The sequence below is a fragment of the Bos mutus genome, chromosome 15 (assembly GCF_027580195.1).
Source record: "Bos mutus isolate GX-2022 chromosome 15, NWIPB_WYAK_1.1, whole genome shotgun sequence".
Classification (NCBI taxonomy): domain Eukaryota; kingdom Metazoa; phylum Chordata; class Mammalia; order Artiodactyla; family Bovidae; genus Bos; species Bos mutus.
The window spans coordinates 50,333,480-50,385,814 of record NC_091631.1 but is presented as its reverse complement, the minus strand read 5'-3'; the positions used below and the strand labels follow the sequence as shown (position 1 = coordinate 50,385,814).

The following is a 52,335-nucleotide window of genomic DNA, read 5'->3' as shown; positions in this document are numbered from 1 at the left end:
TTGATGCTTTTGAACTGTGGTGTTGGAGAAGACTCTTGAGAATCCCTTGGACTGCAAGGAGATCAGCCCTGGGATTTCTTTGGAAGGAATGATGCTAAAGCTGAAACTCCAGTGCTTTGGCCACCTCATGTGAAGAGTTGACTCATTGGCAAAGACTCTGATGCTGGGAGGGATTGGGGGCAGGAGGAGAAGGGGACGACAGAGGATGAGATGGCTGGATGGCATCACCAACTCAATGGACATGAGTTTGAGTGAACTCTGGGAGTTGGTGATGGACAGGGAGGCCTGGCGTGCTGCGATTCATGGGGTCACAAAGAGTCGGACACAACTGAGCAACTGAACTGAACTGAACTGATGGCTAGGATATTCTTTTAAAGGTCGCACCCTGCCCCCTTCCCTCCAGTTTCACATGGAAGTTGTTAAGGCCAGTTTGGCCTCCTTCTGCCCTATCCCCAGTCACCTCCCCAGCCATTGTCTTTCCCCACTGCTCAGCCTGAGGAGCCCTCTCTTTGCTGCTGACCAGGGCTCAGGCTCCCTGGCCAATCTCCAGGACAGAGAATTCTACAGCTGTGCAGCCTTGGCCAATGTCCATTTTCTGGGCACTGCACTGATTCATAAGACTCAGTGACTTGTGGCTTTTTCTTCCCCACCCTAGACCCGATAAGGACAAAAAGCATTGTTTCTTTTCTGGCTCAGCCGTCAAGCACAGGGTGACTGCCCCTTTGCACAAGCTGAGCCTCTCTTCCACCCCTGCCTCCACAGCCTCCCCTCGGCATCTAGCCAGAAGCCCTGGAAGATCACAGGGCTGGATCAACCACTTAGGAAAAGAATTTCTCTGCCTGAAGCTGAACAACCGTAACAGCAACAGCTTACATTCCTTTAGTTTCTAGAAGTAGAATTTTAGATTCCAGAGGCTATTGACTCAATTATCGTGCATGTGTTCATCCATCGTTCATCAAACCTCTGTGGACTACAGACTCCACTGCCTGTGTGCCTGGCACTGTGCTAGGTCATAATCTAGCAGGACCCTTGTGCGGATGCCTCTGCTACAAAGAGGAGTAAGGCAAATGCCCCGCCCCACCCCACCTCGCCTAAAAGAAGCAGTTAGAAAAAAAAGTCACTCTCACTTGGCTAAGTGGTCAATGACTTTATTGAACACTACTGTTTTCCTGTATTGATCATATAGCTACCCTCACAATAAAATTTTGAGGTAGGTATTAGATCACTTCACCTGCAATGTGAGAGACACAGAAGACATGGGTTTGATCCCTGGGTCGGGAAGATCCCCTGGAGAAGGACATGGCAACACACTCCAGTATTCTGACCTGAACAGAGGCTAGAATCCCATGGACAGAGGAACGTTGCAGGCCACAGTCGATGGGGTCACAGAGTGCACGATTGAGTGACTATACACATAAGATCACTTGCACAAGGGGAAGAAGACAGAGACTTTCCTAAGGTCACACAGCTACTGAGCCTGTGTTCTTTCTCCTGACCTTGCTGGCAGTACCAGGATAAACACTGCAGGCTCAGTCCACAGAAAAACTCAGGGAAAGCCAACCCCCTGGGGCCCTACCCAGACTTCCCACCTCTCCTCCACTGGCCCCACTCTCATTCCCTCTCCATTCCTTCATTCACTGAGTCAGTCAATCAGACAATTGTTGAGCACCTATTAGGTGCAAAGCTCTTTGGGGCAGTAGGGAAATGGCTCATAAAGACTTAGTCACCAAAAACTCTCATAGCCTAATAGAAGAGTATACATAAATAATTATGATGCCAGGTGAAAAGTAAGAAATGTAGATAAAGTGCTAGATCAAGTTCAAGGAGGAAAAAATTGCTCTGATTTAGGAGAATCTTTGTGGAGAAGGGGCACTGAGATGGGCCTTGAGGATATTCAGTTTTGGGTCCAGCAGAGATACGGGGGAAGGACTGCTGAGATTAAAGGAAACACATTCAATAAAAGGTGGAGGCAGGAAGGGGTGGAGAAAGGAAGGGAAAAAACTATAGGGGTCTGTGTGGTTGGAAGATGATGTGCCTGAAGGGGAATAATAGCAGGCTCGAGTTTTAGAAATAGACGGTGGAAGGACTTCTCCGGTGGTCCACTGGTTAAGAATCTGTGCTTCTAACGCAGAGGGTGTGGATTTGCTCTCCAGTAGGAAACCAGATCCCACATGGCATGTGGCATGCGCCCCACCTGTAGAAAAAAAGAAATAGACGGTGGACATTCTCTAAATATTTACTACCTGAAAAACGGTACATTTGGGCCAGATTACAGAGACCAAAAATGCCAAATGACAGAATCTGGTGCTTGTTTTCTTGCTAACAGGGAGCCATTACGGGATTTTCCCAGCATCCCCCTCTGATGGGTAAGGCCAGGTGTCTGCCCCATCTTGGCCTCTCCCAACCTCCTCCTCAGCAGCTGGAACCACAGTGTCAGCAACCCTGTCCCCCGTTGCTGTGTCATCGTTTACTCTCTTTTAAGTGCCTGGCCTACACCCAGCAGCCCCCACACAAAAGCCCAGAAGGCTTCCTTCCTGGGGCAGCAGGGCCGAGTCATTTGGAAACCTCTCTCTGATGAGCTCCGTGATCAAGGTGCTGATACGGCAGGTGGGTCTGCCTCACCGTGTCCCCAGTCTCGGAGGTGAACGCGGCGGTGAGTTTCGTTGGCCCATCACCTCCGCCTCGGCCCGGTTCACTTTCACTGCCGGAGACGGAGACAGAGAAGGTGTGATGTGGATGCCTTTGACGATGCCCGCTCAGGGTCCTGCTTCTCGTTTCCTGCCTTCGCCTTTCAAGGCTGCTCTGTCCTGCCCGCCCTATGCTGGGCCATCCCAGGCCAGGCCCCTCATCTACCCCCTTACTGACCACAGTTCCTTGCTCTAGCCTCACTGTAGAGGCTCTGAGGACGTGCAGGCGGGGAAAATGAACTTTTTGCCACTTTTCATCTCTAGAACAAGCAGGCTAACTGCTCCCCTGGGGGCCGGTTCATCTCTTGCTCCCTGGAGGGCAGAGCACTGGGTCTGGAGTCAGAAGAACTGACTGGGCTTCCTTTCCTACTGGACAGACTCAAGCAACTCATGAGACTGGCTGAGCCTGGGTTTTCTCAGGACATAAATATACTGTTGACACTATATATAATTAGATAACTAATGAGAACCTACTATATGGCTCAGGGAACTCTACTCAGTGCTCTGTGGTGACCTAAATGCAAAGGAGATCCGAAAAAGAGGGGATATATGTATATGTATAGCTGATTCACTTGGTCTTCCTTCCCTGGTGGCTCAGGGTAAAAGAATGTGCCTGCAATGCAGGAGACACCGGTTCCATCCTTGAGTCAGGAAGATCCCCTGGAGAGGAAAATGGCAACACACACCAGTATTCTTCCCTGGGAAATCCCCATGGATAGAGGAGCCTGGCAGGCTACAGTCCATGGGGATCACAAGAGTGGGACATGACTTAGTAACTAAATCAACCACCACCACCATAGCCGATTCACTTTGCCATACATTAAATACTAAGACAACACTGTAAAGCAACTATACTCCAATAAAAATTAATTTAAAAATAAAAGTAAAATAAATAATTAAAAAGTAATTGAGGAAAAAAAAAAAGAGTTGAAGAACTCCTGGCTGGTTTTCTCCATAAGTTTGAGATGAGGTCCTTCTGAGACAAAGCATGGGAAAGGACTTCATAAATTGTAAATTAATCTGGGAGTATTCTGATTGCCATTATTAGTTGGCGGAGACTGAGTTCACATTATTGTTCTCTTTCCGGGAATCTTGTTCCTTTCCTTCAGAGCACCTACAGACTCTTATAAGACACCATAACTACTGAGCAAATTGTTGGCTTGTTGACTGCCGACCTCCTTTCCAGAGTGTACGTTACGTGTGCAATGGGCAGAAATCATGTTTAGGGTTGTTTCTTTTTATCTTCCCAGTATCGGATGCAGTGCAAGCCTAAAGAATAATGATTTGAGGACTCATTACCCATTCTCCCGAGAGACCTGGGAGGCTGGCCTGTCTTGCTCGCTGCTTCCCTGTGGCATGTAGTAGACGATTAAGTGTTTTTTGGAAGTTGAAACAAACAAACCTCCTTAAATTCCATCTTCGTTGTGAAGTTCTGTTGCTGAAGAAGCTATCACTTTTCCCAGTTTCTCCATCTGTGATCCCAATGCCTAGAAAGGAGGCTCCCTGTGCCCCCTCAGAACCTACCTTCCCGGCCTCTTGTCCTCACACATCTTCCTTGACTCCAGTCCAGACAAGCTGCCCACCATCCTCTCCCCAAGATATGCTTGTGCCTACCTGCAGACCACTGCTGGGGCTCAAGCATTCCCCATTCCCTTCCCTCAAAGTCCTGCCTAAACCTCCTTCCTTTCCAAGCCCCTTTGACAAGTGTGTGTGTGTGTGCGCGCGTGTGCATGTGTGTGTGTGTGCGTGCGTGCGTGTGTGTTTTGGCTGCCCCAGGTCTTAATTGCAGTGCACAAACTCTTAGTTGCAGTATGTGAGATCTAGTTCCCTGACCAGGGATCAAAGCCAGTCCCGTCTGCTTTGGGAGCACAGAGTCTTAGCCACTGGACCACCAAGGAAGTCAGAGTATGTGTGTTTAATAGCAGTTTGTACCTATGCAGGATTTCTATTTGGAAAAAAAGACATTTTACATATATGATATCATTCAAGATAAAAAGTAGCAAGATTGGCAGTGCAGGCACTTTATAAGCCTACAGATTAGGAAGTTAGGCTCAGAGAAATTTTATTTGTAATTTCTATACCCAGGGATTGTACTTAACTTGTGGATCCATTAAAGCAATTTGGTGGAGTAAGTTCCACTGAAGAAAAAAAGGAACAAGGAGAGAGAGACTAACAGACTGAGAGAGAAGCAGAGACAGAGGCAAGAGACCCAGACGGAGGTGGGGAGGAAGAAAGGAAGGGTAGAAAATATGTCACACTAAGATTAAGAATAAGTAAAGAATAAGCAGTATTGGGAAAACGTGTGTGTGTGTGTACACATGCCAACAAGTCTGTGACATAAGACATATTTCATATGATGGGCCACGGGCAAAGTGCCTGGGTTACACAGTGTGCTGAAGGGTTACCCAGAAGGACTTAAGCTTCGCCAGTTCATGTGGGGGCCGAGATGGTCAAGAGAGAGGCCAGAGATGGGAGCCATGACCTAAATTTCAGCAGTGCCAGCCTGGGGCCCAGGGAAGCCAGCGCTCTGGGGGAAGCCATCTGTGGGTTGTGGTTCCTACTGTGCGAGGTGAGCTGTTCTAGAGAAGCCTCAGCCATGGCAGTGTTTGCGTGGAGAGGCTGAGAGCCGTGCTGGGTGGGTCGGGCTGGGTCAGGGCCAGCCATCTCCAGGTGCCAATGCCGTGTAGCCTAGGGCAGCGGTTCTCAAAGTATGGTTCCCAGGCCAGCAACTTCAACATCACCTGGTCACTTGTTAAGAATTCGAATTCCCAGGTCCCATCCCAGACTTCGGGAATCAGAAAACCTGAGGGCGGGCCCAGCCATCTTTTTAACAAGCCTTCCCGGTGACTCTGAGGCAGAATGTTTAAGAACCACTTTCCTAAGGATGCCCTGTTAGGCATTCTGTATTTTATGTGTCTTGGAATATCTAGGCAGGTCTGGTCTAAAAGCAGCCTTGTTGGAAAATAGAAATGCTGGGCCTCCAGTCCAGGCCTTTTGCTACAAAACCTGGCTTTCCTACCACAGTCTACACAGCACATTCCCACGCAGGACGTGTAAAGGAAGACTGGGTGTATACTCCCTACACTGTGTACCTTCCACTCTGCTGGACTTGGCCTGCACTGGGTTCAGATGCAGGCATGTATGTTGCTTTGAAAATGTTCTCAAGTTACACATGCAGATGAGTGTGCAGACTTGGGTGCATGCTGGACAAGGTGCTCCCAGCGCAGAGCCTGACTCCTACCTCCCTCCACCTTCACATCACCCCTCTGGATGGGGCTCAGCTGTGCTCAGCATGCAAGCACCTGGTCCAGGCACCTGACTCCCTCTCTAACCCTGGCCACAGAGCCCGCCCCAGACCGAAGTTTCCCAGACACGCTCAAGGCCCCTATAACCTTGAGGCAACCTTGATGTACCTCCCCAGCACCTGCAGCTCATTTCCTCCCCGCAGGACTCCTACCTGTTACCTAAAGAGAGAGGAGCTATGCGTGGGTGCTGGCTCCAGCGCTGAGAACCTTTACCACCCCGCTTCCTGTGTTGATTTTTATTGTGCTTTTGGGTCACTGGTGACTGAGTGAGCTGTTAACACTCACAACTACTTCCCACTACTACCTGAAGCTCAGTTTCCACATGTGTGATAACGTGATAAAAATACCTAACACATAAAGACTGTTCAGAGGACCATAGGAAATGATGTGTGCAAAGAGCTTAGAAGTTCATGGCATACAATAAGTATCTGATAAACAGCCCGTACATTTAGACAGAATTTTCCCCTCAGATGGCCAGGGAAGTGCCCGTCATTTAACAAAACTGAATCTCTGAGAGAAGGTCGTGTGGTCGGGTGGAGAGACCCCGGGTTTGGTTTCAGACATTACTCTTCCTGTACTCATGAGGGAGGGGCTGAGGCTCTGTCTCCTCATACCTCCCCCACCGAAAACATGACCACGGGCGATGCCAATACCTGCACAGTGAGTTTTGAGGATTAAATAGAGTTAAATGTGAAAGTAAGGATAAACATTATTAAAACTGTGCGACTTTGTAGATTGGTAAATACTGGACCAAAGTTACTGTCCTATCCTAGACAGATACCTAACACTTCCTTGGGCTGATTCGCTAGGTGGGGACCTGTGGAGCTTTGTTCTGAACAGCTGGGGGAGACCCAGAGAAAGAAGAGAACAAGATCTCAGTCCAGGTCAAACAGAGCCAGCATCCCGGGGTAGTGAAAGAACAGGGGAAAACCCCAACCCATTCCTTGCCCCTCAGACACTCTGCTGCACAACTTAACTTTTCTGTGGAATATAGGAAATGAACTCCAAGCAAGTGATGGAGTCTAATATCTGAAATAAAGCGAAGCAATTAATCCATGAACTGTGAAGCAAAAAGCACTGAGAAAAATCCACCTGAGCTGATATTAAGCCACCAGCTTGCCTAAGGCAGACACAAGTCTACTCTTGTCAGAACCATCAGCGGTTGTTTTGTTGAGAAGCCTGGAAAACAACATTGCCTTGGGTAGATTACCCATGGGTAGGGACTGGGATCCCACATGGAAGAAATATAAGCAAGTTGCATGCTGAAATAAAGTCTGGGCTGCCTTATCTGGAATGTCTCCCTCACACACCAGTGGAACTCCAGCCGTCTCCTCTTTAAAATCAAGGGGTCACAGGCTAGGCACTGCCCTCTCTATTCTAGGGGGCTTAGTCTGACTTTATCTGTTTGAAGATCGTCTTTTCTCCTAGAGGCAGTTACTCTCTGAACCTTCTAAGGTAACGTTAGAACTCATAGTCAGCAGGTATTTACTCATTTAGGGCAAACCCAGCTGACTATCAAAGGTCAGTGACTGGGACAAGTAGGCCCTGGGCACCTGCAGTATCTCCCTGCATCTGGAGAGACAGGAAGGGCCATCTGAATGGCCCAAGATGCACGGTAAGTTCAGGGACTGGAGAGGAGTTCAGGAAACAGGCACAGCTTTCTCTTCTCCATAAAACCCAGGTCAGTCACTGAGAAGTTAGATGCGTTGCTGCCCACAGCATCATGGGGCAACCACAGCCATAGCCTGCCACCACATCTGAGGAGTCATCCTGAACCTCTTACCAAACCCCTCTTCTGAGCCTGTCATGCATCAAAGTAAATGGAAAACCGTGGGAAAAATAAGCGAGGAGAAGGCCACGAGAGCAATTCCTACCTTGTCCAGTGTATACTCCAACCTCCTCCATCTTCTTGCTGCTGCCGCCCCCCCCACCACCACCGCAATACCATCATCATCATCACCACCATCATAACCACACCCATTGCATCTTGAATAATTATTTCCACACACTTCTTCATGCGGTCCTCATTATCTCCCCCGCCCCCTACCTTGTACCCTCCCCTCTAGACACATCAGGTCACTCTATCCAACCCTCCAGAGTGTAGCTCATGTCCTTCTTCATCCCTGAAATCTTCCCTGACTTTTGAGAATGGTAGGTCTCTAATGGCATGAAACAGGGTTCTGTTTGTGGCATTGTTTTGTCAATATTTCCCATCAGGACTTGGATAGGCCCAAGGATAACAGGCTTATCTAAGTTAGCATCATGTCAACAAAGGACTGAATCAGGGTTTCAAGTTTCCCTTTATAAGCTGAGATGATGGAGTGTGCGTGTGCTAAGTCGCTTCAGTCATGTCCAACTCTTTGTGACCCTATGGATTGGGGCCCACCAGGCTCCTCATCCATGGGATTCTCCAGGCAATAATGCTGGAGTGGGTTGCCATGCCCTTCTCCAGGGGATCTTCCTGACCGAGGAATCGAAACTGCATCTCCTGCGACTCCTGCTTTGCAGGTGGATTCTTTAGTGCTGAGCCAACAGGGAAGCCCAAGGTGATGGACTAAAACTACTGAAATGAAATTTGTTAGGCATTTTGTCCAGGGGAATGGGAGCCCCCTAGAAGGGCCACTTTAATTGCAGTTATGTAAGTATGGCACAAGGAAACTTATCTTCCTGTATTTTGTCCTAGTGAGATTGTATCAAGACCATTAACCAGAAATCACACAGAGGTCAAAGAACAGATTGATTACGTCATCCTGTATTAAAACACGATCTCTTGAAAGGACCAAGCTTCTCACCCTTGTTGATGTTTGACTAATACTGGGTGACCATCTGATGAGGACGTAGTGACAGGGAACATGAATTTGCTGGGGGTGGGGGAGGGGAGAATGAGAATGGAATGGTTGCACTTCCAAATTCCCTTCCTATTCCTACATGATTCTGTACATGTGTGTGTGTTAGTCTCTCAGTTGTGTCTGACTCTTTGCAACCCTGTGGACTGTAGCCCACCAGTCTCCTGTGACCATGGGATTCTCCAAGCAAGAATACTGGAGTAGGTTGCCAATTTCTTCTGCAGGGGATCTTCCCTGGCCCAGGGATTGAAATGGGTCTCCCACACTGCAGGCAGATTCTTTACCAACTGAGTCACCAGGGAGATTCTGATCAGTTTCCTTAGAGTAGCACAAGCTAAATGGAATATATCAATGGACTGGAGGGACAGAGATATTGGGATGAGGGGCTGGAGGAATGAGAAGTACACAGGGAACACCAGAGCAACCTCCTCCTAATGGTTTCAGGAACGGAAATGCAGAAGAGGAACTCTGGCCCCTTGTCCTGAAATTCTTCCTCTTTCAAAAGCTGTTACTGAAGGCACTGAATGGAGATTGAGGCAAGAAAGATCTCAACATTAAATAGAGAGGCTGAAAACTCCTCAGGTTGTTGAATTCCAAGAAAGATGTATCTGTTGGGGATGGTGTGGGGGAGAGAAAAGGGGAAGGTGAATATGGAAGAAAAAGAGAAGGAGGACACTAGAACAAGTAGAATCCCAGCAAATGGCAATTCGGCTGGAAGGGGAGGATGAGGTGGGGCCAGAAAGAGCACGTCACGTGTAGGTGCCTCTGTGTGTGTTCTCACTGATTCTGTATCATCGTGGACCTTTCCTGGAAGAAAAAGCACAGAGGTGAGCCTTGGAGGAGAAGTTGATCCATGTCTGCAAAGGAGCTTCTTAAAGGTAGGGATCCACAGAACCCTTCAACTGCCCTTCAACTCAGGGTAGAGTTGAAGGAAAGGAAAAGGGTTCTGACAAGCCTGTAAGAGCAGCTGCCTGGTGCCTTAGAGGAAATACTGAATATGGAGTCAGGAAGCCTGGGTTTCAAGTCGTAGCTCTGCCACTGGTTACCTGTAGGTCCTAAGGAAGTCACTCTGCCTCTCTGAGCATCAGGGTCCTCCCGTGTAAAAGTCTACTCTAGCTGGGAAGTCTATGACATTTATCATTTATGTGCCAACCAAGTTCATTTATAGCTGGAACATCATTATTTTTGAGTCAGAAAATGACTCTTCTGTGGCTGTTTTTGTGCTTGGTGATTTGGGTAATTTCATTTTTGTCTGCCAGTAATATTTTAGTGTTGTTCCCTTTGAAAATTTCTAACCTATCTCTTTTGAACTGAGCTGGAAAGAGAAGGGTTTTTGCCCTTGCCTGGACAAAAGGATGCTGGCAAATAGGGTGTCCCAGTCTGCCTTGGACTGAGGGGTTTCCCAGGACCAGGGACTTTCGGTCCCAGGCACGCTGGAGGCTGGGTTGCCATAGTGGTGGGGAAGACTGGGGCTGGGAGGTAGCTTGGAGGAGGGGGCCTGCAAGAGCTCGCCTCCTGTTCCCTTTCTACGTGGAGTTTCCCACGAAGCACCCCCGACCAACCGGTGTGGTGGTTTTCATTACAAGGCGTAACTAACTCCCTGTTGGGAGGCTGGTGGAGATACAGGGATGAGAAGCGAGGGGCAGCCTTCAGACCAGTCATAAGCCCCACCTGAGATAACTATTGCCAGGAAAGAAGCTGAAATGCTTGACTAGCACTGATGCTGTGGGGATTTTCCCTTTTTCTTCAAAAAAACAGAAAAGACCAAGTGGAAAAAAAAAAAAGTGATGAGTTGTGAGACAGGCCTTGGGCCCTACGCAGCCCCAGCAGACAGCGCGCAGTTCATTTGTTTAAATTTGCAGCTGACGGCTGCCACCTCGCTATAGGCACCGAGCGGAGAACCTCTCAAAATCAGACAGTGGCCAGTCGGCTGACATACTGCTACAACCATGAACTACCCCCTCACTCTGGACATGGACCTCATGAACTACAACCTGGAGGACCTGGTGAGTACAGACAGGTTGCCCAGGAATTCGAAATGCCCTGGGCCCGGGGCCCAAGGGAAGACGGGATAGTCCCCTCCCACAGTGGATCGGCAGACTCTAGACAGGTTCCCTGGTTCCTGCCTTTTAAGGTTTGATTTCTCATTCCATGGATGCAGCAGATAAATAGAGCTGATGCCTTACATAGACATCCTTTATTTGGAGGGGACTGGAAGGATGGGTTTAGGTCCTGCATCCTCCCTGGTGTGTTCTGGGACCTAGAACAAGTCACTTTGCCTCTCAACTCTTCAATAGGATCTCCTCTCCTCATCTCTTAGGGCTGAAATAAGGGGTACGTGGGAAAGTACGCTGGAGCCTTTCTTCATGTCCAGGGGCTGGCACTATTAGCCGACCGATCAGTGTGTATTTAGTCAGCTCTTGCTATATGACTGTCATTGCGGCACGACACTCTCTCTTGGGTAGAGAAGTTGAGAGCCTGGTGTTGACCCTGAAATAGCTTATGGGCTAGCCAAGAAGTAAAAATGACTCACTGGAAGCTTGTAGACAAGGATTATGTGCTTAAACCGAGGAGATGGTTGGCAAGGGAGAGGACCCCAGTGGGCTGGGGCAGGTGGTGCTGAGCTAATATCAAGTGCATGGAAGAATCTTGTGTTAATCCTAGAAATGTCTTAGAATATGTTGTGGTCTCCCTTTGAAGACTGGGCTCTCTAGAGACAAGGTATTCTTGGGTGGGCTGAAAAATACAGTCCCCAGCATCACTCTCTGCCGCCCAACCATGCCTGTCCTGTGAAGCAGAGGGGCCCAGTTGCCTTGGTCATCACTGGGTCCCCGAAAGATGTATGTAGGGGACCACTCAACCAGAGACAGGAGGTGCCTGTGTGAGGGCAGTAGAGGATGGTTTGTAAGGATCTTTTGGACACTTCCTTGCGGCCTTTTCTTCCTTTCCCCCATGGCCGAGGACACTTCTAGGGGAAGAATTTCTCACTCAGTCTGGATTGGATCATGAAAGGTCCAAACCCTTTCTCCTCTACCCTCCAGCTCTCCTGGCCCTAAACTCACCCTGAGATGATCCCTGACTCCCTCTCACTCCCCTGACTGGAGTCTATACTGTAACTCCATCAACCGTGTTCCCACACTTGCTTGGAAAGTTCTGCCTCTCACTTGCCTAGACCCCAAGACTTGGAAGTATACGTAGAACATGGGGAGGTGGGGGAAGGGCTAATTACCCAAAGTCTGGCTTCTCGGATCCTAACCCCCAGATAAAAGCAGAGTCAGAACCATCAGTCTGATCAGACCTGCTGCTTAATTTGGGGGACCCGATGCAACCCAAACATGTAGGTCTCCTATTAAGAGACCTGATGCAACCTAAATGTGTAGGGATCCTATTAAGAATTTCAAGACAGTGACAAGAGAGCACCAAGCCAAGCATGGGGCGCTTCTAAGTGCTGGGTGCTGCGTGACTGTCCTGGTAGCACGCCCATAAAGCTGGCCCTGAGTCCAATCAGGCTAAAACCCCACAGCCCTGACAAGGCAACGTGCTCTCGCCCTGGCCCCCAGCTCTGGCCCCTGCCTTCCCTGATTAGGTTACAGGGCATCTTCCTTTGCCTGCAGCTTCAAGCTGACCACGAGCCCTGACCCAGTTGGATATCACAGTAACCAACTCAAGACCTGGCTGGTTCTGGCTTCTGAGAAACCTCAAGAGTTCCCCTAACAGCACGCTTCACTCCACTGCGTGACCTACTAGAGACAGGTGGTGGCAGGGGGCAGGGGGACAGTGGGGCACGTCCCACATACCAAAGAAAACCAACAGGCCGGGGAGAGAAACCGGTGACTCACTTCATGTCATACCTCAATTGGGTGGTCTCAGGCCTGGGAACCCAGTGGGCCTGAACCACCCCATCCCCATCAGAGTCAGGCCAGGAGCCAGGAATCCCAGGACCGCCCAGGCCCTGGACTCGTCTTTAGCCAGCTCCTAGTGCTTCATCCCACCTATGCTCACCTCCTATATATTCACCTCCTATATATTAGGGCTGTTGTCTCCTCAGAAGCACAGACCCTCTCTCCACCCCCACCCCTCACAGCAGGACCTTGAGCAGTTTCGACAGCCTCCCCCACAGCGTCTCCCCGCATAAGAGCCCTGGGACGGCAGGGCGGCAGAAGAGGCTTGCGTGCACATGCTTCTCACCAAGTGTGTGCTGATTCATGCTATTCTGCTGGGGGTCTCAGCTCCCCATCTCTCTCTGGAGTTAGTCTGGCTTCTATTCTGTTTCCTGTTCCCTTCCTTCTCCTTGTCCAAATCAAGTATCAGTTCAGCTTCCCAGAACACTGAATTCTAGACTTCAATGCTGGGTTAAGATTGGTGCGGGGAGAGGGGGCTCTTGGCCATAAACCAAGTGTTGGCCATCCCGTCTTCCCTCCCTCTTCTTGCATCTATTTTAAACATCTATCAACTGTTTTAAATGTCCATTTTCTTGAGATGGATTGCTAATTGCCACGAATGGAGGATCCAAACGGAAGACATCTAGACGGCTAGGTGCCAGAAAGAAGTAGCCAGGTCCCTGGGGTGGGCATGCCAGGGACCCATCCTGCTGGGAAGGCAGATCTAGGCAGACCAGGAAAAACCTCTGTCTACAGGAAGCTGGACCTGAAAGCATGGAGCCTCCTCTAGAACTAGGACCTGAGGCACCTCCAGGGGCCAGTCATAAGCTGCATCTCCAGCCCCACCCAGCACACCAGCCATAGAGTAGGGGGAACCTGGCCCAGCCCCAGGGCCTGGATTCCCCGACCCCTCCCCAGGGATGACCCCCACAAACTATGACTTCAGCGTGATCAGAGCATCACAGGATGCAAAGGCCGTTCACACGCGCTGTCCCATTTCATCAAGGAGGTGTCAAGAAGAGGAACCAAAACCGGCTCAGGCTGTTTCTGGGGTTTACCTTGGGGGAGGGGAGGCTCACCCCCCTCCCAAACCAATCAGAAATTCCCAGAGGAACCCCAGTAGAAGGGGCCCCACCTGGGGGTGATTGGTAGGGTCCGATAAGGGCCAGCCTGGGGAGAGGTCAGTGTGCTAGAAACCTGGACTCGGGCACATAGACCATAGTCTCCATCAGGAATTCTCACCTTCAGTGACGAAGCAGACTGTGGCTGATCCACTCCTCTGGCAGACTGGCTGAAAAAATGGCCCTGAACTCGCGCTGACAATCAGGACATAAGGATGAGTCTTCTTTCAGGAAGGATGGGACAACATGTTTCCAATCAGTACTAACTCGGGATGTGGTATCATATACACCCAAGTGACATGTCCACCTGTCCCTTGCACAGTGTGGCTCTGTCCCCAAAGTGTACATTGATTTGGGGCACCAAGGGGGACCCACTGAAGCCTAGAGACTCAGTGCAGAGGTAGGGGTAGCTTAAAGTCTCCACCCAGAACCACACCCAGAGTAGTGTCTTGTTCCTCATGGCCAAAACCCTTGGGTGGAGATGGAAGAGCAGCCTGGCAGGTCACTCTTGAAGGCTAGGGGTGGGGAAAGGTGGGGAGATGTGACAAATGGCAAGCCAGAGTCTCAGATGGTCTTTAGGGAGTGTGGGCCCTCTAAAGGAAGAGGGGGTACAGACCTCCACCCTTGCCCCTCAGCCCAGCCTCCATCCTCAAGACACCTCTGGCATCCCTCAAGCCACTGAAAGCCAGAATAAGAGACACCCTGGCTGGCCCTGATCACAGCTCCCGACTCTGGATTGGGAATGTCCAGCCAGGGACATAAAAGGAGATGGAGCCTGTGTGTGCTCCCCGCGCCTCTTGCAGTCTGTATGACTCAGGCCCCTGGAGCCCTGGACTTGGGCCTGGACGAGCCAAGCCCTCAGCAGCCCTGCCCCCTTCCTGGGGGCTGAGAAGCAAAGTTAGGCTGAGCCATTCCCTCCCTGCAGGCCAGACAACCTGGAGAAGCAATGGCTCCCAAGCAAATGAAGATAAGGCTGAGAACCAGCTCAGGGCAGGGCATGACAGCCCGAGATGTGGAGCATCTGGGAGCTGTGAGCAAGGCGCATCTGAGAGCAGCGCCCAGCCTCCTTTCCAGGGCAGGAATGCCTTCCACACACTTGGCCTCAAATATTCCTCTTCCTCCCAAGTGCCCCAACTCATTGTTGGAAAGCTAGAACCTGTTAGAAGGCTCTTTCTGCTTTGACTGAAACACCCCTGACCCCAACCTCGGCCCATTCCTCCTGGTCTACCCTCTAGAATCTCACACAATAAGTCCATCCTACCCTCTCACCAAGGGCATTCTTTACAGTCCTTGAAGGACCCAGCTGTCTTTGACTCAAGTCTTCTCTTCCCTGGATGCCAACAGCCAGCGACCTGGAAGCTTCCTACCAGGGCGGGGATTTCCGGACCCCTTAACCAGTGGCCACCCTGGTCTAGCCCAAAGGAACTGGGTTGGTGGCAGCTGCCCACCTACAGGTTTCTGTTCACCTAGATAAGGTAACGGAGCCCTCCTGGCAGCCACGTCACTCTGTTGACTCATCTGAAGCTTGCTGTCAACAAACTCTCGAGTCTTTTTTCTCATAAACAGTTAAGTCGGGTCTTCCCTCATCTGTCCCTGAAGAGTTAAAGTTTGAAACCCCATCTTGGTCTCTACATTTTTCCTGATCAATTCCATCTGGTCAGTTTGGGCCTGTAGTTCTGGGTTGTAGAGAACTCTGCATCATCTGAAAATGTCCCCCAGCTGTGTCACCCAGGACAGGGCTGAGTGAAAACAAGGAAAGGATCCAGGGCAGACCCCTGGGGAGGGTCTGAGACAACCCCCCGCTGCCCACCTGCTGACACAGAGACCCATCAGCAAATGTTTGTGAGCTTCACACAGGCCAGGAAAGGGCAGCAAGGTAGCCTCATTATTTAAAGAAGTCAGATGGGGCCTGGGGGCCTTAATTATCCAGGGAGAGGCCTGGGTCCTACAGGAGATCCAGAAGGAAAGAAAGGGGGAGCAGCGGAGGAAGAGTAACAGTTGCAATCCCAAGCATTTAAAAAATGTTTTGTATTGATTCACTTTTTATTGTGCTGGGTCTTCATTGCTGCATGGGCTTTCTCTAGTTGCAGTAAGTGGGGGCTACTCTATAGTTGAGGTGCAAGGACTTCTCATTGCGGTGGCTTCTCTCATTGCAGAGCGTGGGCTCTAGTGCCCTTGAGCTCCAGTAGTTGCGGCTCGTGGGCTCAGTAGTTGTGGCCCACGGGTTTCCTTGCCCTGCAGCCTGTGGGATCTTCCGGGACCAGAGATTGAACCCATGTCCCCTGCACTAACAGGTGGATGCTTAACCACTGGACCACCAGGCAAGTCTGGAACCCCAAGCACTGCAATCCCATCCTCCCTTCTCCTGGCACCACAGTACCAGGACACAGAATGTTCTAGCCCCCACTCCTGCCCCTCCCCAGTGGTCATAGCAATTTTCTACCTAGATTCCTGGCTCTTTGCTTGGCTTCATCACCGTCACTGTGTTTTCTTGCTTCCTCTGAGGCCTGGTCCCCAGCCTTTGTTGGGCTACTATCCACTGGGTACCTGCTCATGCTACATGCGGTCATGGCCCCACCTGGCTCATGTCTGAGGCTATTCAGGGTACACACTGCTGTCAGAGTGTGTGTGCCTGAGGGCTGTGGGTTCCTGAAACTTGTCATAGCAAAGAATGAGGCCATATCACCCACAATGAACTCCCTCTGGGTGTGAGTCTTGAAGGGCCCTTCTGTCCCCGTTCCCATGATATTCAGGATTCCCGATTTCTGATTTCCCGCTGGGCCAGAGTCAGCCTTGTGCGATTACCTCTCTCCATGATTTGGGGAAGGGTGAGGGTGCCGGATCCCCTGGCTGTGGGAAATGGTTTAACACGTGCCACTCCCGGACCCCAAAAACCTGTCTGTTTGACACCTCCTGCTGAGCGGTATCGCAGCCTCTCAGCACTCCTCAAACCAGCTTCCTCCATCTTCTCTTCTCTGCCTGAGCGTTCTGCTGAACAACCACCTCTCGGCAAGAAGGAAGAGACAGCCCCCCACCCCCCTGACTCCCCTACCCCAATGTGTGCGTGATAAGTCGCTTCAGTCGGACCCTGCATGACCCCATGGGCTGAAGCCCACCAGGCTCCTTTGTCCATGGGAATCTCCAGGCAAGAATACTGGAGTGGGTTGCCATGCCCTCCTCCAGGGGATCAAATCCAGGTCGCTTACATCTCCTGCATTGGCAGGCGGATTCCTTACCACTAGTGCCACCTGGGAAGCACCTCCCCCCAATCCCCCCACCCCAGCCATCCTTCTCTAAACCTGGTTCAGGGGATGGGGGCTCTGGAGTCCAAGGGACACGTCTCTCTGTGTTGACTTTAACCCGTCAACCTAGATGCTTTAGCCAGCAGGTCTTGAGTGGTCCTGGGCCAGGTAGGCTGGCTGCACTGAAGCCCTCCGCTGGGCGGTGGGACTGCCAGGCTCCCACCACGAGGTAGATGGAGTCCAGCCTAGTCCCACTGACTGCCAAACCCTGCACCTCTGCTTCTGTCTCCATTGCTTTGTTCTGCATGAAGACAGCTCATCTCACTGCTTTCTCCTTAACTCCTGCTGAATTTCAGGATAAATCAAAGGGTTGTAGTCAATGACGATGCTGGAAATAGCTCCCAGTATGGATAGAGAACTCGATAGGCTTGAGGCTGTCAAGAACTTTGGAAGGAGGCAAGACCTGAAGAAGGGTAAGGAGGAGTGTCTGAGTCTCTGCTGGGGCACAGAGAGGAACTGCCTTGAAGTCCTGGAATATGAGGGTCTCTGGTCTTCTTTAGAAACTGCTCTCTGAAGCCCATCCAGCATGTGCAGAATACATGGCCTTGTAAGGGGGACACAGAAGGCCTGCCTCCAGGAGTTTGCCCTGTACTGAGGCCATGGACATCCCAGCCTGAGTGATGTAATAAAGGCACTTGTGACAAAAGGAGAGAGAATGGACTGGGATGGCCCAAAAGTTTGTTCAGCTTTTCCCATAAAATAGTACAGAAAAACCTGAACAAACTTTTAAGCCAACCCAATAATTCCAAACAGAAGAGTTAGGAAGGACATAGGAAGGTGGGATTGAGTGGGGCATTGAGAAAAGCATAGGAACAGGTAAGCTTTTGCAAGAAAAGACTCCTCAGCAAAAGGAAGAATTTTAGACACAGGACTATATTGGAGTGATGGGGGCAGGCAGTCAGGAGGACGATGAACCTGGAGAGGAATAAAGCTGTGAAGAGGAAGAGATAAGGTTTGAAAGGTCAGGGAAATATACATTTTGCAGCAATGCAGAGGTCCTGTAGGGGCGTTTGGACCTCACCCCACTTCCCACGTGCCCCTAGCAGTACCCGCCTGCCAATGCAGAAGACACGAGACGCAGTTTTGATCCCTGGGTCGAGAAGATCCCTTGGAGGAGGGCATGGCAATCCACTCCAGTATTCTTGCCTGGAGAATCCCAGGGACAGAGAAGCCTGGCGGGCTACCGTCCAGAGGGTCACAAAGAGTCAGACATGACTAAAGTGACTTGGCACACTGGCACTACGAGCTTATGGCTTTTGAATGAAAGCAAAAGCATATTCTTAAACAAAATCTAGTATGTCAAACGCTACATGAGACAAGGGTGTCCTGGTTTCAAGGAGACTCTCTCCTTGCCCTCCACCCCATCCCTGGTAAAGCCTGCAAAGAAAGTTATGGACTCATCCCCTATGGGATGCCCTCCAATTAGTTCTGAAATTGAGTGATGTAAGGTGAACATCTCTCCCTAAGAGAACATACAGATAAACCTCATCTGGTTTTGAGCGCTGCATTGTAGTCTGCTGTGTGAATGCATGGATGTTGGCGTCTTCCAAACTTCTATTGAGGAACTTGATTCCAAACATGACTTTTTCTTATAATTTGCTTTGCTATTAAATAAGACTAACACATTTTAAATCAACTATTCTCCAATAAATTTTTTAAGTATTAAACTGATAAGATAAGAAAATCACTGCTTAGAGATAACAGGGAACAGTAAAAGATTTTAAGCAGGACACTGATGTAATGAGGTTCGTGGGTTGGAAAATTCATCCTGCCCTCTGTGTAGGAGCTGGACAAGAGTGGAGAAGTTAGTGGGAATGGGACTGTGGGGAGACAGTAGACCTTCACAGCATGAGCGTGAAGAAGGGCTAGAGCTTTGATCCGGGCGAGCCTATGGCTCTGCCACTAAACTTATGTATCCCCCCAACCCCTTCTTCCAGAACCACCTGCCCCAGGAACCAGAAGGAAAGACCCAGGCTGGGGAATAGGCCTTCCCACCATTGAGAGCGAGTGGATGACCCCCAGCGGGGTCCTGGCTAGCAGTGCAGCCACCCCCGCTTGTGGGGGGACCCTCACTCTCCAGGAAGGAGGGCACCCAGAGCCTGGGTGCCGAGTCCCTGCTCCCATCCTCTCTCTCCCAGGGGTTCATCATTTCTAGAAATGTCTTTTTGAGCCCACATAAGTTGGTTATAAGTGGTTTTGAAATGCCGTGGAGGGGGGTCTGGTTAGGGGAGGGGTAGGAAGAACAGAGCTGGGAAGTGAGGAGGAGCAGGTGCAGGGGGACAGCTGTGAGTGAAAGGTATGAAAACAGGCACCCTGCCTTCCTTTGCGGTTTGCTCAGTAAACAACCTGAGTGCTGGCAGGGCGGGGGAGGGGGGGGTGCAGGGAGGGGGGAGGAGTGAGCTTCCGGAAACAGAGTGGGCACACTTCACTTGGAGCCCTCCCCAGTCCCCCACCACCATCACCCCTGCCGCAGGTATTCACCCCCACTCCCCACCACCCCTGTGCCTCCCTTACTTCCTCCTATCACTCTCCTCTGCCTCTGGGCCCTCTGCTTCCGAAGTGGGAAGGGCGCAGAGTAGCAGGCAGGGCAGCCCAGGCATTGCCGTGTATTGGTGGAAGTTACATCAACATGGGTTCAAGCAGACCCGCTCTCTAGCAAGACATCGGTGAAACAGATATTACATACCTGAGCTTGTTGTGCATGTTAAACAAAACAAGGGGCTCCCACAACAATTTCAGTTATAAGGAAGGCACTCAGGAAAAAGGGGACAAAATGAGAGGAAGCCAACAGCCCATATCAGCATTCAGCCCTTCAGCAGGATCCTGGGCTTTAGTAGGGCTTCCCAGGTGGCTCAGTGTAAAGAACCCACCTGCCAATGTAGGAGCCACAGGAGATGCAGGTTCCATCCCTGAGTCAGGAAGATCCCCTGGAGAAGGAAATGGCAACCCACTCCAGCATTCTTGCCTGGGAAATCCCATGGACAGAGGAGCCTGGTGGGCTACAGTCCACAGGGTCACAAAGAGTCGGACACGACTAAGCGATTGAGCACACACGCACGCAGGCTTTAGTGCCCTCTGTCCTGTCCAGAACTGGAACTCCTTATCCCAACCAGATTCATTCCCCAAATGGAAGTCCTGATCCCAGTCCTCCGAGCCTTCAGCCTTCCACACCTGAGGACTCAGAAATGAGAAATGACTTACAGGTGCACAGCCCTCCAGAGTTCATATTCCCACGCCACGTTCCCTCTTTAGTCTTTGTTTTACAGACGAAAATAAAGTTGGAAAAGGCAAAGTGATTTGTTGGAGGAACATGAAGGGAAACTGGGATTTAATCTGTGGGCGGCCTGGAGGCACAGGGACAAGAACAGTTAGCTTGCAGGGTTGGCGGGAGAGGGGAACAGGATAACTCTATCAGGGAGTCAGGATCCCTCTCCGAGAGGAAAGACTGGTTCTCAGTTTCTGCTCTCCTGTCTCCTTGTCCTTGAAGTACAAGGAATTAGGGAGCTACAATGACAGTACGGAGACCCCCATAAAGGAAAACCATCTCTGCCTCACCGTCGAGGGGCCTCTGCTGACCTCCTTCAAGGCCGTGTTCATGCCCGTGGCCTATGGCCTCATCTTCCTCCTCGGTGTGATGGGCAACATTCTGGTCCTGGTGATCCTGGAGCGTCACCGGCAGACGCGCAGCTCCACTGAGACCTTCCTGTTTCACCTGGCGGTGGCAGACCTTCTCCTGGTCTTCATCCTGCCCTTCGCCGTGGCCGAGAGCTCCGTGGGCTGGGTCCTGGGCACCTTCCTCTGCAAAACCGTGATTTCTCTGCACAAGATCAACTTCTACTGCAGCAGCCTGCTCCTGGCCTGCATCGCCGTGGACCGCTACCTGGCCATCGTCCACGCCGTCCATGCCTACCGCCACCGCCGCCTCCTCTCCATCCATATCACCTGTGCGACCATCTGGCTGGCCGGCTTCTTCTTTGCCTTGCCGGAGATCCTCTTCGCCAAGGTCAGTGAACCCCATTACAATGACTCCCTGCCGCACTGCACCTTCTCCCAGGAGAACCAAGCCGAAACCAACGCCTGGTTCACCTCTCGCTTTCTCTACCACATTGGAGGATTCCTGCTGCCGATGCTGGTGATGGCTTGGTGCTACGTTGGGGTGGTGCACAGGCTGTGCCAGGCCCAGCGGCGCCCTCAGCGGCAGAAGGCGGTCAGGGTGGCCATCCTGGTGACAAGCGTCTTCTTTCTCTGCTGGTCACCCTACCAAGTCGTGATCTTCCTGGACACCCTAGCGAGGCTGAAGATGCTGGGCAGCAGCTGTGAGCTGGACGGCTATCTCTCCATGGCCATCACCATGAGCGAGTTTCTGGGCCTGGCCCACTGCTGCCTCAACCCCATGCTCTATACCTTTGCTGGCGTGAAATTCCGCAGTGACCTGTCACGGCTCCTGACCAAGCTGGGCTGCCCGGGCCCTGCCTCCCTTTGCCAGTTCTTCCCCAGCTGGCGCAAGAGCAGCCTCTCAGAGTCAGAGAATGCCACCTCCCTCACCACCTTCTAGGTCCCAGCCCCCTCCCCTTTGTTTCAGCTTTCCTCGGGGCAGGCAGTGACGCTGGCATCGCAGGAGCTGAGATCCTAAGAGCTTGCCTTGGCCAGTATCCTCATACAGGGCAGCTGGCGGAACCAACCCCTCCTTCCAGTACATCCTTGCCGGCTCTTCTCCCAGGCTCACATCTAGGCTGGGGTCCGGGGAGGGGAAAGGATCCCAAAGGCAGAGCCAAGGATACCTGTGCCCTCGGGCTGAGGACCACACTTGCCTTCTCTCATCTAAACCACCCAGAGCTCGAGGAACAACTTTTACCTCTGCCCCTGCCAATAGGGAAAGTCATTCCCCTTCCAGAACATGGTCTGTCATCTTATGGACCACATACCTCCACAACCGCCCGCATCTCCTCCCACCTCACCTGCCAAAAGAAACTAGAAGCTGAGCACCAGGGGTCGGATGGAGGTTAAAGCCAAAGAAAGGTCAGCTGGCAACAGAGCATGTGTGGCCTTGACATGTCTCAGTGACTAACAAGCCCAGACATTCTTTCAGGTCACCAGCCCTGCGGTGTTCTGACCAGGCGGAACGCTCAGGCCGACCCGGTCCATGTGGCTGCCTGGCTCTGCTGAAAATGGCGCTGGGCCAGCCCCACATCACTGGGCCCTGGGAGGTTTACCGACTCAGGGCAGACTCCAGGCACCCTCGGAGACAAGCCAGCGTCCTAGAGAAGATGTGAGGACAGCTGAGAGGAACCCAACCAAGGAAAGGAAAGATTCTTCTTCCCCAACTCCAAGGAGGCACACATCTTCACCAAAGCCAGCTGTCTTCTCTGCCCAGGGCAGAGAGCTCCCAGTATGATCCAGGGCCCTGGTGGGTGTGGGAGCTGATGGGGAAGGAGATGGATACGTTCCCCCCACCCCTCTCCCCACAAACTACACTGCCAGGGAAACCCCTGGAGCTGCAGCAGAGGGGGCACTTAGCCAAGAGTTGGTGGAGCAAGACCTCCTGAGGAGACAGATTTAGAGTCCCTGGGGGTCATCTCATCCAGCCCCCTGCCTGCAGGCCGGGCCATCTTTCTGTGCCTCAGTGAGAGCGGAGGAGCACCCCCTTGGGCTGGGCAGTGTGACAAGCAGGCCTGGGCAAGGAAGTCCTCAGGCTCCAGGAAGCTGAGCCCTGTCCCGAGAGGGTACTACTCATATGGAACCGGAGGAAGCTGCTCCGTGCCAGTCCTGCTCCTGCCCCCTTGCCTGCCACCCTGGCCTCTGGTCTGACCAGAATGGGACATCAGGGACTCCCGCACTTGCCGAGGGCACACGTTGGTTGCTCAGGCCCACTCAAGCCCGTCAGCGGAGGTCCTTAAGAAGCCTCTCTGCAGGGAATATTAGATCTATGACCCAGGGGACTCTTGTCTTCACCATGGAACACTGGAGAACCCTGGGGTCCCCTGTTCCTCCCAGCCTCCAGTAGGAAGCTGGGCAATGGAGGAGCCAGACATCAAAGAAGAAAGCAAGAAACTAGATGTTTAATTTTGTCTTTTTAATAAAAAGGCACCTATAAAACAGGTCAATACAGTACAGGCAGCACAGAGAGCCCCGGAACAAGCCTAAAAATTGTCTCAAAATAAAAACGAAGATGTCTTCACATATTGTATTTATATATTTATATTTATATATATATATTTATATAATGGTACAAAATGGCTGGGGGTGTGGCCACGGATGGAGGGAAGCTGGCCTGTGGAGTTCACCTTGGAAAGCTAGTCTGGTGGCAGAGGTGGGACGAGAGGGGCAGGGGGAGGGCGTCAGGCCCTTTTCAGTTTGACCCGTCTCTCCTCTGGGCAGGAAACACTTAAGAGTCAGCTTGGGGAGTCTTGGGTCAGGGGTGGGAGGCTCAAGGGCACGGGGCCCAGGTTGGACACAGGGAGGGAACACGTCTGGCGGGGCGGGGGGCATGGCCCCTGAACCCAGAGCCCCGGGCCCTGGTCCCCGGGGAGGGGCTGGGGAGGCAGGAGCCCACAGCCAGCCCTGGAGGAAGCGCTTGACCTGGCCGACGGGGGACTGAGGACAGCACCAGACTGGGAGAAGCGAGGACAAATTCCCTTTGTATCACAGCTGCCGACGGGAGACCAGGCCCCCTCGGGTCAGGAAGGCCAGGGACAGGCAGAAGACCCCTCGCCGAGAAATGGCCCTGGGTCCTGGGGGCGGGCACGGAAGGCCTCAGCCAGGGAACTGCCCCGCCACCTCACAAGGCAAGAAAGGAAGTGAGAAAAGGAGAAGTGTTTTACTCCTGGGGCCAAGGTGGGGGCAAAACACCCAACTGTGTATGGCTTCAGCTCTGACCAGAGGAGGAGGGAGCTCTTCTGGGAAAGGGCCCGGGGCTGACTGGAAGGCAGTGGCTGTGCCTGGGCGGGCAGGGAGCCCCGAGCTCTGGGCAGAGGGACCGTGCCAGTGAACCGCGGAGGAGGCAGAGACGCAGAGGCCCTGCTCTGAGCCAAACACTTTCTCTACTCTGTCCTCAGCAGGTGGAGGGAGGGAGACTGACTGGGCCTAACCCTTTTCCTTCCTCCTCTGGTGATAGGAAGTAGGTGGCAGCCTGGGGAAAGAGTTGGGGCCCTGGGGGCTACCTGGCCCGGAGCCACTGCAGCAGGCAGGGGACCCTCATGGCCCCCTCCACGCCGGGGGGCCTCCCACTCAGCCTCCGCCTCATCCTTCTTTCCTTCAGCCCAGACTGGGGACCAAGGACTTCAAGTTCTGGCTTAAGATGTAGCAGCAGGGGACACCAGACAGCCACAGCTGGGAAGCCAGGGCCCCCATGTCGCCTGTGTGGGGCAGACACGCGTGCACTTGCACGCGCGCTCCTGAATCGCTCAGCAGCAGACAGGCTGCCGCCCTGGGAGGCCTCAGCCCTGCTGGGGCCCACCAGGTGGAAGCCTAAGGTGGTCTGACCTCAGTTTAGGTGTGGGGGTGGCAGCTATGTCATTTCACCGCTGGAGGAGGGCACGGGAATGGTATCCTTTCTGGACCCAGAGACACTGCCCTGCAGCGGGTAGGTGTGTCAGACTGCGTGCCCCTGGGTCCAGGGGAAATGGAAGGGGCAATCATTTGAAGGGGCGGGGGTGCGGGGCGCGGGGAGGGTTTCTTTTATCCTTTTTTTTTTCTGAGTGACTTCTATCAAACACAGAAATACAGCACACGCACAAACCGGCACAAAAGCGCAGCGCTCTATTTACAGCTACAGCTGGCGCCTGCCCACCTGGCCAGCCGCCTGCAGGTTGGGGTGGGAGAGGGGGTCAGCCACAGCAGGGAGAGGAACTGAGGCAGAAGACAGAAGGAAAAAGACGGGGTGGAGGAGGGCAGAGAAACCAAGAGGAGGAAAGTGAAGCGCCAAGAGGAGAGAGCAGTGGGATGGGGAAACAGAGGACGGGGAGACTTCTCTCCTTCCAATCCGGCCAAGGATTCGATACAGGGATACAGGGACACAGGACTCGGACAGCAAAGCTGAAGAGGGTGGGTGCAGAGAAACAGGAGAGGCTCCAGAGGACTCGGGAGGAGAAGGGGAGCGGCGGTCCTGGCGGCCAAAATGGAACCAAACCCACCCCCCCGATCCCCCACCCCACTCTGCCACTTCTCCCTAAGCTGCCAGCACATCTGGTTTCCACAAATGCCGCTCCCCACACAAGCCCCCTCCACCCCACCCCTTGACCCAGGCCATCCCAACACTGGAGGGGAAGAAACTTTTTTTAAGGTTATCATATTTGCAACATGGCCCCAGCTCCAGCCCCTTGCCGGGCCTGCTAGAAAGGCAGGTTGGCCATGCCGCCCGGGGCCGGGAGGTAGCCCATCTGGTTGTCCAGAGACACACTGCGCTGCCGCAGGGGGTGGGACACCATGAGGTTCTGCTGGGGCGGGGGACCCAGGAGAGAGCCCTGTGGGGAGAGCATGTGGGGGGGCTGGCTGTAGACCTCACCCCCCACGCCCCGCTGCTTCATCAGCATGAAATTCTGCTGGGTCATGAGGCCCTGCGGGGGGGACATGACCCCCTGGTGCAGGCCGTGGGGCACCATGCCCTGCTGCGGGGGCATGCCTGTCCTGCCCAGCAAGGACATCTGTCCAGGGTGGCACATGGACATGTTGAGCCCCCGTTGGACACCCTGCTGGCCCGGGAGGTTGGGGGGCCGGGAGGGGGTCTGCTCCGCCATCATGTTCTGCAGGTTCATGAGATGCAGATTGGGGGGCTGGGCCTTGGGGGGGTGGCTCTCGCTCTTGGGGAAGTACTGGAGGGTGCTGCTTGGCTTCTCCGAGGGGATGATCCTGGACAAGTCGAACTCGGGGATCCCCGTCGGGGTGGGCCGGATCACCTCGCTCAGCTCGGGGTCATTCAGCACTGATGCCACCCCGGGGAGCACGCCCGGGGGGTACGCGTCGCCCATGCGGCTGGCCATGCTTTTGCCCATCATGTGCTGCTGGGGGGGCATGGGGCCTGGCGGCTGGCTGGGCAGGTCCTCTGGGGGCAGGGCCATGCCTGAGGGGTAGTGCTGCTGCAGGCCAGGGCCCCCGCCCCCGCCCCCACCAGGGGTCATGGCACCGTGGGGCTGCTGCAGCCGAGGAGGGAAGGGCATCATCTGGGAGGAGCTGGGCACCGGGCCGCAGGGGGCACTCAGGGAGTCTGGGCCCCCTGGAGCCATCATCATCGAGTTCTGAGGGGGCCCTCCTGTCCCCTGTGCGTTGGGGTGCAGTGGAATGTTGGAGCCCAGAGGGGTGGGGGAGGGCAGCATGGCAGGTGGGGGCTCATGGGACAGGGGCTGCTGGCCTGGCAGGTTCATGCCCATTGGGCTCTGGGCAGCAGCTGAGTTCAGGTGCATCTGGTTGGGCTGGTTATTGCTGATTCCTGAGGGGAAAGAGAAACGGGGGTCAGGAACCGTGTGCACACAGCTGGCGCAGGCTGCAGAACTCAGTCCTTTCTCCATGCCCCAACCAGGCTGGTGCCAGGGGTGACGGCTTTCATCACTGGCCTGCCCTAGCTGCGAGGACAGGGACCCGAGGCATTTAGGTGAGAAGCCAAGAGACCCAAGCTCTGGCCCTGTTACCCAGGGACACATCAGTAGATGCTGGAAAGACCACTCCAGTGAGCTGGGCTTGGTTTCATTGAATGACCAGTGGGAACTGTGTCCCAGGACATCACAACCCCCAACGCCCAGGGTCCCTTGGAAGCACAAAAAAAGCCAGCGTGACTGCAGGGGCTCTCGCTGGCCACAGCCACTCTTCACCCTCCCAGAGCCCGTGTGGGCCCTTCTCCCGGGGACCCCCTCCCTGTCCTTGCACCTGGCCCAGAGCCCTGTGGCGGTGCCGGCGGGGGCAGCAGGGGCCGGTCTGGCAGCAGCTCGTCGTCTGAGGTGGCGATGGTCTTGATGGCATTGTGGTAGAGCGGGGTGGAGCTGGGCATGGCGTACTTGGACATCTGGGACATCATCAGAGACAGGGGGTTCTGGGAGGGCGTGGGGTCTGGGGAGGACGTAAACGGCAGGCTGGGGTTCCCGAGGCCGCTGGGGGGGTTAGCGGGGGGCGCTGAGGAGCTGCTCCGGGGGCCGCTGGGCGGGAGGGCACCTGCAGAAGTGGGGAGACAGAGAGAGCGGCGGGGGTGACGGGAGGCCGGGGTGAGTTTGGCCGCTCGCACTGGGGCTTTGGGAAGAGGTCAGCTCCCAGACCTCCACCTGACTCTCAGGCACAGATGGCCCGTCAATTCAGGTTCCCCCATGATCCCTACAGCCCACCCATCTCCAGGCAGTTCCTGTAGCCTCAGGGCTCTGAACAGAAAGATCCTAAATATGACAAACTCCCCTCGAAATCCCTGCCCAATGAACACGGTGCTCCCCATGGAAGCTCACACATGGGGGCCAGTGGCTGCTCCTCCAGCAGAGCCGTCCCGCCTCCGGGCCCCGGCACAGACCCCTTAACTCATACACACACACCCCAGCCAGGCAAGAACACACCCACCTGGGAGGCAAGTCCAGGGCCCACCTGCCCAGCCCCATTGACTCACCCTGTTCCATGTTGCCCAGGGTGGTGGAAGAGCTCAGGTTCAGAGGCGGCTGCTTGTTCTGGGGGACTCCAGGGCTGGGCATGGCTGTCTTGGGTGAGGCGACCCAGCCTGGAGAAGGCACCGCCATGGAGGGAGACTTGAGCCTGCTGGGCGAGCCAGTGGGCGAACGGACACTGAGGGAGGAGCTGAGGACCTGGGGCGACTTGAGAGGTCCTGGCGGGTTGGCCGAAGGCAAGGGCACCATCTGTGAGGGAGTCTGGGGGGACTTGAGGTTGGCAGAGGGCGAGGTGACCATGGGTGAGTGTACCTGGCTGAGGGTGGGCGACTTCAGGTGCCCCATGCCCGGCGAGCCCATCTGATTAATACTGATGGTGAGGTCTGAAGGCCGTCTGCCCAGCCCCCGGTTTGGGGCTGAATGCACAGAGCCCGGAGGATTGGACGCAGGAGGCAGGGGCATGTGACTAAGCCGGGTGGTACCCACGTTTCCCATGGGCATTGAGCTCTGGTCAGGGCTGAACATGTCTTGAGTGTTGCCCATGTCCTGGGGCATGGCTTGGTAGGGTCCCTGGCCCCCGGAGAATCCCTGCTGGCCTTGGCTAGGAAACTGCGAGGGCATAAGCATCTTCTGCGGGCCTCCCATCATTCCACCACTGTTCTGGGCCCGCACCCGGGCCATCTCCTCGGGACTGAGGCCCTGCGGCCCCATCATGTCCCCAGGGCCCCGCATCTTCTGCGACATCAGCATCTGCTGCTGCGGGGTCATCTGCACGTTCAGGTTCATGTTCATGTTCATGTTCACGTTCATGTTCATGTTGAGGTTGCCGGGCCCCATGGGCGGGTCCACCTCCCTCAGCCCAGACTGCCCCATGGGGGGGCTCAGGAGGCCCCGACCTCCGGCAAACTCCATGCCCATGGGAGTGCCCGCCAGGCCCTCGCCGCCAGCCATTTGCCCAGGGAACATGGCCGGATCCATCTGCCGGTGCGCCTGCATCATCCGCTCCACCTCCATGCCCTGCCCCATGCCACTGCCGGCCATGCCCAGGGGCCGCTGCATCCCCATCGACCGCTTCTCCAGCAGCTGGTGCCGCAGCAGCTCCTCACGAACCCGAGGGGTCATAAACCGCTCCGCTTCACCCTGCCCACCTGGGTAGGGCACAGCGTTCTGGGCAAAATTGCCGGGTCCCCCCATAGGGGGCAAGTCTTCGGTCCAGCCCATGCCTGGCCTCACAGGCCTCTGCATGGCATTCATGGGTACCTCCATGGGCATACCCTGCATGCCCCCAAACCCTGGCATCCGCTGCATCTGGTTGCCTGGGAAACGGGGGCCAGGGAAGGGGGGTCCGGCCCGGACCTGCATGGGATCTTGGACGTCCATGGGCCCCCGCAGCTGGGCGCCCATCCCAGGGGGCCACTGATCCCCTGGCTTGCTGTGGTAGGGGGGTGGCGGCCCCCTCACCATCATGCCCCCCATGCCCATCATGTCCTGCAGCGAGCGGCCCCCGTGCAGCCCGATCTGCTCCTCCTTCCTCCGTTTTTCCTCATAGTACTCTTCCTGAAGCTTGCGCCAGGCCACCTGCTCGGGGGTCAGGCTGTCCTGGCCCAGCCTCTGCATCATCACGTTCATCTGCCCTACGTCCCCACCCGGGGGGTGCCCCGGCACTTCATGCTCCAGCGGGGGGCCCCCGAGGCTCTGAGTCTGTGAAATCATGGACTGCAAGGGCTCCTCATATTTCTTCAGCCCACTAGGCGGGGCCGTGGGTGGCTGCTGGGGCGCGGGAGGGGCTGGTGCTGGTGGTCCCCCCTCACTCGCTCCTCCGGGGGGCCCCTTGAGGAAGGGCTCAGTCTCCCCGCTGCGGAGCAGTAACCGCTCAATGTCTCGAAGCGTCTGGAGGGAGCGCTCCCGGTGCTCCAGCTGCTCCTTGGATAGGCCCTCTGAGCCCACCAGGCTCCGCTGCCCATTTCCGGTGGGGGCCTCCCCGAGCAGGGCGGGGCCGGGGGCGCTGCTGGGGTCTCCTCCAGGAGGCAGTGGGTTGTTGGTGGTGGAAGCTGTAGGGGTGTTGGGGTGGGTCCCCCCAGTTCCGCCACCCGTGCTGGCAGCTCCCACCGAGTTGGGCGTCAGGTCCTGATTGGCGTCCTCAGGAGGCCCCTCAGAAGGCAGAGCAGGGGGGGCACTGCCCGGAGCTGGGGGTGGCGGTGGCGGCAGAGGAGGAGGCTGGGTCTGAGGGGTGCCTGCTGATGGCGTGCTCAGGGGTAGCGGTTCCGGGGTGGGTGGCACTTTGGGGGCCTGCAAGAGGACAAAGACAGACCCATGAGATGGGTCAGCGGATGCAGTGGCCGGTCCACTGCTCATGGAGCCCCGTGCCCGGACCAGGCGACACACTCACCTGGTCCAGCTTGGCCCGCGGCACGTTCTGCTGGTGGTAGGCGAGGATGGAGTCGGCTCGGCCCTGTAGCACAGCCTCCGCAGCCCTGCACAGGAGGGTCGGGCACAACCAGCTCAGAGTGATGAGCAGGAGGGAGCCCTCCACCTCACCCATCCCAGCCCTAGCCAGCCCTGGCCCCCTGCAGGCAGTCAGGACCCCAGGCTGAGGGGTGCTGGGCAAACAATGGCTGGGGGCACTTACGTGTTGGCCAGGTGGGTGGTGAAGACATACACAAACTGGGAGGGGGGCTTTCCGGGGACACCCCCGCCTCCGCCCCCGGGGGCGTCAGGCCGGAGGCCGGGCGGGGCCCCATGCGGAGGGCCTGGCGCGCTGCTCTCACTGAGGGGCAGTTGCGGGGCTTGGCCGGGACCCAGCTGTGGGGCCGCCATGGCTGGGTCTGCTACATTACAATCTGCACAAGAGAGGAAAGCGAAAAGGCCCAGGTTTAGAGAGGAGAGCCAGAAGGGAGTCCACGCCCTACTGTCCCATCCCAGAGATGCCCAGGGATAGACAGGCTCGTGCCCACAGGGTCATCTGGTGCCACAATCTGGCATTTTCTCCAGTCTAGCTTTCAGAAACTTGCCCAAGCCCAGTCTTTGACAAGGACGGCAACTGTGTGGACCACACAGAGAGGAGACGGAAACCCACAGGCCCGCACGTGCCTGGAGCCCTGACTACGCCTCTGGAAGTGACTCTACCTTACCATCGTCACACCCTGGGAGGAAGGAGTCGGTGCAGTCCACTCGAGAGAGGAGGAAACAGCCTCAGAAGGGTGACACTACTCCCCAAAGGTGACAGAAAGGCAGTGCAGAGCCCTGCGCTTGGCTCGGCTCCGGCTGCTCACTGTGGTCTGTGCAGCGGGTGTGGGTATGTGTGCACGCACGCTGGCCAGATAAGGGAAGCAGGCAATGAGCTTGTACAACTGATGGTCCAAAAGCTGAATGGTGTTCATCCTAGCCTTACCACTAACTGACCGGCAACCATATCAACAAGATACTTCCTCAAGGCGTCATTCCTTCATCTGTAAAATGGAAACACTAAACTCTAGTCCGGCAGGAGTGGTGAGGAGCTGGTCAAAGAAATCTATTTTTACAGCAAATTCACAACTGTGTCACAAACTAAAAAAACTGGAGAAAAGAAAGTTACAAATGCCTGACACACTGGGTTCATTCCCTGCAGTGGACTGGCCACCCACAGCACTAACGGAGGTTTTCATCCACGGTCACCAGCTTGACAGGAAGTCCTAGCCTAGAAAAGATATCTACACTTGGTCATTACTGCTTCCCTTGTGGCTCAGCCGGTAAAGAATCCACCTGCAATGTGGGAGACCTGGGTTCAATCCCTGGGTTGGGAAGACCCCCTGGAGAAGGGAAAGGCTACCCACTCCAGTATTCTGGCCTGGAGAATTCCATGGACCAGTCCATGGGGTCACAAAGAGTCAGGCACGACTGAGAGACTTTCACTTCAATTGGTCATTACTGGGTCTAGTGAGTGGGTGGGCCCTTTGCCACCAGTCAACATGTAGCCCTCCGACAGCGCCAGGACTTACTATTCCAAGTGGACTCCCTTGAACCAGGGAAGTAGCCACTTTCCCACGGCTTAGAGGCAGGCTCCTCTCCTTGCAGAAATCTGCTCTGACTCTCCTAACTCATAACGGCCCTGAACTGGACCCTGTCCCTCCAATTTTACATAGAGCCAAAAGTTTGGGGTGTTAGGGGGCTTGAGAGCCAACCTCAATGTGTGAGGACTGCCCTGGAGAAGAAGGTGCATATTCAACACACAGAATTGGGACTCCTGGGGAAAAGCTATAGGGAGAGAGGCAGGCTTTGTTTTATTCTTTCTTTGTTTTTTCGGCTGTGCCACGTAGCATGTGGGATCTTAGTTTCCCGACCAGGGATCAAACCTGTGCCTCCTGCGTTGGAAGTGCAGAGTCCTAACCACTGGGACGTCCCCGGGCTTTATTTCAATATGAAAACTTCTAATACAATGATAACAACAAAAAAGCTAACACTGTTTTAAGTGTGTTGCATGTATCAACTCATTGACTCCTCATAACAACCCTAAGAGGGAAATATAATTTTTACAGATGAGGAAACTGAGGCCCTTTCCCAAACTTATACAAATGATAAGTAGAAGATCCAGGATATAAACCAAGGGGCGTCTGATTGCAGAGTCTGTGCTCTTAACTTGTACATTATACTGCGCTGCCATTAAGAACTCTTCAAGAATCTAATGTCAGTGTAACTAAAACATTGCCTTGGTACTCAGTATGGGATATTAGCCACCTCTTTGATTTCCCTGTGTCTTCATGCTTCTACGATGGTACAGTCTAGTTGTAAAAATGAACCGAGGAGGGTCTGTCCTGGGAAGCAGTGTCTACCCCCATCTACCACTTAAGGCTTTGGCCAGGGTTTGTGAACCACCAGTCAGTCCCCTGAGGGGTCGGGGATGCTGGGACCAGGTGATGTTTAAAGTGCCGGCCAGCTGCACAGGCTGTGTCTGATCCCAAACACCATCTCCACAGACATGATCTGCTCCTTCTAAAAACATCTGCTGAGTCTGTCTCCTCTTTTGCTTCCTAATAACACCTACCTCACAGTACTGTTATCAGAATTAAATAAAACAAAGTAGCAAAGTGTCCGGCATAATTTCTCTTCTTCCTTTCTACAGTCGCAGCCTTGGAAAAGTTCAGTGTAATATTCTCTGACTAGTTTCTTAGGCATTGAGTTGTTTCTCCCCACACACAGATGCAAGCTTGGAGGAAAAGCATCAGATCAATATGTACAGGCTTCCCAAGGGCAGGAGTATGTCTGGTTCTCCCCCATCACTTGTGCAAGGCCCAAATATATGCTGATCTGTGCAAGAATGAGAGAGGTGGGTGCCCACCCACACTCACTCTTCGTCTTGGTGATGCACTCCAGAAATCAATTAGAGGTTAGGGAAGGGCACCAGAGACACAGTCAATGTCAGCTCACACCCAGGCTTCTTCCGCACAGTTTTGCAGGGTCCAGCCAGCTGTCCAGCTCCCAGGGATGCTGAACCCTCACTGCCCTTCCTCTACTGACCAGTAGGTGGCAGCAGAGGCCAGGAATTCACGGAAGGAGGCCTCCCAGTGTGGCTTGAGAGGCCATCTAAGGTTCCACCTACCCCACCCAGGTCCCTAAGGACAGGGGGCTACTGAGCACCTGGAAGGTAGGGATTGAACTGTCAGTGCCGGGAGGGACTGAGTCAGAAATGGGAGATGGGAGAGGAGGAGCCCAGGCTCCTGATCCCTTGCTCCTTTTGGCCCAGCCTGGGTCCTCGAAAGCCCTAGGTGAAGAGAGGAGGCTCCCTCAGGGCAACTGTTCCCCAGGGACACCATGAGGCACAGCATCCTGGCAGCATGGGCACTCACTGTGGGCGGCCCCAAGGGGCTTGTCGTCCTCCTCGCTGTCTGGGCCTGAGCACCATTCGTCCCCGCTGTACGGCTGCTTCCGCTCCAGCACACAGCGCCGCTTACTCCGGGGTGCCACCTCTGCCCAGGCAGGCAGGCAGGGGTCAGAGTGAGTGAGCGAGTCCCCAGGAGGGCCCGTCCTCCCACACCTGGGGCCTCCCCAAGCCCATTCCCCCAGATGCCCCAGTGCCCAGTGGGCACTGCCAAGGCCACAGTGGGCACTTTGCCAGCCCTTGACCCCCACCACAACACCATTTGTTTCTGATTTCTCTCTACAGCCCTGCTGCCTGTCTCCCCTCCCCCACCCAGCACCAAGCCCAACGTAATCCCCAACCACAACTGGTTCTAATTAGGGCTGGGGGGGGGGGAGGGGGAAGCTGCTGCTACTCTTCCAGGCCCCAGTGCCTGCTCCCACCAGCTGGAACACCAGGAGGTTCCTGGGAGGTGTGTGGGTCTGTGCCTCACCCCAGAGCACCTCCTGTTCCCCCTCTGGGGGCTACGGTGGGAAAGCAAGAGAGGCCTGAGGAGAGGCCCCATCACCCTGTGTGGCCCTAAGGATGAGACATCTCCACCCAGTCCTGAGAATGAGCAGATGGGTGAGAATGGGCATAATGGGGGTGGGGAGGATAGAGAAAGAGGCTGCCCCTGCATAAGTGCTGGAGAGGAATGGCAAGTGAGGATTAGGCCAGGGGTGCGGAAAGATGCTCTCCCAGCCTTTGTGTGTCTAGGACGATGGACGATGCTGGGGTCTTAGGGATCAGGAAATGTGGTACCTTTGGCCTCTGAATCCAGGGATGGGGTCCCAGCCTCTCGCTGCTCTCCGGAGTCCACAGACACGCTCCGCTCCCTCTTCACCTTGCCCTTGAGCGAGCTGAAAGGGGGTACCCCTGCCTGGGGGTTCTTCAGACTTGAGTTGCTAGGTGAGATCTGGTTGGCCTTGGCCCCATGGTTCCCCGCCCCCACGCCCTTCGAGCCCAGGTTGCAGGTGGGTCCTTGGTTCACATTCTGGTGCTGAGATTGGGCCCCGCCATTCCCTGTCTTGCCATGATTGGTCAACTTATTTTCTGGGTGCATTGGCTTGGCTGGGGCAGGGGGGCAGTGGCCGCGGGGGGACAGCGGCGGGCTCCCTGGAGCTTCTCTCCTCCTGGGGTGGGGTAACCTGGGAGGTGGAAGAGACATGAAAAGTTAATCGCAGTGCCAGGGGTGTAGCAGGCCTGGATTTTAATAACCCCATTCTGGCTCACCTAACAGTTGGGGAGGTGGGAGCTGAGTGGCATCTTAGGACCACCAGCTATCCCCTATCTCCCTCCATGGCTCCTCAGACAAGGGCTCATGCCCTTCTCCACTTGGGGAATGAAGAAGGGCCAATCCCCTTCACCCTCCAGTCCCCAAATGAAAACCCAGGCCTTATGTTGGCTGAATCCAACCCGGCCCCTAAGCCCCAGCATCCATCAGACTGCAAGCCTCCATGGCAACCCCCTCCACTAGCACCCGGCCAACTCTTAAGCATTCTCTCTTCAAGGGTTTGCTGTCTTCACACTCCTTCCTAGGCCCCCCAACCTCAACTTCCATGTGTCCCAACACCAGCAGGGAAGGAACCCAGGACCTGGGAATCACTGCTTCTGGCCCAGCCCCATTTCCCCTTGGGGAAGTGGGAGAAAGCACACCAGATTGCGGTGCCCACTGGTCCAGACAGCTCCCCAGGGCAGGAGGGCAATGCCTTTAGAGGGTGCACCAGCAGGTCTGGCCGGCAGGCAGGAGCAAGAGGAAAGGGGGAGGGGACTGGTGTGTGGAGCAGACTGAAGCCAAGGATTCCTGCAGCCTAGGCTGCGGGCCCTTTAAGCTCCAGCCCGCTCCCCCCACGGCCTCCCCCTCCCCGGAGACCTATTAATAGCCGCTGGAAAGATCACATCACGGGAGAGGATATTTATCCCCCCTCATTCCACACCAGCTCAGATTTATTTCAGCTCTGCTGTCCTGCTGCTGCCGCCTGGCCCTGTCTGCCGGCTTCTCCCGGGGAAGGGGAGGGAGGCAGGCACCGCCCCTCCAGTTCCCACCCCCAGCTAGACCGAGGCCAGAGGGCGCCAGCGGACCCGACAGCGGGGCCAGCGGGGGTCTGCTCAAACCGTTTTTAAGAGGAAAGGACTGGAAGGGACTAGAACAGCAGGCTTAGCCGCTTGCCATTCCCTTCTGTCCCCTGGGCTCAGGCGCTAAAGCTGTGGGCTCCTGCCTTCCGATTCTGACCCCCATTAGCCCACCGGTGGCCGGGAAGCCAGGTACCCGGGGGCGGAGGTGGGGGCTTGCTCTCCAAGCCTGCACGGTTCAGCCCCATCAACACTGAGCCCACCCTTTCCCCTCACTCCACACACACATCCCGCCCTCCACGACACCCACACACCTTGTCTTGTTAGCCAGGATCCTCATGGCTCCCACACACAGTGGGGCTACGGCCCCTGTGCGTGCCCAGGGCCCAGCCAGGTACTCGGTGCTGGAGCAGGGACTGCAGCAACAAGCCCCAAAGAGAAAACTTGTGACTTGGGGAGGGGGTGCAAGGAGGGGAGGGGAAACGGGAGGACCCAGCAGCCCTGGGACTAGGGTACTGGACAGGGTAGGGTGGGAACGGCCGGGAAGGATTCCAGGTCGGGGTCTGAATCCATCCCTCCCGCACCTTACCCTCAGGGAGCTTGCAGTCTCTAGCAAGGCCCCCGGGGCCGCAGGGGCAGAATTCACTAAAAAGATAGGTTGCCAAGGTGCCCGCGTGGGGCGGCTGAGAGGTCTGTCAGGCCCCGGAGGCGGGGGGTGGGGGGGGGCTCCCGCCCCCCCAGGCACGCCCCTCACCCGGGGGAGGGGGGCGGGGGAACCCCTGGCGCCGCCCCAGTGCTGCGCCCTGCCCCCGGGCGCCAGGGCGGGAAGGGGGCCGGGGGTGGGGGCGATGCCCCGCCTCCAGCTCGAGGCCTAGCCTGTGCCCATCCCAGCAGGCCCGGGCGGGCAGCGAGAGGCCTGGCGGGGCCTCGGGGCTGCAGCTGGGCTCTTCTGGAGACCAGTAACGCTGGCTCAGATTCCTCCCCGACCGCAAGAATGCAGGAGCCTCCCCTCCCCCCGCCCCGGCACCCCACCCCGCCCCCTCCGGCAGAGCCCGAGTGCAGAGGCAGAGCGAGCGAGCGACAGAGCCAGCGAGCCGGGGAGCGGGCCACGGGCAGGGCTGCAGCGTGCCTCTCCCGGCCCAGCACGCGCCTCCCCGACAGACCCACGGCCAAGTGCGGCGAGGGGCCGGGCGCGCGCCACGGCGGGGCCCAGGTTCATCTCTGCGCCGGACGCCGCCAGGCAGGAGCCCCGGGGACCCACCAGCACCCGAACTCTGGATTCACACACACACACACACACTCGCAGCGCACACGTGGACGGGGAGACAAAGACACGCACGGAGCCCAGGAAACTAGAGGCGCGCTCAAACGCCGGCCCGCGGAGGTGTGCGGGACCGCTAGGGAGGCGCTGGCCGAAGCAGGAGCGCAGAAATAGCCGGGGGCGCACGTTTCCAGAGGCGGCCAGAGGCAGAGAGGGGGCGCGTCGACTCATTGAACAGATGAAAAGACTGAGGCCCGACAACAAGGGAGCCATTGAGAGCTGAGCCCGGTAGTGACAAAGAAACACACACGGGGCCAGAGATACACCAACCAACAGACTTATACAAACACGGAAGCCTCACCCGACTGCCCCCGGTCCTGTCCCCTCGCCCCTCCCGCAGATCCCAGGAAGGAGTGGGGGAGGGGAGGAGCCTTGGGCCGGGAGCTCCGTCCTGGTGACAGGCCCAGCCAGACACCGGGGCACATTCCCTGGCGGGCTGCTGCAGGCCGGCCTGGGGCCTGGGGGGCGGGGAGGGGGCCACACCAGGGACCCTGTGGGAGTCTCACCCTAACTTAACCCCAGGCACACTGGCCTTCTCAGCAGAAGATTCCTCAGGTTCCAGGCCTGGCTGAACAGAAGCCAGCGGCCAGTCCCCAGGCTTGCATCACGCCGGGGAAGAGGTGAGGTGGGAAGAGCCGGAGGGCACCTGGGCTTAGGGGCAGGCCCATGACTGACAAGTGTCCCAGGCTTCCCCTTTCCCCACCTCGCTGATCCTCAAAACTACCAACCACCTGCGACGGCAGTATTTCTATCACCATTTCACAATGAGGAAACTGAGATCTGGGAGAAGGAAGTCAGAGGCCCATGGGTCGCATGACCATTACAGGGGCCTACCAAGACCCTATTCCCCGGTGTTTCCCCTACACCGCAGTGTCCTCCCCTCCAGTCATGACACTTTGTGCCTGCATCAGACAGATGGGCTTCCAGCAGGGCAAAGGCTACCCACTTTCCTCTGTTTACAGCTTCAAATATTGGGGCATTTAGTAACTTGGGAAGGGGCTGTTAGAAAATTCATCGTGTCCAGGGTACCTAGTGGGGCCAATGCTCCTCTCCAGAAGAATCTTCCAGTCGCCCTCCCCTCTAGAACTCCACCCCCTCGCTCCCACCCAGCAGGACGAGCTGAGTCAAGTACAGATGAGTCAGGACTTTCCCATCTCACACCTCCCCCTTTTGCCCCTCAGCAACCCTCGCCAGATCACAGAGACCCTCCTTCTCTATATATTTAGAGTCCCCGGAAGAGACCTGGAAAGCCCTGGGGATGGAGGCAGGAATGAACAAACAAAGTGAGGGGGGCTTTTTGGCACCAGGCCAGGAGCCCCCTGAGACGGGTGAAAGGGATGCAGCTCTGCAAACACAGACCTGGACTCCTCTTAGGGGATGGGGTGGGGTGAGGATCAGTGACATGCTCACAAACAGGGAGCAGGTACCAGTCACCTGAGTGAAGGGCCCGGAGCAGACCCATGAGAATGGAGCCCAGGAGGCTGCTGAAACAAAGCCTGCCTGAGATCTTGCCCTCCTGGTGCAAGGTTGGGGGGCAGGTGGGGGCGGGGGGGGGGAGGGTAAGAAGCAGTGACCTAAGGGTCAAAGTGGACCTGACCTCAGCTGGGGGAGGGAGATCAGGAAGGCTTTGATGGATGCCCAGGGCCTCCAGGTGGGACAGGCCAGCTCCCTGCTCAGCACAGAACTGCCACATATAGCACACTTGCCTCTGTTCAGTGGCTCCCAACTTGGGAGCCTCAGCTTGATTTGCCTACCAGCACACCGGTCTGAAAGCCCAGCTCAAAACCACCACAAAGAGGCACTGAGAACACTGCTTGGAGGGTCCATGCTTCCATAGGCAGTGGGCAGACACCCCTAGAGAGGAAATGGGCAGCTAGGAACCCTGTGTGGCTGGAAACAATAGAGACCTGCCGGGAGTATTAGGCGTGGGATCCTCCGCCACTGACCTAGGGAGAGGCAGCCCCCAAGACAACGAGGTCCTGAGTCCCCTTTCTCCAGGGTCCCTAGAAGCTCTCCTGTATCACTCAGGTCACTTCCTCTTCCTGAGGTGGTGACTCAGCGGGGTGGGGAGGTCAAGGATTCCTCACCCAGCAGGAAATCTGCTCAAGAACCAAGGTGTTGCTGGGGACCCTCTGTGTGGGGACTTCCAGGGTTGGGGGGCCTTCCCCTCACCCTGGTTCCTAGCAGCTCTCCCCACTTCCCCCCACCTCCTGCCAAAGGAGACCATGCAAATCAACCATTTTTGTCTGGGAGTTTCCAGCCCTACCCCACCTGCAGCCCCAGGGTGATGTCTGGCAACCCCAGCCCTTCTGGGACATGGAAATTCCTGGCCCCAGACCCTCCAGTCTGGGGTCTTTGAAGGGTGCTTCAGGGGTGAGGGGTGGATTCTGCCCTTGTGGGGACCATCAGGCTAAGTAGCATTGCCTAGACAAGCTGGAGGTCGCCTCACTTGGCTCTGGTAGCCAGGGCCCCTGTGGCCAGGCCTCAAGAAGCAGTCATAGCCTGGCATGGGGTGCCCCCAAAGGCTACTGCCCAATCCCTGGCTGCTCCCTCCCCCAGGGGGGAGGCGGGGGAGGAGGTGGGGGGCACAAGGAAACAAGACAGGGCAGGAAGCCCAGGCAGGCGGCGGGCACTCTGGGCCAGGCACAAACAGCCAACACAGGAAACCACAGCCCACCCCCGCCCACCCCACCCGCTCAAAGCTCTGGGAGAAAGGAGTGCCAAAAGCCTGGTACCCCAGCGGGGGCAAGGGCCAGGGGTTAGCCCGGGGCAAGGGAGGGGCAGAGGCTCTCCAGCCTTCTCTCGGCCCCAGACCCCACCTGGGGAGGGGGAGAGGAAGCCGGGCTGCCAGGGAGGGTGCTGCCTCTTTAAATCCACCGAAATCCTGAGCTAGGCCCAACCCAGCTCTGGTTTCACAGGAAGGAAAGGCGCTCAGGAGCCAGTAGGGCAGGAGGTGGTGGCTGGAATTAGCCCCACCAGCCCAAATATATCTGGTCTCCGCCTGCCACCCCTCTGGCACTTCCTGCCCCCTGGCACCTGCACCACCATGGGGGTGGGAGAGGGTCTAGGGGCTACTCCCTCCCCTGTGGGGGACCCCGGGCTCTCCAGGTGCCCTGTTGCTGCGGACACGTGGTAGGAGGTGGCATCCCCAGCCCGGATCCCCAGAAGAGAGGAATGGACAGGGTAGCTCCTTGGGGACCCTCACCTGGCCTCTATCCTCCAAGGGGTTAATCGGACCCTTTTTTGGGGGGGTGGTTAGGGGTGGCCCAGGAACCTCCTCCAAACTGCCTGGCGGCTGGGAACAATGGGGCCATTGTGGGAGTTGCGGAGTGCGGGCAGGCTGCTGGCACAGGCAGCGCACCAGGGGCGGGACCTCACCCAGAGCCCGCCTGCCCGCCGGCTCTCTCCCCAGGTGCTGCCAGCGACAGACATCCTCCCAGCCCTCACCTCGCCGGCCGGGCCCAGACTCCTGGCACCGGCAGCACCTGGAGAGCCCTCCAGCTCTGCCCACGTTGCCATCCAGACTGCCATGACCCTACAGGAAGCAGGGGCATGTGGACCAGGACGGGGTGGGGGTGGGGGCTGACGAGACAGGATGTATGCCTGTGATCCTCCTGCAGGGAAGACAGGAAGGCCAAATGGGGTTTCTGGTGTCAGTCCTGGCACCCTCAGGCCAGAAGGGCTTAGGGGATTGTGAGAGTGGTGACAGGCAGGGTCCCCTGCCCCCAGGCCTCAGTTCCTATGCTCAGCTCCCGGAGGAGGCCCAGCCCTGGCAGCCTAGCTGCCCTCTGGGGCCAGGACACAGCAGGCAGTATGAGTGATGCAGTGGAATGAGCAGTGGGCTTGTAGTCAGGCTGACAAGGTTGCCAATCACATCCCACCCCCTCTGAATGACAGGACTTTATCCGTCCCTTCAGCCCTTAGAGCCTCAGTTTCCTCATCTGCAAAATGAGGCTCAGTATATCAAGTGAGATGCTAATAGCGAAACTAGCCAACAGAATGCCTGTGACATGGCCCTCAACAAACCACCTTGGGCCATGATGCCCCCTTATTTATCTCCTACGTGGCACCCAAATCCATGGGCATTTGGTAAAGATGGGCACGGTCGAGAGATTTGCTCTTAATAGCTCATTCGATAAAGGATCTGGCTGCAATGCAGGAGACCTGGGTTCGATCCTTGGGTTAGGATGATCCCCTGCAGAAGGGAATGATTACCCACTCCGGTATTCTTGCCTGGAGAACTCCGTGAACAGAGGAGCCTGGCAGGCTATAGTTGATAGGGTCACAAAAAGTCGGATATGACTGAGTGACTTTCAAGACATTGGGCCCACAGGCATCATCTCAGTGGTATCAAGTATAAAAACTTGGCTCCTCCTCTGTCCTCACAGAGGTCAGGTCCCCCGGCGAGGACTCCTCTGGGCCTCACTGGGTTTATCAACATTCAAACCCAGAGCATGAATCCAGAGAGCAGTTATCCACTCTCTTAGCCATAGGGCTGTCTCAGGAGACAGCAGGAGAAAAGCAAAGGGGAGTTTCCTTTCAACAGTGGCCACATCCCCTCCACCAGCCACCCCCACCCCTTGGCAGTCTCCCTGCAGGGTCTAGGCTGGGAGGAAGCAGGAGCCTACTTTCTTGCCATGGGCCTCTTTAAAGAGTGGAGGGTCTGAGAAGGTAAGAAGAGCAACTGGGACACACAGTTCTGAAAGTAGAGGTCCAGAGAGAAGACCTATCCTCTTCTCAGCTAGAGAGGGCTGTCCCTCTTGGGGTGGCTCCATAGCCCCCAAAGGGTTAACAAGGCCCTAAAAATAACCTGCTCCCAGCAGGACCCCCTGATTGGAACCCTCCAGCCATCTGTTCCCATTTTCTCCTGTTCACATTGGAACATCTGAAACCAGCCCCAGAGCCCCAGCCCGATCCCAAAAATAGCCCCAGCCTGCCCAAGGAACAGGCCCCAGGGGCTGGGCAAAGGCAGCATGGCCGGCCCAGCAGTCAGGCATGGCTCAGGCCAACACTGATGCCTCACTCCCAGGCCCATGGAAGGGAGGAGATCCCTCTGTTCCCAGAAAGAAGTGGTGAGTAGAGCCAGGGGCTCCAGCCCAACCCCCTTAGTACCAGGCCAGAGCAGGTCCCCAGGAGTCCTGGAATCCCAGGCACTCTGCCACATCTGATCACTTTTACTCCTGAGAAGACCAAACCAAGTGTCTGTAGAGTTTCCCTCCTGGCCGGCATGCCTGCTACCCTGTCCTGGGATCCTCACCCAGAAGTTCCCAAGCCTTAGCCCGTCAATCATCCTGCTGTCATCCCAGGGCCTTTGGGAGCATTGCTCACCCAGAGTCACTCAGCATTCTCCCCTGACCTGCCCCAGGGCACACAGGGTCGAAACAGAACGTTTCTCAGCCCTGCCCACATGTACCCATGCAGCAGAGGAAAGGGTTCCGGGGGTGTCCTCTGGATGCCGATATGACCCCAGCCCTCCTCTGGGCTTCAGGATGGACTTCCTGCCCATCTGTGTGCGGCAGGTGCTGGGCCTGCCTGTCTGGGCTTCTACACATATCACAGACCTTGGCATTGCCCTGCCACATTCAGGGAAAATGCCCAGGCAGGGTACAGGGAATCCAGTAGACCCTGGGCCCCAAGGCAAGCCTGACAGCTGCCATCCATGTCACAGCTCCTCCTTGCTACTCTTCTCCCTAAGGAAGATCCCAGACCCCTTAGGCCAGGAAAGAGAGGAGGCAGCCATTTAAGCCACTGAAGGACAGAGTGTCTTAATGGCTGTTCAGCCTGGTAAAGGAACAGAGCAGCAGGAGATGGGATGGTGGGAGGGGTGTTGAAGCTGATCTGAGCTAATAGCCTGCGGGAGGAGGGGTTCAGCCCTGAGAAGTGCTGGGCGATGGGGAGGTAGGCAGGCCCTAAGCCCTCAGACCCTTCTGTAGGCCCACAGCTATTTCCCAAGCTTGCAATCATGATGCCTGCCAGCACCAGCAGTGGGGAAACTGAGGCAGCAAGAAGGTGGGTCTGGAAGGGTATTATAATCTAGGAGTCTCAAGCACTGGAAAGGCTGTTTCTTCCCCACCCCCATCTCCCTTGCTAAAGCCTCTGGGAGGATCAGGAGTTCCTATGACTAATAATAATTAGGAAAATCTCTAATATTTATTGAGCATTTACCCTGTAACATCAAGCTGCTAATCACAGGCATTATCTAATTTAATTCTCTAATTTAGTACTCTACAAGAAAAGTCTCTTATCCCCACTTTACAGATAAGAAAACCGAGGCACAGGGACACTGAATAACTGCCTAAGGCAGATAGTCCAAACTTAGAAGAGTCAGGATTTGCACCCAGATACTCCAGCCATTTGCTCTTAACCATTTCACAATACAAGTTCGCCCTGGCAGCAGCCCTCTGTGCTCTGACGAAAGAATGGTGCCTCACTCCCTCATTCCAGACTCCCTCCAAACCTGATGCGCACCAGGTCCTAGCCAGAGGCCACAGTTCCTACCCAGGGACAAGATCAAAGAGAGGCCACAACTCCCCGCCCCCTCAACACAGGTGCCTGGCCCGCTGGGGCTCTGAGAGTAAAGTTCTTGGGCCACCCCAGCCCCGCCCACCCCCAACCCGTCACCCGTCACCCATCCTGGTCCCTAAGAGTCTGGGGAGGGAGCCCAGCAAGTTACCATGACAATAGCACAGGCCCCTGCTGAGAGGCCCAGAGGCAGGAGTCTGTGGCCCCTCCCACTTTGCAGGTGGGGTCAAAGGTCAAGTGGGACTCCACTAGTGATGGGTGGAGTCTCAGCCCTGCCCCCCACCCTCTCGGCCACACCTGGCCGCTGCCCCCAAGTGTTTTCATTGCCTGATTGGAAGCAGGACCTCTTTCCTCCCAGTCCCTGGCGGGTGGTTGCCTCCAACAGGGAGGGTGGGGGGATTCGAAGCCCTCCTCCTGAGGACAGTCTAGAAGTGCCTCCTCCCAGTCCTGTACTTTCTCCAGCTTTCCCCAGTCTGGGATTCTACAGGCGTGTTTGTTGTGAATTCAGGGAGTTGTTGCTAAGTAAGGAAGGAGGGGAGGGAGGGAAGGAGGGGAGGGAGGGAGGGAGGGGGCAAGGAGGGGGTGGGGTGGCAGTAGGGAGAAAGTGTGCGTGTGCCTGCGTGCGTGCATGCGTGCGCGTGCGCGCGTGTGTGTCTAGGGGTCAGGACAGAAACCACATTACCGTGGCTGGTGGCCACCCTGGCTTTGACTCAGCCAGCTGAGGCCAAAGCCAGCAGGCAGAGGGTAGCAGGCGCTTGGGATGACCAGGAAAGAAACCATACCTTGCCCTCCAGGGGTGACTGGGCTGGGGCTCCCCACCGCCCACCCCGGCTGGGACTTTCACTGGAGCTGCGGTCGGCGCTTTAACCCTTCCTGCCAGGGCCCCGCCCCCGTCCCCACTGGGTCCCAGGTTGTAAGCTGTCAGCACCCCCTCCTCTGGGGGAGGAGAATGAAAGGAGAAGTAGGGGCAGAGAGCCAGGAGGAGGGCGCCCAAGACAAAAAGCCAAGCAGGAGGCTCCGGCAGAGGCAGGCAGAGCTGAGCGCGGAGGGTGTGAGAACACACAAGCACACGGACCTCTCACCTCGGGATAACGCGTGTCGGGCTCGGGCTCAAGGGTGCGGTCGGGGCTGGGGCTCCCTGTGGAGAGAGGGTCACAGCTCGAAGCCCCGGGCCAGCAATCTCTACCCCTGCTCCTCCCAGAACCCCAGCCCCACCCCCAGCACGCACACCACTAAGCATGTACACAGACAGGCTTGTAGCTCCAGGAAGTCCCTGAGCTACTCGGACACCACCCCCCCTCCACGACTTCTGTGGATTGGCCGGGAGCCAGGCCTGACCCAGCCGCCCCACCGCACGGCTCCCCCTCCCTCCCCTGGAAGCAGGAAAGGAGAAGGCCCTGGAGATGCCTTAGGGCTCAGCCCCAGGGTCGGGGGTGGGGTGGGCAGGACTCCTACGTCCTGGCCTGAGGACTCGGGTAGAGGGATGGATGAGAGGCCTGAGGACCCCAGCTTCCAGCACCCACCACCCCGGGGTTATCCTGTGTCAGGGAAAAGAATGGTGTGGGTCCTCTGTCCCTGTGTGGTCTCCCTTGTCTCCGGAAGACTCAAGTCCTGGGGACTGGGCCTAGCTGGGAGGGCCTGGAGGGAGAGAATCGGGCATAGCAGTTCAGTAGGAGGGGGCCGGGTGAAGCTCCCACAGGCAGGCAGGCGGGAGGGAGGCTGGTGGCTCGGCTCAGTTTGTACTGGGGGTCAAAGGGGAGTTCTTTTCCGAAGAATTCTGGGAAAGAAGCCAACTAGAGCAAGCTGCTAACTACCCCTCCCTCTCTCTCTCACTGCACTGGGTGGGGGGGGGGGGCGCTGTCCCTGCCAACCAGACTTAACCCTCTCCAGCCTGTGGTGTGCCCAGGCCCAGGACAGGGGAACTGGGGAGGGAACCTCGTGCTGGGCCCAACTGCCCATTCTAGGGGGCAAGCATAACATGCCTGCCAGAACATGGTACCACCTGTCTCCATCTGGTACCACCCTGTCCTACCATCACCTGGGTGACTTTTCTGGGCTCATCTCCTGAAGGTGTCTGCAGTGACGTGCATGCGCAGGTCTCAGAGACAGAGATTGAGAAACAAACTGAAGATTCCTTGCCAAGGCCCTCCCCCTGCTGGGTCACTGAGCACTGTACCAACCTGTGCCTTTACCCCTCCCCTCCTCCCGCCGGGTCCTGGGACCAGAGGCCATGGGAAGGGGGGTTAGAAGGAGACAGCTTCTCTCTCTGCCCACCTCTGCTGCTGTCTCCTTAGGCCCTAGACTCCGACAACCAGCCCCTGCCCCAGCCCCCTTCTTCTTCACTGACTTGCTACAAGTGGTTCTAGAAGAAAGTCGTCAATTATAGCCTGAGGTCCCAGGATGGGAAACTGAGTCATAGCGAGGCATCAGGATTCCAAGTGCCTGTGTCCCATGCAGACATGACCATCACAATTTTAGCTTTGGCAAAAAAAAAAAAAAAAAGAAGAAGGAAGGAAAGAAAGCTCCCCCTAACAACCCCTCATCCTGTAGAACACGATAAAGGACTGTAGAACAAGAAGGACTTCTCAGGGTCAAGGCTACAATGGCAGCTGGCCCCACAGCCAATGTTTCATATTTTTGGGGTGGTATAACCCCCCAAGAGACCAGGCCCCTCTGTCTTCTGCTCAGGCTGGAAACATGAGTGTCTTGTTTTGTCTGCCCCTAACTAGCTAAGTCAACTTTTCTGAAAGCTCCCAGGTCTGGTGAGGCTGGCTGTTTCTTGTCTCCAATGAAGCAAGCCACCCCAGGGGCGGGGGGTTAAGTCCCTTCCCCCATGCCTTTCTGAAGAGCACTGGGCCTCCCTGTCACAGCCCCTACGACAGCACCAGGACAAGAAGAGGATGGACTGGGAGCATCAGACCCCTTGAGATGCCGGGTGTCTGGGGACGGCAGAGGAGGAGAGTCCAGCCCTGGGGACAGTTTATCCCAAAGTCTCCCCACTGCGCACTTTCTCTCCAAGGACCACAGAACTGCCAGAAGCCTTGGCCTTCCTCCAGGAAACCTCCCTTTCAAAGGACAGAGGACTTCATGTCCCAGGGAGCCATCGGGAGACCTGTGGCTACACCCCCAGACATGTTCCAAGGGAGGAGGAAAGAGGCGGGAACAGAGCACACAGAGTGTGCGCGTGTGCACACACACATGCATCAAAGACACAACCCCGGGCACACACACTTCTCAGATACTCTGACACGTGTACTTGAGAGAGAAACGGACACAACCCCCAAACACACACATCCAAGATACCTCTTTAAAATAACACAAACTCTCCAAAACTGACTCCCTCAGACCCACAGAAGTGCCCACACTCATAGAGAAAGCCCAAGGGGGCCCAGGAAACACAAATGACGTCGGCCGGTCACAGAACTGCTGACAGAAGGTAGACCCACATTGGAATATACTATGCACACACACAGAGACACTGAGTAGTATGCACATGGCCATGTGCTAGCACAAACTCTCTTTCTCTCTCTCTCTCACACACACCCAGGCAATGCACAGCATGAAGCCAGATTAGAGCACTAAATTCTGGGCTAGTGGGGAGGAGGGGAGTCAGAGGAGGGTGGAGAAGTGCTCAGGGATTTCAAAACAATCCTGGTTTCGAAATGCTGGAAATGCTGGATTCAGGGCCATTCTCAGTTGAGGCTGGGGGTGGGGGGAGGGGAAGACAGGCCAGCACAGGGCCACCAGCCTGTGGGAGGAGGGACTTGGACAGAGGGCATCCCGGCCCCTGGGGACACCAAGGTTAGGAGGGGCAGGTGGCCAGGGCCCAGCAGGGAGGGCCCGGGGCGGAAAGGAGGCGGAGGAGGGGAGGCCTCTGCTCCAGCCGCGGACTAGAGAAGTTGGAAGGCGCGGACTAGAGAAGTTGGAAGGCGGGCAGGGGAGACTGCCTGGCCCCTCCCCCTACCTGGGGGCGGTGGTGGCCACCTTCTCCCCGCAGAGTGGCAGCTGGTTCCCCTTGGCTGCTGGCTAGCAGAGCCCCGAGGCAGGCCTCAAGCTACGGGGCAGAGAGTGTGGGAGGACAGCAAGGGCCTGCAGCGGGTCAGGGACCCTCCCTGGGACCCAGGCCCCCCCACACACACACTCAGGTCAGGATGGGGGACATCTCCCAGGGAACCCGGAGCTTCCTCCTCTCCATGGGGAGGGCCAGCCCTTATTTAGGTGGCTGACACAGTACTACAGACCCCCACACCCAGGAAGTCACCCCTCTCCTCCCAGGGCACCAGAATGTCCTTACAGCCCCTCCCCCAACCCCCAGGGAAAGTCTCTCCCAAGGAGGGGAGGTCAGGCCAGGCTGGGGGTGGGATCTGGAGGCCCGGCCCTGGCACCCAGCGGAGGAAATTCCAGGCGGTAACTCCAGGCTGCCTTCAGGGCGGCCTGAGTGACCAGCAGCAGATCCAGCGCTGTGGCTTTCTTCACCTAGCCCCTTTGCTCCTAGCCTCTGGCTACCTGGCCCTCCAACTGGCTTCAGCCCCGGCTCTAAGAGTTAGAGAGTAGGACCTGGGGAAACTCGGCACACCCTGAAAGAGCCTCTGGAGGAGCCCTGACTGGCCCTTTGGCCTGTCAGAGCCTTCTGGCCCCAGATCCTCGGGGGCAGCCCCCACAGTGTGGCTGCAGGTGGGCAGCCGGTGGGGCTGGCAGGCAGGGACACAGATGCCAGGTTAGAGCAGCCAGGCGCTCAACAGGTTGAGCCAGTCCCTGGAACAACCAGCCCCACCCCGGGGAGAGCAGGCCTGGCAGAGGCTCCCTGCCCGCGGCACCCAGCCTGTACCCGCTTGGCTCCCACGGCTGCCCACTTTCCCACGGTGTCATCCCCTCTGCCCCCTCCCCCACAAGTCGGCAACCTAGCAGAGCCCAGGGCTCCTGGCACTGGGAAAGGGTGCTGTTTTCCGGCACCCCTGGGTGCCCAGGCTCTTGGGGTGCCTCACTACCAGCAACCCAGGAGCCCCTAGAAGAGTCAACGTGGCATCAGGCCAAGGAGAACCCCAAAGCACACCCCCCCTCCTTGGAAGCCTCTTCCAGTCCTGAGCAGACTGGACACCCAGACACCCTGGCTCCCCGCAGCTGCCCCCCCAGGGCGCTGGGACAGAGTGGCAGCCTGTGGCGCCAGAGGCCGTGTGGAGGGCCCCCAGTTCCCGCCTTAGACTCCCTGGAGGTGGGGCTGCTGTTCTGGGTGGCTCCCTCCACTCCTGCCAGAGCTGCCTGCAACCCTGGTCCTTTCCTTCCACCCAACTCCTGGGCTCCACGGAGCTCCATCCCAGCCCCTCCCCCTGCAGGCAGGCAGCCCCCTTTGCAGGCATCTCCTTTAATCTAAAGCAGGTGCCAGGCATTCCAGCCTTGCTGAGTCGACACTGCCACCCACTAGGCCTGTGCCCAGAAGGCTATTGCCCTGCCTGTTCATGGAAGTTGAGTCCCCAGCCCAGGGCTCCTGTTTAATTCACGTACCCAGAAACTGGGAGGCAGAAACTATCCAAAGAAAGCATGAGTGCCCAACACAGACTCAAAAAGCCAAGTTCACTAGGTCCCACATCATCACTGTTGTGATCACAAACACTAGTCCCTCTCCGGGACTCTGTCATCTCTTCCCACCTGGACCCTCAACCTCAGTACCTGGAGACTCACTGTGAGTCTCCATATGGCCCTCCAGAAGCCGTGTCCAGCGTGAGGGCCCTGCTAGCCCAAACACAGGGGTTACTCTGGATCCAAGACTATATATATTCTCTCCTTCAGTAGAGAGTGCTCCCCAACATTAGCCCTTGCCCCACCCCAATCTGGAGCAACACAGGTCAGCAGAGAACCTCCAGAGGGAAGTGGCCAGAAGGCTGATCTTCCAGGCCTGGTGCTCTAAGGCCAAGGAGCCTGATCAGCTGAGGGAGGGCAGCACCTTCCGTCCTGATACCAGACCTCCCTGCTCCTTACCTTTCTCTCCCATTCTCATCCTGTCCTGAGGCTTCTAGCAGCAGGCGCCTCAGAGCTGATACCAGAAAGACAGGGCCTGAACATGCTCTTCCCCTGGGGCCATGAAATCGCGGTCCTGACCTAGAGAAGGCAGCCAAGCCAGTGCTGGGGGGCAGCAGACAAGCCAGGCAGCCCCAGCCCAGAAGAAGTGGCTGATCCTTGGAGAGGCTGAGGCCGGGGGAGAGCAAGGGAAGCGGAAGCCCACCCACCCTGCAGGTCTTATTCAGAGAGCTGCCCTCCTCCAGAGACATCAGCAGGGTTACAGCAGACACTGTGTGAAGACAGCTTTCCTAGGTAAAACAGGAAACCAAGGCCAAAGATCAAGGGGGCCTCCAAGCCCCTTTCCCAGGGCCCAATCACATGCCCCGCTCACCTCTCCCAGAATAACACTTTTCCTCCATGCAGCAGAGGCCCCCCCAGACACAGACACAGACCCGCACCCCAAGCAGCAGACAAACAGGAGGAGGAGGGAGGAGGGGGTGTCAGAAAAACCCGGAAGGAAGGAAGCTGGACAGACAGACAGAAGCTGATCCTGGCTTCCCTGCTCCAGAGAGACACCCTCCAAACTCCCTGACCGTCAGGGACACCCTCCCTCTCAGCTCCTAAGAGGACCTCAGTGTCCCCTGAAACCAAATTCCAACAGCCCTGGGACAGGGCATACTCCAGCCAAGCAAGAAGCCCTAAGCCTCCCTTCTCTTCCTCACATTACTCTCCCAAGAGCTCTCGGGACCAAGGCAGGGGCCATCTCCTCTGAGCCTGTGCAGAGACACCTCCAAGGAACTGTGTGACTGCCCCACCCCCCAACCAAGCCCACACCACTGAGTCTTGGGGAGACTTCTCTAGTCACAGCCCCTGCTGCTCCTAGACAGTGCTTGGGGGCAGAGGGGGACCCCCAGCAATCTCCAATCCCAGTGCACCTCCTTCCGGAGGCTCCTATCAGCCAGGAGAGGAGTGCTGGGGGCTGAGACCCAAGGGGTTGGCGAGCCTGAGAGGGGGACTACAACTCCCAGAAGCCCCCAGGGCAGGGTTGCTGCTCCAGCTGGCCCAAGGCCGGCCTTGTTCTCTGCGCTAGGGTGGCAGGGTCCCCTGGCTGCCCCTAAGCCCTCCCCCCTGTGCTCTGGGGCTGCCAACCTGATTGGGGACCCAAGAGTAGCCTCCGCTAACCCTGGGGGCGTCTCCCACCCCTTATACAGCTTGAGGGTGCGTGCCAGAGGGCCAAAGACAATCAAACTGTGTCCCTCCTCCCCAGTTCGAACTGGATCTCCCTCCTCGCGCCTCAGCTGGCCTGGCATGACTTTTCGCCCTCCGTCCCAGCCCACCCCTCACCTCGCGCGGGTCGGGGGTCCTCACGCCAGGCCGGAGTTGGACGCCATGACCAGGTCAGGGTCGGTGGGTGGATTGGGGTCCTCCTGCTCGCCAGTTGGAGGTGCGGAGGAAGGCGGGCAGGTGGTGATCTTTTGATCCTGGACGCCTTGATCTCAATACCAGCCCGGCCCGGGAGTGGGTATCCGGGGGTCGCTGGGAGCCTGGGTTCCTGCCTCCCAACCGCGGAGCATGGTCGTGGGTGCCGGGCAGCGGCGGGAGAGCGCGCGCACCCGCCCGGCTCGGGGCTCGGGGCTGGGGTCTCGGCCCCAACCTCACGGCTCCGGCTCCTGCTCCTCCTCCCTTCCTTCCTTCCTTCCTTCCTTCGCCTCCTCCTTTCACTTTCCCCGAGGCCCGCGGGGAAGGCGGGCGCGGGGCGGGGAGGGGTCTGTCTGGGCGCTTATTGTTGGTCGGACGCGGAGGGTCCGGGTCGCAGCCCCCGGGCGGCGCGGCGCCGGGGGACCCAGGCGTGCGGGTGTCCGGCCGGCTGGCTCCGGGCGGCGGCGGTGGTGCAGCGGCCCCGAGTCCGGGGCATGTCCGGCCACTGGCTCCGCCGCTCGCCGCCGCCTCCCCGGGCTCCCCTGCGCTGCCGGAGCCTCGCGCGCCCCTCCACTCGGCTCCGCTCCCCAGCCTGAATAAGCATCGGGGCTCTCTGGCTGCCTCCTTCTGCCTTCATACCAGAGCCCGGAGAGGCCCCTGTCAAAATAAGAGCTCCCCCATCTCGCTCGCCTCCTCGCCCAACCCGGCTCCCCCAGCCTCCCAGTGGTCTGACTCGGTAAGGCGCCCGGCCGGCTAGCGGGAGGCTGGTTGGCCGGGGGGCGGGGTGGGGGTTTCTCTCCCTCCCTCCACCCCATTCCCAAGGACTGGGCAGGAGACGTGCTAACAACATCTCAGGCTGGGGAGAGGTTTGACAAGCCTACCTGCCTATCTACACTGATTGGAAGCAGTGGGAGTTGCCTAGACCTCCCCACCCCACAGCGCGCACACACACACACACACACACACACTCCACTAAGTCCCCTCTTCATCGTACCCACCCACATTCATCATGCGCTGAACATCTCTTTATTCACTTTATTCATCGCTCTTTCCTAGTAGACCATGAGGTCCTTGAGGATGAGGACTGAATTTTTTCATCTCAATCCTCAGCAGAGTGCAATGTGGATACTAATAAAGTATTTGTGAAAATGAAACCTTTGTTTTCCTAAAAGAATTCTATCCCAAAGTGCTATGCAAAAACACCCAAGACCTTACAGGAGAATAGATCCAATGAAAAAGAAGTAAAGGGCTTTAAAAAAGCATTTCACATATGTTATATCAAGGTTTGCCACAAACCTGTGAGAAATGTTATGGCCCCCGCACACTGATGAGGACACCAAGGCTTGCATTAGTTAAGGACTTCCTCAGGGTTACACTGATAGAAAGTGGCAAGCCAAGGACTAGAGTTTGGGTCTCTT

General features: G+C 56.5%; 2 protein-coding genes across 6 annotated transcripts; one reads left to right on the top strand and one right to left on the bottom strand.

Annotated features, from left to right (window-relative positions):
• Positions 1-10,724: 10,724 nt before the first annotated feature.
• CXCR5 (C-X-C motif chemokine receptor 5) lies at positions 10,725-21,830 on the top strand. The gene is made up of 2 exons (XM_070384111.1): positions 10,725-10,844; positions 20,630-21,830. Exons 1-2 carry the CDS (start codon positions 10,788-10,790, stop codon positions 21,695-21,697), a joined length of 1,125 nt encoding a protein of 374 aa, XP_070240212.1. The 5' UTR covers positions 10,725-10,787; the 3' UTR covers positions 21,698-21,830.
• A 2,955-nt stretch (positions 21,831-24,785) lies between these two features.
• Positions 24,786-51,554, bottom strand: BCL9L (BCL9 like). Of its 5 annotated transcripts, none has more exons than XM_070384107.1 (10): positions 50,843-51,554; positions 44,577-44,639; positions 35,973-36,074; positions 34,348-34,733; positions 33,536-33,655; positions 30,343-30,553; positions 30,103-30,187; positions 27,719-30,002; positions 27,001-27,282; positions 24,786-26,566 (listed from the first exon to the last, which is right to left on the bottom strand). In XM_070384107.1, the coding sequence occupies exons 3-10, from the start codon at positions 35,996-35,998 to the stop codon at positions 25,473-25,475; spliced, it is 4,488 nt and encodes a 1,495-aa protein (XP_070240208.1). In that variant the 5' UTR covers positions 35,999-36,074; positions 44,577-44,639; positions 50,843-51,554; the 3' UTR covers positions 24,786-25,472. The 5 variants fall into 5 exon arrangements, with proteins under 5 accessions (XP_070240208.1, XP_070240207.1, XP_070240210.1 ...); XM_070384106.1 differs by having other exon boundaries at positions 44,584-44,639; XM_070384109.1 differs by lacking the exon at positions 35,973-36,074 and having other exon boundaries at positions 44,584-44,639.
• Positions 51,555-52,335: the final 781 nt, after the last annotated feature.

Coding starts and splice junctions, on each gene's coding strand:
- CXCR5 (XM_070384111.1), top strand. CDS start 10,788: ATGAACTACCCCCTCACTCTGGACATGGACCTCATGAACTACAACCTG. Junction 10,845..20,629: donor ACTACAACCTGGAGGACCTG/GTGAGTACAGAC, acceptor TTGTCCTTGAAG/TACAAGGAATTAGGGAGCTA.
- BCL9L (XM_070384107.1), bottom strand. CDS start 35,998: ATGAGGATCCTGGCTAACAAGACAAG. Junction 30,188..30,342: donor ACCACCCACCTGGCCAACAC/GTAAGTGCCCCC, acceptor CCTCCTGTGCAG/GGCTGCGGAGGCTGTGCTAC. Junction 30,003..30,102: donor CGCGGGCCAAGCTGGACCAG/GTGAGTGTGTCG, acceptor GTCCTCTTGCAG/GCCCCCAAAGTGCCACCCAC.